The sequence below is a fragment of the Streptopelia decaocto genome, assembly GCF_964273445.1.
Source record: "Streptopelia decaocto genome assembly, chromosome: 22".
Lineage (NCBI taxonomy): Eukaryota > Metazoa > Chordata > Aves > Columbiformes > Columbidae > Streptopelia > Streptopelia decaocto.
The window spans coordinates 2,377,900-2,446,049 of NC_138677.1; the positions used below are offsets into that span (position 1 = coordinate 2,377,900).

At 60.7% G+C, this 68,150-nt stretch overlaps 3 protein-coding genes across 4 annotated transcripts; 2 read left to right on the forward strand and 1 right to left on the reverse strand.

Annotated features, from left to right (window-relative positions):
• Positions 1-272: 272 nt before the first annotated feature.
• CCDC43 (coiled-coil domain containing 43) lies at positions 273-7,526 on the reverse strand. The gene is made up of 5 exons (XM_082070650.1): positions 7,319-7,526; positions 6,085-6,172; positions 4,213-4,348; positions 3,208-3,266; positions 273-1,523 (listed from the first exon to the last, which is right to left on the reverse strand). The coding sequence occupies exons 1-5, from the start codon at positions 7,496-7,498 to the stop codon at positions 1,336-1,338; spliced, it is 651 nt and encodes a 216-aa protein (XP_081926776.1). The 5' UTR covers positions 7,499-7,526; the 3' UTR covers positions 273-1,335.
• A 978-nt stretch (positions 7,527-8,504) lies between these two features.
• Positions 8,505-24,387, forward strand: DBF4B (DBF4B-CDC7 kinase regulatory subunit). 2 transcript variants are annotated; one of them, XM_082070783.1, is made up of 11 exons: positions 8,505-8,635; positions 12,614-12,805; positions 14,531-14,581; positions 15,189-15,258; positions 17,059-17,129; positions 17,677-17,713; positions 19,681-19,726; positions 20,543-20,659; positions 20,857-20,983; positions 21,882-21,991; positions 22,519-24,387. In XM_082070783.1, the coding sequence occupies exons 1-11, from the start codon at positions 8,519-8,521 to the stop codon at positions 23,798-23,800; spliced, it is 2,220 nt and encodes a 739-aa protein (XP_081926909.1). In that variant the 5' UTR covers positions 8,505-8,518; the 3' UTR covers positions 23,801-24,387. The 2 variants fall into 2 exon arrangements, with proteins under 2 accessions (XP_081926909.1, XP_081926910.1); XM_082070784.1 differs by having other exon boundaries at positions 19,684-19,726.
• An 11,096-nt stretch (positions 24,388-35,483) lies between these two features.
• ADAM11 (ADAM metallopeptidase domain 11) lies at positions 35,484-42,769 on the forward strand (the record flags this gene model as incomplete). The annotated part of the gene is made up of 22 exons (XM_082070997.1): positions 35,484-35,494; positions 36,057-36,142; positions 36,219-36,285; positions 36,434-36,482; positions 36,585-36,652; positions 36,957-37,031; positions 37,111-37,182; positions 37,743-37,909; positions 37,986-38,070; positions 38,151-38,241; positions 38,347-38,398; positions 38,555-38,654; positions 38,961-39,032; positions 39,109-39,201; positions 39,307-39,387; positions 39,468-39,518; positions 40,999-41,062; positions 41,144-41,243; positions 41,319-41,438; positions 41,513-41,681; positions 41,757-41,871; positions 42,675-42,769. Exons 3-22 carry the CDS (start codon positions 36,223-36,225, stop codon positions 42,767-42,769), a joined length of 1,782 nt encoding a protein of 593 aa, XP_081927123.1. The 5' UTR covers positions 35,484-35,494; positions 36,057-36,142; positions 36,219-36,222.
• Between the last annotated feature and the right edge of the window lie 25,381 nt (positions 42,770-68,150).

The following is a 68,150-nucleotide window of genomic DNA, read 5'->3' on the forward strand; positions in this document are numbered from 1 at the left end:
TGAGGGTCTCTTCCAACTGAAATGATTCTATGAAACGGTGCTGCAGGACATGAGGGACAGGAAGGCAGCCCTGGGGACACACACAGCCCCAGGGAGGGAGGCACCACAGCCTCAGAAAATGAGGTGTGAATAAATTAGGACCAGCACTGCGGCAGCAAGTCGGCCCTCAGAAATAGTGCTGTGGGGTACAGGGAAACGGAGGACGCAGGACAGGTCAGAAGGGAGCCCCAAACCGCAGTCACCAACGTTCGCTCAGACAGAGAGGAACCTGCTTCTTGGCCAACCAGTTTTATTATTCAATCCGGAGCTAAAGCACTGCGACACACGCTGGCAGCAGCAGCTGAGCAGGAGGCAGCCCCTCGACCAGGAGCTGCGGAGAACACACAGCAGCGCAGGGGGACGCACGGCGGCTCCTCCTTCACGCGCAGGTTACGGAAATTAGTGTCACAGAAAAGGCTGGAAGCAGCAGGTACCGAGCCCTCTGGGGCGAGAGCAGCATTCAGGTGAAAGCGACCACTGTGGCCACTAACGAACCCACCCCGGCAACTGCTGGAGAATAACAGTCAACACAGACCCACACGGAACATCGGGAGCACCATTGCCCAGCCACCGGCACCGAGTCTGAAAATAGCATTAAGGACTCGACCGTTTCGCTACCGCTGCGGCTGATGCTCAAACCAACGCGGCGTTTCCCTTGCGAGAGCCCGTGGGTGACGCAGTCTCGGAGCTGCAACTCATCTATATTTCATAGCATTTCCTTTCTCCTGCTGCACAACAGCACTTAACCGAGATCAGCTCCAACCCGGCGCCCTCGGCTCAGCCAGAACCAAGACGGAGCCTTGTTCTTGGCAGCAAAAACACAGCTATTTGCAAATACATTTTTCAAGGCTAGTGTAAATAAATTCACATTCACCCCATAGCAGCATGTTCTTAGTTACACGTCAGAAAGGGGCTCTGCTGGTCTCGAATCGTAACTCGCTGTTGCTGCAAACCAAGGATGCAGCCAGCGCGGAGCCTCCCTCCTACATCTCGTTCTGCTTCGCTTCAAGTGGTTAGAAGTAAAAATCCATCAATTTTTAAAACACAGACAGAATCACTTCACCGTTCTTTGGTACAGACATTGGCCACAATAACCGACTGGGACATGACAGCACAAGCACATGGCACGTTCGGGTTTAGGAGGTGCTTGCAATTTCTTTTCTGCTATGTTAAATAAAAAACAAAACAAAGGAAACGCCACTCGCCAGCCACGTGCCCAGAATTTCTGCTGCTTTTTAAACACACACCATATTCATAATTAATTTTACCCCTCGAGAGTCCAGCTGGAAACCCCAGCTATCGCTTCCGCTCGCCTTTTTGTGTCCTTTTCTTCTCCTTCTCCTTCCGCTCCTGCTTGGCCAGCTTGTCCTTCTCGCGCTGCAGTTTGTCTTGCTCTTTCTTCTTCTGGAACTCGTCTCGCAGCAGCTCCCGCTCCAGCTTCCTGGCGTTCACCACGTCCTCCACGTTGGTGTTGCGGAACAGCGCTGGGCCGCGTTAAGGGCAGACAACGCTCGGGCTCCGCAGCTCTGAACTGGACCCTGGTTCTGTTCTCACAGTATCACAGTATGTTTGGGATTGGAAGGGACCTCAAAAGCTCATCCAGTCCAATCCCCCTGCTGGAGCAGGAACACCCAGGTGAGGTCGCACAGGAACATGTCCAGGCGGGTTTTCAATGTCTCCAGAGAAGGAGACTCCACAACCCCCCTGGGCAGCCTGTTCCAGTGCTCTGTCACCCTTACTGAGAAGAAGTTTTTTCTCAAATTTAAGTGGAACCTCTTGTGTTCCACCTTGATCCCATTACCCCTTGTCCTATCATTGTTTGCCACAGAGAAGAGCCTGGCTCCATCCTCATGGCACTCACCCTTTATATATTTATAAACATTAATAAGGTCACCCCTCAGTCTCCTCTTCTCCAAACTAAAGAGACCCAGCTCCCTCAGCCTTTCTTCATAAGGGAGATGCTCCACTCCCTTAATCATCTTCGCTGCCCTACGCTGGACCGTCTCCAGCAGTTCCCTGTCCTGCTGGAACTGAGGGGCCCAGAACTGGACACAATATTCCAGATGGGGTCTCACCAGGGCGGAGTAGAGGGGAAGGAGGACCCTTCTAACCCACCCCAGGTCCCATTGGCTTCCTGGCCACAAGGGCCCAGTGCTGGCTCATGGTCACCCTGCTGTCCCCAGGACCCCCAGGTCCCTTTCCCCTACACTGCTCTCTAATATGTAATCTCCCAACCTATACTGGAACCTGGGGTTGTTCCTGCCCAGGTGCAGGACTCTACACTTTCCCTTGTTAAATTTCATCAGGTTATTCCCCGCTCAACTCTCCAGCCTGTCCAGGTCTCTGGATGGCAGCACAGCTTCCAGTGTCACCCACTCCTCCCAGCTTGGTGTCATCAGCAAACTTGCTGATAGTACACTCTATTCCCTCATCTAAATCGTTAATGAATATATTGAATAATATTGGCCCCAATACTGACCCCTGAGGCACTGCACTAGATACTGGCCTCCCATCCCCTTCACTTCTGGCTTTCTCACAGGTGAGGAATTTAGGAATGAGAAAGAAAAAGGAACGAAAAATAACACTTATGCTACAGCTTCCTTGAGTGGCTTCGCTACAGCTGTGTATATGATGTATATTTTTACATTAATGTGCGTGTAACTGCAGCTGCTCCCTCTTCCTCACAACCATCAATAGTGTAGGGACAATAATTGAGGTTTCACGTTTAATTCTGTGATAGAACCTGCCAGCTGGTGAGCTCAAGGAACCTCCCAAATTATAGTGTTGATTGAGTTGGTCCTTGTTCAGCTGTTCAGGCCTAACGAGTTTCAAGGTAATTTTGTTTCTCTTACACTTTTAATAATCCCTGAGGTGATTTACCTCTCCGGACGCCAGTTAACATTAAGCTGATGTTGTGGGATAATTATCCTTATGAATAAGAGTGTTCTGTGAAGCTTCAGAGAGGGTGGAAAACGGGAAGGAGTAAAGAGAAGGGCAGGAAGGGTCTGAGCTGTGCGCACAGAGCAGGGAACCTCTGATTTCATTCCAGGCAAGGTCAGGATACGAGAAAAGATAAATGAGTCATCAAAAAGGTGGCCCTGAAGAACCAGGGAGTATCAACATGGAGCAGGAGCGATGGGAAACCCCCCGTGGAAGCTCAAAGGATACATTTCTCTGATCCAATATTCACCGCTGTCGCCGTCGATCCATCCTGTTCATCCTCACCGGTGAGAGAATTAAGGAAATATGGATATCAGGAATGAATTTGTGCCTCTATACAGTCACAAAACACGTCAAATAACAATTTTATTGAGCGGTGAGGAAGAAGCTGAACCCCCACATGGACAATTGAGGACCAGACGAGCACAAACCCCCAGCAGATCCCACTGCACCAGGGCTGGTTCCCAGCAGATCCCACTGCACCAGGGCTGGTTCCCTCCTGTTCCAACTTTGCTCCCCAAGGGAGAGTTTTCTCCTCAGCTCTACAGAGGGAACTTGAAACCCGTCCACTCTACACACGCTCTCTCCAAAGAGGATCTTTTCAGCAGATTTCTCATCAGAAAGAGAAATTCAATACATTTACTACTGTGCACGGAGGTGATTCACTCCTGTTCTGCATCACACCCGGGCTGGGCAAACCTTCCCCAGCCCCGCGCGTGTTGGGGGGGAGCGTGGAAATGGCAGAGAAATGTCCCCAAAGGAGCGTCTGCTCATGGAACCCCCCAAACCGGGAGCTTCCCAGCTTCTTCCCCATGGAAGTTATTCTGTCAGAGGATCACAGGATCACTTGGATTGGAAAAGACCCTCAGGATCATCAGTTCCAACCGTTCCCCACCCCTGGCACTGCCCCATGTCCTGAGAACCTCATGTCCGTCTGTCCAGCCCTCCAGGGATGGTGACTCCAGCACTGCCCTGGGCAGCCTGTTCCAATGCCCCACAGCCCTTTGGGGAAGAAATTGTTCCCAGATCCAACCTCAACCTCCCCTGGCACAGCTTGAGGCCGTTTCCTCTGCTCCTGGCGCTTGTTCCTGGGGAGCAGAGCCCAACCGCCCCCACCCCTTATGCAGCATGAAGACTGAAAACTCTCCCCGGTTCTCCCCACCAGCCACTGCAAAGAGATTTTTAGCAAGCCCTTCAAAGCAGTGAGTCTCATTTGGCTCAGGAAAAGGATATTCCTCCTCGTCCGTCACGTTGGCGTACTGGGCCAGGAGGGCGGCTTTCCTCTGCTTCTCCTCCTGGGACACCTCCTTGGGCTTCACCACGATGCGCGCCTGCTTCTCCATCACGCTGGTGAGCGCCTGGATCTCATCTGGCGAGGAGAAGGTCAGAGCACCGGTCAGGCCCCGCTCGTGCCACCCGCGGTCCCCAAAGTGCCATCACAGGCTGTGTCTCTCTGTGGGGAGGCAGCCGGCCCGGGGGACAAGTGCCTCAAGATAAAGGGAGAAGCTTCACCCCAAAATACCACCCTGCTCCTCCCAGGAGGCTCGTCCCAAGGGGACCGGTGGTGCTGTCACCGTGTGGAGCGCGACAGAGCGGCTGTTTTGGGGAATTCAGCCCAAAACGCGAGCACGGGAGCTGCTGAGCTGTCGCGGTGCCGTGACACCGGCTGCCACTGTCACACACGATCCTTCCTGCATCAGGGGGAGTTTCCCCATGAAACTCTGAAATCAGTGAGGTAATGAAAATCCGTTTCACTCCAAATTGCGTTATCTTCTGGGTAAAAGTGGCCAAATTCAGTTAACCACGCACTTAAAACCACTTTTAATAGAAATTACGAAAACCCACAGTGACCAATGGGTTTAATGCTCTTTCTCTTCTCCCTCCCCAGGGCACAAACAGCTCATTTCCCTTTTAACACTTAACACTGCCCACTTCTTAAAATGACATTTGGGGTTTGGAAAGAATTTAATAACTTATCCTCAGGATTCTGTTATTCTAAGTAGATATTGATTTCACCAGGAATTTGAATTTCACCTTTTATGGAATGTCAGTGAAACAATTAAACGCTTGTGTTTGTAACGAGGCGGCTCTGAGGACACGTCCCGCTGCCTTTTTTCTGTGACAACAAAAATCCCCGTGGGTATTGACGCTCTGCAGTTCCAACCGCTGTCCCCAAAAGAGGGATTGATTTTATTTAACGCACAGAACAGCGCAATTTGGCTTCAGTGAATCCTGAAAAGCCGCCGAGCTGCTGTGCGGTTCATCTACAGACAGGAGGGCAGCGATATCTGTGAAAAGCTGAACTTTAGATAAGAAATATATAAGCAAGGCCTCACGATAAGGGCTCGCTGTTTCCAAAATTACAATATTGTTTGCAACCCGAACCACTAAAACAAAACGGCGGGGGAAAAAGGGACGTTACGTTGTCGGTCCATGCGGTTGGAAGGTTATTAATTGATCCTTCAAGCAGGGGGCGACTTGCTGGTGCAGCAGAGCAGCCCCCCCAGGAACGAGGAGGAGGGAGATGAATTCAGAGAGGGAACAACAAACCGGGGGTCGTGTATGTGACTGGGCAGGAGCAGCAGCCGCAGAGCTCCCCCTACAAGTATTTATGGGGGGAAATAACAAAAAAAGGCAGTTTAAGGAGATTTTGGAAGAGGAAAATCAGGATGTTTTCCTGATGTGCACTGGGACCTTCTCCTGGGTAAGCAGCAGCAGCTCCAGCGCTATAAAGACATTTCCTTCCCAAACTGGAGTAAATTTACGTAGCGCAGGCGTTTTACACCGTAACCACACGTCCCCATCACTGCATCATTAGCGTTTAACCGAGAGAAAGCCCAGGTGTGTTGCAAAAGGGAATTTAAAAAAAAAAAAATATATATATATATATATAAATGAGCTTTTGTCTGCAGGATTATGAGCCCAACGAGCAGAACGCTGGGGACAGCCGGCAGTGAAACTACTCATCCTCGTTTTGTGTTTCAGGACAAATAAGCAGCAATGGCAATAAGAAACAAGTCGGATCTGCAACCGTATTGGTTTGAACTCCTAACGGGACCAACATCTTGATAAGGTCCCACAAGTGACCCCCGCGTGCGGCACTACCTTCTTTCTTCTCTACGGCGTCAACAACCTGAGACTCAGACCACTTCTCGACCAGCTCCCTGCACACATCGCTCAGGAGATCTTCTTCCTAGGAGAGGAAAAGAGACTTCTCAGCCTTGGCACAAAGTCGGTCTGCTTTAAAAGAGCACGAATCAGATACAAGAAATACCGAGAATCTGAAGCGATAGAGGTGTTCACACAAAATCTACGCGTTGAACGCGTACAAATCATGTAACACACTTATTGTTGACGCAGCTCAGGACCAAGAACCACGAGGCGTCGCGGCCGCCACCTCCAGCTCTGCCCACACCGGGTGACGCCCCCGTGTCACCGCGTTTGCTCCTCCCCGTGACAGCTCTGGCAGCAACACCGCGCGCACACAGCGGCTGTTCAGGTGCAACAGCGCTACAAACACCAACGAAACGCACCCGGGGACTCTTTGCTCTAGAAATCGGCGGCCCAGCCTCATCTCTGCTCTGGAGCACGGAGCTCCAAGGGCACCTCTGAGAATGAGAAACACGGAGCTGAAACCACCGTGGTGGTGCTGACAGGACCTGGGGTGTGTGAGGAAGAGTGTGAGCAGCAGGTCAGGGAGGGGAATCCTCCCCCTCTGCTCTGCCCTGGGGAGGCCACATCTGCACAACGGGGGCCAGCGCTGGGCTCCCCAGTTTGAGAAGGACAAGGAACCACTGCAGAGAGTCCAGGGAGGGACACAAAGATGCTGAGGGCTCTGGAGCATCTTTGTGATGGGGAGACACTGAGAGAGCTGGGGCTGTGGAGCTGGAGAAGAGAAGCTGAGAGGGATCTGCTCAATGGGATCAATATCTCAGGGTGGGGGTCAGAGGATGGACCAGACTCTGTTCAGTGGTGCCCAACGCCAGGGTGAGGGGCAACGGGCACAGACTGAAACACAGGAGGCTCCATCTGAACACGAGGAGAAACTTCTTTCCTTTGCGGTGCCAGAGCCTGGCCCAGGCTGCCCAGAGCGGGTGTGGAGTCTCCTTCTCTGAGACATTCAAACCCCTGGGATCCTGTGGGATCTGCCCTGTGAGGGTTGGACAGACAGAGATGAGGGTTCTCAGGACACAGGGCAGTGCCAGGGGTGGGTTACAGTCAGACTCAATGATATTAATAGTGTCTTCCAAACAAAATGACTCTGTGACTCTACAACCCCCGCTGTTCCCCCGCCGCCCCCCGGGGCTCATCCCGGCCCGCCCGCCGCCTCGTCCCTCACCAGGCAGGCGGCCAGCACGCCCCGGAGCGCCTCCAGCCGCTCCTCGTCGCTCTCCTCCCCGCGGAGCAGCCCCTCGATGTACGCCCCGTACACGGCGCGGTCCAGGCCCAGCGCGTCCAGCCGCCCCGCCAGCCAGCCCGCGAACGCGCCCCCCGCCGCCTGCCCGCCGGGCGCCGCCATCTTGGACCCGCGGCCGCCGCCACCGCGCGTGCGCGCGGGGCCGCCCGGCCGGGGGGGGGGGGGGGACGGCGGCCGCGGGGGACAAACTTGTGGAGGCGCCTGCGGGAGAGCGGCCGCGCTCAACAGTTACAGAGTCGGTTTAGTTGGAAAAGACCCTCAAGATCATGGAGTCCAACCGTTCCCCCACCCCTGGCACTGCCCCATGTCCTGAGAACCTCATGTCCGTCTGTCCAGCCCTCCAGGGATGGTGACTCCAGCACTGCCCTGGGCAGCCTGTTCCAATGCCCCACAGCCCTTTGGGGAAGAAATTGTTCCCACATCCAACCTCAGCCTCCCCTGGCGCAACTTGAGGCCGTTTCCTCTGCTCCTGGCGCTTGTTCCTGGGGAGCAGAGCCCGACCCCCCCTGGCTCCAAGCTCCTTTCAGGCAGTTCAGAGATCAGAAGGTCTCCCCTCAGCTCCTGTTCTCCAGCTGAACCCCCCAGGTCCCTCAGCCGCTCCCATCACACTTGTGCTCCAGCCCCTCACCAGCTCCGTTCCCTTCTCTCCACTCGCTCCAGCACCTCAAGGGTTTTCTTGGCGTGAGGGGCCAGAACTGCCCCAGCATTGGCGGTTTGTCCTCCCCAGGTCCCAGCACAGGGACGGCTGCTGCCCTGGGCCTGCTGGCCACACCAGTGCTGGTACCAGCCAGGATCCTGTGGCCTCTTGGCCACCTGGGCACACGCTGGCTCATGTTCAGCCGCTCTCACCAACACCCCCAGGTCTTTTTCTGCCGGGCACTTTCCAGCCGTTCCTCCCCCAGCCTGGACCGCCCATGGGGTTGCTGTGACCCCAGTGCAGGACCCGGCACTTGTCCTCGTTGCTCCCCACACACCAGCCCCGCCCGCCCCGGGAGCGCCCAGCGCGCTGTGCCGGCTTCGCGTGTCCCGGCGTGTCCCTGCGCGGCCGCCGTCGCGGCGCCGCTCGGGGCGGGGCGGGGCGGGCGCCCGTTCAAACGGCGGCGGCTCCTCCCGCTCTCGGCCATGGCGGCTCTGGGCGCCGCCGCCCCCCGGCCGCTGCGGGGAAAGTCCTTCTACCTGGACCTGCCGGCCGGGCGGAGCGCGCGGGAGCTGGCGGAGGCGATCGGGCGGCTCGGCGGGGTGAGCGGCACCGGGGCTCCCGGGGGCTGAGGCGGCTCCGCTCCCTCCCCACCCTCCTCACCCTCCTCACCCCGCTCCCCCCCGCTCCTCACCACACTCCCCCCCCCACCCCGCTCTTCACCCCGTTTCCCCCCCCCCCCAACTCCCCCCCCCGTTCCCCCCCCCACTCCGTTCCCCCCCCCCGTTCCCTCCCCCACTCCGTTCCCCCCCCCCCGTTCCCTCCCCCACTCCGTTCCCCCCCCCCCGTTCCCTCCCCCACTCCGTTCCCCCCCCCCGTTCCCTCCCCCACTCCGTTCCCCCCCCCCCGTTCCCTCCCCCACTCCGTTCCCCCCCCCCCGTTCCCTCCCCCACTCCGTTCCCCCCCCCCCCGTTCCCTCCCCCACTCCGTTCCCCCCCCCCCGTTCCCTCCCCCACTCCGTTCCCCCCCCCCGTTCCCTCCCCCACTCCGTTCCCCCCCCCCCGTTCCCTCCCCCACTCCGTTCCCCCCCCCCCGTTCCCTCCCCCACTCCGTTCCCCCCCCCCCGTTCCCTCCCCCACTCCGCCGTTCCCCCCCCCCCGTTCCCTCCCCCACTCCGTTCCCCCCCCCCCGTTCCCTCCCCCACTCCGTCCCCCCCCCCGTTCCCTCCCCACTCCGTTCCCCCCCCCCCGTTCCCTCCCCCACTCCGTTCCCCCCCCCCCGTTCCCTCCCCCACTCCGTTCCCCCCCCCCGTCCCTCCCCCACTCCGTCCCCCCCCCCGTTCCCTCCCCCACTCCGTTCCCCCCCCCCCCGTTCCCCCCCCACTCCGTTCCCCCCCCCGTTCCCTCCCCCACTCCGTTCCCCCCCCCCCGTTCCCCCCCCCACTCCGTTCCCCCCCCCTTCCCCCCCCCCACTCCGTTCCCCCCCCCCGTCCCCCCACACTCCGTTCCCCCTCACCCCGTTCCCCCCCGTTCCCCCTCACCCCGTTCCCCCCCCCGTTCCCCCCCTCACCCCGTTCCCCCCCCCGTTCCCCCCCTCACCCCGTTCCCCCCCCCGTTCCCCCCCCTCACCCCTTTTCCCCCCCCCACCCCTCACCCTGCTCCCCCCCCTCCCTCTCACCCCGTTCCCCCCCCCACCCCTCACCCCGTTCCCCCCCCACCCCGCTCCCCCCCCCCTCCCTCACCCCGTTCCCCCGTCTGCTCTTTATTTTCACGGTCTCTTTATTTTCTCGGTTCCTTCTGATGCTGATTTGACGCCTTAACGCGATCTCCACGTCCCCGCTGGGCATGGAGACCCCCCCCCAGTCCCGTCCCTCGTCCCTCCCCTTCTCTTGTCCCCCCGTGCCCCTGGTCCCCCCTGTGTCACCAGCTGCTCCTCCCGCCTGCCCGGGGTGGCCACTGGGCCTGGCAGCGGCTGCCGGGTGGTGGCAACTGGTTGTTTGGGCCCAATAGCCCGTTCCAGTTGGGGTCACTGGTTGTCTGGACTTGGGGGCACCTCCCAGTTGATGGCGACCAGTTCTCTGGCCCTGGGAGCACCTTCCAGGCAAGGGAAACTGGTTGCTTGGTCCTGGCAGCCCCTTGCAGTCAATGGCAACTGGTTGCTTGGACATTGAGGCACCTCCTGGGTGGTGGTAACTGGTTGTCTGGCGATGGGAGCGGCTGCTGATGGGTATTAACTGGTTACCTGGTGATGGGAGCATTTCCCAAGCAATTATAACTGTTTGTCCGGCCATGGGAAGCACCTTTCAGGTGATGGTGACTGGTTGCTTGGACATTGAGGCACCTCCTGGGCAGTTGTAACTGGTCATACGGTGTTGGAAGCACCTGCTGGGAGGTACTAACTGGTTACCTGGTGATGGGAGCATCTTCCAGTCAGCAGTAACTGGTTGACTGGTGGTAACTGGTTGCCTGGTTCGCCCTTATCCCTCAGGACAGCCTGTGGCAGCTTCATTCTTTGGGGAAGTTGTGGGATTCTTGACCATCTCCTGGAATTCAGCCTCACTAAGGCGGGGGAACAGCAGCTGAGTCTCCGTTGTCACGTCGCCGTGTGCTTTTCTCACGGCTTTCCCAGAAGAGCCACCCGGGCCCTTCCCCTGGGCAGCTGCTGTTCGGGTGGATCCGTGTGGCTTTTTCATGGCCTCTCCCCATCTCCTCGGTGCTGCTGTTGCTCACTAAGTCCTTCTGTCCTCCCCCAAAGCCCTTCAAGAACTGTCATCACCTCCGCCACCCGGGGGCTGAATCCAGCAGCTGCTCTTCATCTGTTTCACCTTTCCGTTTCCTTAGGACTCTTCAGTACAGTTTGCTCCTAGGAGTTGTTGCTCTTGTTTTCTGTTTACTTTCTGAGGTGGATCATCTCACGCATACCCCAAAACTTCCTTAAACCCTTCAGTGCTACACAGGGGTGGAAAACACTCGTTTGTTTCTCGCTGCTGCTGGATCTCTGCGCCAGGATCGTGTGTTGGCTCTAAAGACGTGGGGAAGCTGACTTGTGCTTTTTCCCTTTGTGTAATTGCACCTTCAAGGTGAACTTGCTGATTCTTTCTGTCGTCCCCGGACGTGCCACCATCGGCACTCAGGGACGCTCCTGGTGGCCGCTCTTTAGCTGCACATCTTTAGCTCTGGGCACCGTGTGTTCCCAGGGGTCACTTATTTCTCTCTGTAGCTGCCACGTTACTTGGAAATCAGTTCAGCTTTTGACTGCCCCTCCAGTTTTGTATCAAGCATCGTCTTGTGTCACTCCCCTCTCTGAACTATGGTCCACAGGGTGTGGAACTCTCACTCTGTTGCTCCTGTGGAGGTGCTGACTTCAGCTGCACTGTGGGCACCTTCTGTGAAATAGCTCTGCACTAGTAACACCCAACCAGGTGCTGTGTGCTCTTCAGGAGCAAGTTAAGGGTGTCTTGTGGCCTTAGAATTGCATGTGGTATGCTGAACTTGGCCTTGGCTTATGGCTGGTGACAGCCCAGAGCATTATTTGGATGGGGAGATGTTGATTCGCTCTCTCCTCTGCCTGCAGCCCCGGTGCACAGGTCACCGGTGTGGGTGACGCTGACACGGGCGGCTCCGGGAGCTCGATCCACAGGGATCCTGTAACTGCAGAACTGGCTTGTTCAGCAGCCGCGATTTCAGAGGGCTCAGGCCTTTGTCTTCCTGCCCCACGGCTCCTTGTCCCAGCTGTTCACTTTCTACTTCATTTTGCTGAACTGTGTTCTGTTCTGAGCACAGAACTCTTCTGCACTGTGTGATGTCCAGGGCCTCTTTCTCAACTACCGCCTTTTTTCTGGAGCCATTGCTGGAGTAGTAGGTAACGGTGGGCAACACCATGGAATGCTCGATCTGGAGGTTCTGGTGATTGTTTGCAGTTTATCTCTGAGCCGTGAGCTCTGCAGGTCACGGGATCTGTTCTCCTTCTAGGAGAGAGCAGTGAGGGATGGAAGAAAGAAGTAAGTGTGGAGCTGATGGGGTTCAGCAAAAGGCCGTAGTTCTTGTCAAATCCTGGGGCAGTTCTGGGCCCCTCATGCCAAGAAAACCCTTGAGGTGCTGGAGCGAGTTGAGAGAAGGGAACGGAGCTGGTGAGGGGCTGGAGCACAAGTGTGATGGGAGCGGCTGAGGGACCTGGGGGGTTCAGCTGGAGAACAGGAGCTGAGGGGAGACCTTCTGATCTCTGAACTGCCTGAAAGGAGCTTGGAGCCAGGGGGTCGGGCTCTGCTCCCCAGGAACAAGCGCCAGGAGCAGAGGAAACGGCCTCAAGTTGCGCCAGGGGAGGTTGAGGTTGGATGTGGGAACAATTTCTTCCCCAAAGGGCTGTGGGGCATTGGAACAGGCTGCCCAGGGCAGTGCTGGAGTCACCATCCCTGGAGGGCTGGACAGACGGACATGAGGTTCTCAGGACATGGGGCAGGGACAGGGGTGGGTTATGGTTGGACTTGATGTTCTTAAAGGTCATTTCCAACCAAAATGCTGCTGTGACTCAGCTCAGAGCTGGACATTTTCACACCTGCTCTGTTCTGTCTCTTGCTGCAGGTCACTGAAAGCTTCCTAAGCAAAGAAGTCAGTTATGTGGTTTCCAGCAACAAAGAAGCGAAACGAGGCAAAGCTGGGACTCGGACTGAAAAGCAGAGCAACGTAACTTCAGAAGATGCAAAAACAAGGAGCCCAACGCCTTCTACCTCCAAAGTGAACCATTCCAGACCTCAGCAGAAGCCACCAGACACCGTAAGAGCTCTAAAGGTTTAGGCCACCTCAAAGTTTGACCCAAGGGACCTATTACGGAACCCCAGGCTGGCTGGGTTGCAGGATCCCTGTAGATCCCCAGCCCCACCTGCTCATGCAGGGTCACAGAGCAGATCCCACAGGATCCCAGGGGTTTGAATGTCTCCGAGAAGGAGACTCCACACCCGCTCTGGGCAGCCTGGGCCAGGCTCTGGCACCGCAAAGGAAAGAAGTTTCTCCTCATGTTCAGATGGAGCCTCCTGTGTTTCAGTCTGTGCCCGTTGCCCCTCACCCTGGCGCTGGGCACCACTGAACAGAGTCTGGTCCATCCTCTGACACCCACCCTGAGATATTTGTAAGCATTCAAGTGTAGAGTAGAATGTGAGACCAATGTTGGAAGGTAAAGTTGTTCCTGCTCTGAGCAAATACCTTGAGTGTTTTTTTGTTTGGTTGGTTGTTTTTTTCCCCTCCATTCTGGCTGTTCATATCCACACCCGTGTTCCTTGTATCTGCGCATCATTGTCCGCACAAATGTGCGTGTCACAGCTTTGAGCTGTAAACAAGGATATCCGCTCATGACAAACAGAGGCTCGGCTGCCTTCTGATGCACAGATGTGTCCAGAAAATCCAGAGAAACACAGACAAAACAAAAGCGTTGCACACTCGGGGTGTGCGCTCCCAGATACAGGTGGGGCAAGGCCAGAGTAAGCTGGGAGGAGACCTACAACGGCTCTGTCTCATAATTCACATTAACCGATAGCACTCACTTTTAATATAAGGTTTGCAACATTAATTCATATTTGCTTTGACATTATTAGTGAATTAAAATTCTATTCTGGTTTTAGAAGCCTGGATACCAAATAAATTGAGATTAATTTTGGGGTGATCATAAAAGCTCAATTATTTATACGTGCTGAAATCACAGTAATAAAAAAGTTCATTGGAGATAAACATTTGAGGGATTGTCTGTCTCAGAAAAAATATAACTTCAAAAATATTTTGCTAATGATTCTGAACTTATACCATTGTTTTATTGTTTCCTCTGCCTTAATTCCTTTTTCATTACTAGAACTCCTGGTATTAAAATCTCAGTGAACCTCTGGTGACACTGATTTGATTTCTAGCATACATTGACTAATTCAAACTCTTCCATTTACTATGGGTTAACCTGAGAGCTGGCAATCTGCCCCACATAAGCATTCATTTCTTCCTCCAGTGTTAGAGGGACACAAAGAAGCTGAAATAATCCTCTCGAATTTGAAAGCGTCCCTGCATTTCCTCCCTTTTCTGCAAGGGAGGAAAGGAAGAAGGGTTTCTCCAGGTCTAGTGTAACCTATTTGCCAAAATCACTGGCTTGCGAGTGAGCTTCGGTTCCCAGGAGCGGCTGGCGAGGACGCCGGTGACCCCGCGGCCCGCCGGGATGTGGCAGCAGAGCTTCCCACGAAGCTGCCGCTTTCTTTTGGCTCACTCTGGAGAATCCGCTGCTGTTCAAGAAAAGCTGAGCCTTGGCTGAGCAGCCGCTTAGTGTGGACCTACCGGGTGCCTCTGCGGTTTGCGTTCCCTGGAAATGCTCAGCTGTGCTGGCTGAGATGAAGCCTTGGCCGGGCTCCCCACCCCAGCACAACACGTATTGCTGGAAATTGCTTCCTGGGCAGCCGTGCTGTCCTTAGTTTGCCACTGCCTGGCAGCTCTTTGCTTTAACGCCGGACTTGGCTTCTCTCTCTGCAGGGTCTGATCAGCAGGGGGAAGGAGCTGCTGCAGAAGGCCATGAAGAACCAGGTGAGCAGCGCGTGGACGGGCGTTTCTATAGCGGGGGATGCTCAAAGCGCTGCTGAGCGGTGCAGAACCAGCGCCAAGCGCTTCTCCAGAGCCCCTGCCTGCTGAAGGCAGCAGGTTTTGGAGCTGGTAAAGGTGTGAAGCAGTTGCTTGTGGCTCTGCAGAGTATTTTGCTGCTCTTCATGGAGCCGTGTCATCTCTCTCTGCTAGTTCTTCTAAGGCCTGTCCCTAGTGATATGGGTCCTCCACACAAGAGGATTATTAATGTAAGACCCATTGTTAGATTATTTCTTTCTAGGCTAAAAATTAAAGCCACATAGCTGAGGCAAAACTCCTTTCACTGATATCACAAGCGGCCAAAAGAATCTCAGTGCTCACTTAGAAGTTCATGTGATAGCAGGGATTAAAATTTTGACCTAGATGCTGCTGTGAATTTGGAGTAGATAAAACATGAGCTCGAACCTTTTCGGCTGTGCCCTGATTTTAATAACAGCTCCACAACCGTCTGTCGGTTGGGCAACAGGACAATCTCTCTGCAGCAGGTTTGGAGCAGCGTGTGCTGGCGCGGCCGCCTCTGCTCCGGGCCGTGCCAAACCTCTCTGTTCCGCAGGACGCCGGCGGCGGCAGCAGCATCCTCGCCAGCGCTCGCCTGTGGGGCGTCCAGATCCTGCACGTGGACCGTATCCTTCTCCGGACGCTGGGATGGGGATGCTGGGAATGGGGGATTTTTGAGACAGGTGGAGCAGAAGGGTTGGCACAAGAGAAGGAAGAAATTTAAAGCGATACCCTGAACTTGACTGTTGCTGTGCTGGCCACAGCAAGCGAGGTCTGCGCTTCAGAGCCAGAAGAACCTGTATGTCTAGAATCGCAGAATCATTTTGGTTGGAATAGCCCCTCAGGATAGAGTCCAACCATAACCTCATTTAGCACTAACCCATGTCCCTAAGAAACATGCTACTGTCACATTTGCAGTAGGAAACACCGAGCATTTTGTAATATACTGAAGCTATATTATTAGAAAATGTTGGTAGGTTGGTCAGTGCGTTAATTTGTTCCAAAAAGACCATTTTTACTAATTGACCTGGAAGTACAGATCACGCTAATGGCAGGATTTGGTCATTTTTAATTAGGAAGCGCTGATGTTTGAGGATCTGTGCTGGAAGGCGCTTCCCGTCTCGGTGATGGATGGGGAGGGGGTGACAGGAAAGACAGATGGTGAAACTCTGATTCTAATAATAAGTCTGGAGTAAAAGGCACCCGAGCACCCGATGACAGTGACATAGAGCTGCGGCCGAGCCCGTCTGGATGGAGGCAGCGGCTGCCGGTGCCTGTTTTGGAGCAGCTGGTGTCGCTGATCCACAGTAGGGCTGCAGTTCTGCAGGGTGTTCAGCTGCAGAGTTCCTGACAGCATCTTGTTTCTGTAGAGGCTTAAAACCAGCCTCCATCTCTACTAAAGAGCAAAGCAGGTGCTGTCCCTCAGAACCCTCCTTTTTGGGTGCTTTCTGGGCAAATTGGCTGTGTGGGGCTGATGCTCAGGTGCTCCGTGCTTGTCCCCAGTGCCGCTGGGGAGTGACCCTCGTGCTGCGGTCAGTGGATGGGAACATCTCACCTTCTAGAGTGACTGTCAGCAAGTTTGCTGGTGACACCAAGCTGGGAGGAGTGGGTGACACTAGAAGCTGTGCTGCCATCAGAGACCTGGACAGGCTGGAGAGTTGGGCAGGGAAAATGTAATGAAATAGAACAAGGGCAAGTGTAGAGTCTTGAATCTGGGCAGGAACAAGCCCAGGTTCCAGTGTAAGTTGGGGAACGACCTATTAGAGAGCAGTGTAGGGGAAAGGGACCTGGGGGTCCTGGGGACAGCAGGGTGACCATGAGCCAGCACTGGGCCCTTGTGGCCAGGAAGCCAATGGGACCTGGGGGGGGTTAGAAGGGGGTGGTCAGTAGGTCAGAGAGGTTCTCCTGCCCCTCTGCTCTGCCCTGGGGAGACCACACCTGGAATCTTGTGTCCAGTTGTGGCCCCTCAGTTCCAGCAGGACAGGGAACTGCTGCAGAGAGTCCAGCGCAGCCACCAAGATGCTGCAGGGAGTGGAGCATCTCCCGTGTGAGGAAAGGCTGAGGGAGCTGGGGCTCTGGAGCTGGACAAGAGGAGACTGAGGGGGGACTCATTCCTGGGGATCAATATGGAAAGGGGGACAAGGGGCAATGGGTGCAAACTGGAACACAGGAGGTTCCATTGAAAGATGAGAAGCAACTTGTTGGGGGTGAGGGTGGCAGAGCCTGGCCCAGGCTGCCCGGGGGGTTGTGGAGTCTCCTTCTCTGCAGACATTCCAACCCGCCTGGACACCTTCCTGTGTAACCTCATCTGGGTGTTCCTGCTCCATGGGGGGATTGCACTGGATGAGCTTTCCAGGGCCCTTCCAACCCCTGACATCCTGGGATTCTCTTGTTGGGCTTTGACTCTTTGACATCCCACTGCACAGAGATGTTGTCGTACACTCGACAGCTGCTTCGTGCCATCTCAGCAGCGAGGAAGCGGTGCCAGAAGACGGAGGTAACTGTCTTAACTCTGGCCAGTTTTGGGTGCTCGGGATCCCTCAGCAGCTCTGAGTGATCCCTCCAGCTCCTCTGGTGCTCACGGGGCGATCTCTGGGTTTTCATCCCACACTGGTGCTTCTGTTTATTGATGGAGAAGAGCACATTCAAAGAGTTTGTCCTTTTTATAAAGAGGTGCTAAAACCAATGAGAATGAGGCAGCTTTTAGTTATCAACACCCTCTGTAGCACAATTAATACTGAATTGGGCTTGTGAGGGGCTCGGGGTAAAACAAAGATCATACGTGGTTAGTGCACTGGTTTTCTGAAGTATTTTTAATGGGTTGGAGGGGTCAGGGAGCAGACAGGGCGTAAGATCAGAGAGTAAATCATATTGAAACTAACTCAAGGTACCTTGGGAGACAAAATATCAGGAGGAGGTGATAGAGTCTCTGAGGCAGGAGAAGTGGTGGGTGAGACTCCTGCAGTCTTGCTTTGCTGCTCTGATCAGTTGTTACAGTCCTGCCTGCGCTGGCTCCCGTACTAAATTTGTCCCTTTTTCTTTAGGCAAAATGCCCTGAATCCGGATGGAAAGCTCCCAAAGGTAGGCCTGATGTTGTGCTCCTATTTACACCACAGAGCTGCTTGAAGAAGCCGCGTTTACGATTTGAAAATCCACCCAACACTCCAGCAATCCAAAACGTGCCAAATGTCAGGGCGCTTTCTCTTGAGCGGGTTTGTCGCTCCTCATCGCAGTCCAGCTGCAGCTGGGGATGTTCTGCCTTTGATTTCGGGCAGGGGTTTTTAAACCCCCCCGAGCCGTTTGCAGTGCGGAATCGCGAGGCAGCCGAGAGTTCTGGAGAATAATGCATCCTACATGGAGAGCGTGTTCCTCCCAGCCCACTCACTTCTGTGCTGCTGAGACACCCATCCAGGGATAACGCTTCCAAAGGAGGAGGGAGCCGGGGGGGAGGAAAATAGGTTCTCATCTGCAATTAGACAAGAGCCAATTGTGGTTCTGAGATTGGCACTGCTGACGTAAGTTCATTATTTGCGACTTGTGTGACTTTGCTCGTCACAGAGCGAATGCTCAGTCGTAGCTTAGAGCAGATTCCAACCTGGATTCTGGGTGTGATACTTGGGAGATTATTTTCCAGTTTGGGGGGTCAATAAAAGGCTGGGAAATCTGTTGGATAAGGTGGATTGTGTGCTGCAAGCCCTGAGCTCTTCCCTGTGGCGCATTCTGAACCCTGCCTGGGGACTCGTGGTGCCAGCTGAGCCGTTTGTCACCGCTCAGTGCTGCCAGGAGAGCTCAGGACCTGAGCTTGATCTGGAGCCCTAAACGTGGCCCGGCTTTCGCTGAGCATTTGGCAGCGTTTACGTGGAAATAATTGATCTTGTACTTAAATAGCTACTTCAGTGACATAAGAGCACATTTGATGCTAGCTCAGGATGCGGCTCGAGGAGCGAGCGGCTGAGGACAGGTGGACTCAGCCTTTCTGGAGAAGCAGGTTGAAATTTCTTTGGAGACAATAGCAGTGAGTGCCAGGGTCGCGAGAAAACAAAGCGCGTCGCCCTTCAGAGGCAGCGGGGAGCAGGACGGGTTCGGTTTCAGGGGCAGGCAGACACCCTGTGCGAACACCTTGGTGGTTATTTGTTTCTTAACCAGATCCGTGCTCAGATTTCCAGCCCGAGTGTAATGTTATCGCTGGCTGGTTGAACGTACCCGCGACACAGGAGGGACCTGGCAGCCCCTTCTCCCAGCCTGGCTTCCAAAACCTTTCCCCGAAAGTGCTGCAGAGCCTTTCCCTGCTCTCTTAATGTACATTATGCCTCGATATGCATTATCTCTTAATATACATTATGTAGGAAGCGTAGCTGCTGGTTGCCCCCCTCAGGGACCAAGCCAAGGCCAGATATTGCTCCTCAGCCTGTTCTTGGCCCTGCAGCACCTTGGTTTGCTTCCAGCAGCTTGTACCACTTAGACTCAACTGTCCTGGCCTGAGCTGCTCTGAACTTGGGGCTCTTGTGGGAAGACAGATGGAGAAAAAGGTGTTGGGAGGGTGGATCATAGAATCATCTCGGTTGGAAGAGAGCCTCGGGATCATCAAGTCCAACCACAACCTAACCTAACTCTAGCACTAAGCCAGAGTTCTGAGCTTGTACAACTGCAGTTTGTTCCTTATAAACTCATCTCTTGTGCTTGGCAGCTTACGTTGAGGATGCGTGACAGGTTTTTGTAGGATTCGAGTCAGAACTGGAGGTTTGGGGTCATGCTGATGAGGCTGAACAGCCCTTCAAGACATGAGGGGCTTCGCTGGACGTTCTCTCAGAGGTGGGAACAATCGCAGTTGGGCTGCATTGAGGGTTTGCTCACCCTATTAAATACTGCGGAGGTGAAGACTGTTGTAGGTGACCCCAAGAGCTGTTTTGGCTGCGTTAAGCCATCACTTGGCATTCGCCGGTGTCAGAAGTCCTGATGAGCTTGGCTCCGTAGCCCAGTTCTATTGGGGAATCAATGAACGAGTTGGGAGTTTGGCTGGGGCAGCTGCTAACTGGCTTTCTTTCCAGCAGGAAAACTGAAGCCCCCATTTCTGAAGATTGAAGACGAGAGCAGGTAAATTATATCTTTCTAAATGTCACATCTGAAAAGCTCTGGGGCTCCCAGGGAGCCCTTTCCTGGTTTGATCTGCAGGGAATGTTCTGGCCTGAGGCTTGGGCAGGTTCTCTGCAGACCCTGGTGCACACCAGGCGTTGACCCTCTCGTAGGGGGAGGAAAACGGAGTTTAGAGAACCAATCTAGGGGCTCGTATGTCAGCAGGGGGGAAAAGGTGCTAAACGAGACTTGACAACAGTTTACTTCTTGCTCGGGTTCCCTTTGTGATCCTCAGTGGGTCACTTAATCTCCTTGAGCTCTCTGAAGCGCAGGAGGTCAGGGCTTGTAACTTGATTACAGCATCAGCACAAGAGGATCTGATCTCCGTGGTGTTTCAAACTCTGTAACTCTAACGGTATCCAGAGTGCTAATTAATTGTCCTGAAAACAACATTTAAGGCAGCTGCAGGGTCAAATATTAGGTTTTTATGTGCTGCATGCAATGAAGTGTGGAGAGAGAGGTGTCTGGGAACCAAAACCTCCCCGTGCTGAAAATACGGCACTGGCTGCTGCTCACGTGCCTCAGGGGCAAAGGGTGGGTTTGAGCTGAGCAGGCAAACCTGCCCTGTCCAGAGCATCCCTCAGCGGTGCCGTCGCTGGGAGTCAGGTTTAGTATTCCAGTGAGAACTGGGAAGTCTCTGGAACAGCCAAATGAAAGGACAGCGATGGGCAGCATCCCGTAAATGAGACGGCACCTTCAGCACTCCGGAGGGAGGGAGGGAGAGCTCTAACCGTGCCATCGCTGCTGCATGTCTGATCCCCGATCTGCTGCTTTCAGGCAATTCCGACCCTTCCATCACCAGTTCAAAACCTTTCCCGACCTGAACTTCCAGGCACCCAAAAGCTCCAGCCCATTCGAGCCTCCAAAAAGCCTCTCGAATTCTTGCAGAACCAGGTAGGTTGTGGCTCCTTCTGTGCAAATTTTAACCCAACTCCTCTGTTGACTTCAACCCTTGCTGGTTCCTGAGATCTGGAGAATCACGCTCTGCATGTGGACAACAGGAGCCTGGTTCTGGTTTGGTGCAGCACGGCCACCACGCGGGCAGCTGGAACCTGCTGGTGCTGTCAGGGAAGACATTTCTGTTCTTGCAGGGCCGCCGAGGGCTGCCCGACACGCAGCGAGGGGGAGAAGAGCCCCCGATCCACACCGGTCACTGTGCCCAGGAAAAAGAGGGGATTTTGTGAGTGCTGCCAAGAGACCTTTGAAGAGCTGCACCAGGTAAAGGCTCCACAGGGACGTGGTTCCTCGCAAAAGTTACGGGGTCTGCTCAGTGGCTTCATTAATCATGTCATGCCTGTTATCAGTATGAACCGTTTTGGAAGGCAGGGGGATTGCTACGTGCATTCAGGCTGGACATGAGGAAGGAATTGTTGTCCCTGAGGGTGGTGAGAGCCTGGCCCAGGTTGGCCAGAGAGGTGGTGGCTGAACCATCCCTGGAGACATCCCAGGCCAGGCTGGACGGGGCTCTGAGCACCCTGAGCTGGTGAAGATGTCCCTGTCATGGCAGGGGGGGCACTGGGGGGGCTGGGAATGTCCCTTCAGCCCAAAATATTAATGATTCGATGATACAGCCTTTGTGGGATCAGCCTCGTAGAGAACCACAGTATATCTGTGCTCTGCCCTCCTGGGCTGGGCAAACAATGGTTTTGAAGATTGAGCATGACATGCATCTCTGGGACTAAGAGGGCCTCAGGAATCACCCTGTTACCTGACCCGTAAGGTGGGAAGCCTATTCCAGGGCAGCTGGGGGGCACGTGGAAAGAGGGTTTTTTATCTCCTGGAAGATGTCAAACTGTGGCTTTCAGAGCCCAACCTTTGACACTAGACAGTCGGTATTTGGCGCCTGGTTCTCAGCCTGCGGTGGGAGGCTGTGGGCTGCTGTGCGATGGAGACGCCAGCTCCTCAGCAGCAGGTGTCTATGGGAACCGAACGCTCGTGCACGCAGCCGGGGGAGCAGCGGTGCCGGCGCTTCCCAAAGCTGCTTCCAAACAACAGCTCGACCTGGTGAAAAGGCTGTTTGCCCTCTGGTCCATTAGGCCGTGGGAAGTGGCTGTTGCTGCCTGTTTCCCTCCTATGAAAGCGTGAGTGTTGCTAAACAAGCCTCTGCCGCTTCCAGCACCTTCGGAGCCCCCAGCACAGGCGGTTTGCGCTGGACGACTCGCAGTACGCCCCTGTGGATCGAGTCATTGCTCAGCTCACCAACGGCTTCGTGGAGCGGTCGGACAAGTAAGTCTCTGCGGATCTGGTAACTCCTGGAGCCGAGAGGCAGCGTGGGCTCAGGGGGACACGGCCCGCAGCTCCGCGCTGGTCCGGAACTCACCCAGGGAACCGGCTGTTGGGGAACAGGGGCTGCAGCTGACCGCAGGACCAACCCTGCACCTGCCCTGCGAGGTTTAGATGAGCCACGAGAGACATGAGTTTCTTTGAGTTTCTGTGGCTTCTCTGCTTCAGGGAGCTCCTCATGGACTCCCAGTGCCTGTTAAACTAGAAAGGACAGCTGGGTCCATCTCTTCCATCCCTGTGCGTGATGCAAACCCCGCTGCTCTGTAGCTTTGTGGGTTGCTGATAGATCCCTCATGCTGCCCGTCTCCTCTGCCAGCAGTGCTATTGCTCTTTGCTGAGCTCTAAAATGTCTGGCTGCCTCTGGAGCAAGGGCTTAAGACATCCTGTACTGCAGAAAACGCTTCATCTCATGGGAGGGAGGGTGCTGCCGGGCCGGGAGAGAGCGAACACTGACTGATGGTTCTCCTCAGGGTGCCGCACTCCTGCCTGGCAGATGAACACTTAGTGCCTCAAGCACAAGGTACTGGCGGAATTGAGATGCTGGGAAAGGAAAAGTGGCAGCCTGAGCACGGTGCTGTGGAACCGGTCATTGGTACGGAGCGTGATCACGGCCTGAAGACCGAGGGACGCTGCCCTCGCCTGCCTGGGGAGGGGGTCGGTGATCCCAGCGCAGGAGCGGGGCTGTGGGGCCGCGCTGTGGGGCTGCCCAGGGGGGGCTGCGGCGCTGTGGATGAGGCTGCGGTGGGGGACACAGATCTGGGCTTGCCTCCCCAACGATGTGAGTCCCCCAGCCTGGGTCAGGAGCCAAGTGCTTCTTCATCTCAATCTGATAAGCAGCAAACACTGGGGTCTATCGGCCGTCCCCTGCCCGCCTGCAGGAAACGCCGGCTCTCCAGGCCGAGCAGCCAGGGGGAAAAGAAGAAGCCCAGGCTGGAGCTGCGGGGCGGCCTCTATCCAGATCGGCACCCGAGCCCAGCGGACGGTGCGACGGGCACACGGGGTGTGGGACAGACGTCTGAGCCCGGCTGGCCCGCTGCGGGGGCTGGCGGCGGGTCCCCGAGCACGGAGCTCTGCAACGGGGCTCGTAGCTCCCTGGGCTTGGAGCCGAGCCCGCGCGGGAGCCCTGAGGACCCTGCACCAGCGTCTGCGGGTTCTGCCGTGGCAGCGGGCGCTGTCAGCGAGCGGGGCTGCATCGGAGCAAACGCGAGTTCCCAAAGGAAGCAGCTGGGAGGAGAGAATGAAAACACACCCCGAAATGAGAATAGTCCTGACCCGGGGAGCGCAGTGAGCCAGACCAGCTGTCCTACTGGCCAGCTGCCCTCTCCAGAACTGCCTGTGGCTGGAGGCAGATGTTGCTCCTCGCTCTGTGTCAGAGCAGCAGAAAAAATAGCACCCGGAGTAGCCGACCTCGCAGGACACGGCGCGGGGTGCCCCGGGCTCCCGCCCCGTAACACCTGTGCTGATCTCGGCTCCAGCAGCAGCTCTGAGTCGGACTGGGACGTCCAGCTGCTCTCCACGCTCACGGGTGTCCGGGACAGCAGGACGCAGCCTGTGGACAGGGACTTGCTCCAGAGGACTCATGTCAACGTGAGGGACAGCGGGTACGAGTCCCAGCTCTGCTCGGTTCTGAAGCAGAAATCGGAGCTTGCCTGGGCAGGCAAAGAGGACAAGAGCTGCCGGAACTGCTGCACGGAAACCAAAGGAGCCTCTTTCCCCATATTTGAGACCTTTCTTGGCAGCTGGACTAGTTAAAACCACCTCCTGGCTGTTCTCGGGGCCCTGGGTTGGAGCTGTGAAGTGCCTGGAGAGGGATTTAACCCCCACCCTCCCACCAGGACCAGCCGAGAGCCGTGTGAGGCCCGGGCTGCTCTGTGGTGGCTCCCAGTGGTTGACATGGTGGCTTCACTGTCCTCGGCTCTGGTAGGGGCTGTGATCTGCCCTCCTCTGCTGGTACCGTTTAGAGCCAGGAGCTTCCTCCTGTAACTCATGGGCTGCTGAGAAGATGGTCTTTCTCCGGCAGCATCATCTCCAGGATCTCCGGCAGCATCATCTCCAGGATCTCCAGTCTCTGGCAGCATCATCTCCAGGGTCTCTGGCAGAATCTCTATCTCTGGAATGACTCCTTCAGCAGAAATATGCTCTTTGCCCTCCAAACAGAGACTGTTCCTCCTCTCGCCCAGTCCTTGCAGGTGGAGAAACAGTGGAGAGGAGGCCCTAGGGGTGAGATCTCTGTTCATGTGGTTTGGGGTCTCGCTGGATGTCTCTGATTTACAGGTGTCCGTAACTGGTACTGGGTTTTTAGGGTGGGGGTTTTTTTTAATAAACTTTTTGAAATAAAATGTAAACGCGGTCCTGCTGTGCTGTGCGCTGGCTGGAACGGGTCTGCTGGCTCAGGCACCGCTGACTTGGAGTTGTGAGAAGTGTCCATCAGCAGAGGGCAGGGGGTGGCTGGACCTTGCTGGGTGGGGTCTGGGGGTGACGGGGGACACCACTGGTGGCTCTGGTCATATAGTGTCACCCTATGCCTGGTTTGCCCCAGGGATGTGCTCAGGAAGCTGCTGTACCCACCACAGGGATGGTCACAAATGGGGTGGCCCTGGGTATAGAGGAACATGGAGACACTGGAGAGTGGTCAGTGGAGACTGACCTCACTGGGACATGGGGACAAGGAGAGGGATGGACTGGGCTGGATTTGGCCAAGGAAGGGCTGGGGGGTGTCTGAGCAGCCTTGGACCGCTGGAGCCATCCAAGTAGGATGGTGCCAAACCCTTCGGAGGTGCTGGGGCTCTGAGGTCTGGGCTGGGCACCCGGAGCAGGGTGGTCTGTCTGTCCATGGGGATTTTCAAGCCTTGACTGTAGGACAACCTTGAAGTGAAGGCCAGAGCACCTGGATGAGGCAGATCTGCTGTGAGCAGGAGGTGGGACTGGAGACCTGGGAGGTTCCTCCAGTGCAACAGCCAGTCTGGGGCTTGTCTTTACCAAACACAGATGCTACATGGGTTCTGAAGGGCTGAGCAAAGTGCAGAGTGTTGTGTCTGGGCAGGAACAACCCCAGGTTCCACTATAAGTTGGGGAATGACCTATTAGAGAGCAGCGTAGGGGAAAGGGAGCTGGGGGTCCTGGGGACAGCAGGGTGACCGTGAGCCAGCACTGGGCCCTTGTGGCCAGGAAGCCAATGGTACCTGGGCTGGGTTAGAAGGGGGTGGTCAGTAGGGCAGAGAGGTTCTCCTGCCCCTCTGCTCTGCCCTGGGGAGACCACACCTGGAATCTTGTGTCCAGTTGTGGCCCCTCAGTTCCAGCAGGACAGGGAACTGCTGCAGAGAGTCCAGCGCAGCCACCAAGATGCTGCAGGGAGTGGAGCATCTCCCGTGTGAGGAAAGGCTGAGGGAGCTGGGGCTCTGGAGCTGGACAAGAGGAGACTGAGGGGGGACTCATTCCTGGGGATCAAGATGGAAAGGGGGAGTGTCAGGAGGATGGAGCCAGGCTCTTCTGGTGACAACCAGGGACAGGACAAGGGCCAATGGGTACAAACTGGAACACAGGAGGTTCCGCTTAAAGATGAGAAGCAACTTGTTCCTGGTGAGGGTGGCAGAGCCTGGCCCAGGCTGCCCAGGGGGTTGTGGAGTCTCCTTCTGTGCAGACATTCCAACCCGCCTGGACACCTTCCTGTGTAACCTCATCTGGGTGTTCCTGCTCCATGGGGGATTGCACTGGATGAGCTTTCCAGGTCCCATCCAACCCCTCACATTCTGGGACTCTGTGAGCAAAGCTGTGCCAGGAGCTGAACCACCCCAGGTGTGGGGCTCTGCTGTGACCATGTCCTTGTGACCACTCGCTGTCCCAGCTGGAGGATAATCCCTGGCAGAGCGGCAGAAACCAGCTCAGTGAGCCAACTGGCCAATGCCTTGGTGTGCTCAGTCTGCTGGAGGAGTAACTGGTGTCTCTCGGGCAGCACGAGGGGTGGCCCGGCCACAGAGTGACCCAAGGACACGTCACTCCAGCGTGGTGGATGTGGCCAAGGCTCAAGGTGGCCAGTTGTCCTCCTCAAGGACTGGCTTGTTTCATGGCAGCGTTGCTCAGGGGAGTGCGCAGTGAGCAGTGACCTTAGCAGAGAGGGTGTTGAGAGATGAGCTGAGGATGAGGATGGGCGTCCTTCACCAAGCTTGGCCCTTCCATGGTGGGGAAGGGGGCCATGGTTGCTGTTTGTCCACTCCGTATGTTGGCCAGTGACCTACATCATAGAATCACAGAATCATTTTGGTTGGAAGAGACCCTCAAGAGTCCAACCATAACCCACCCTGTCCCTGCCCCATGTCCCTGAGAACCTCATGTCTGTCTGTCCAACCCTCCAGGGATGGTGACTCCAGCACTGCCCTGGGCAGCCTGTTCCAATGCCCCACAGCCCTTTGGGGAAGAAATTGTTCCTAATATCCAATCTAATATTGGATATTTTCTAATATCCGATTGTCATGGGTGTCCCCGCTCTTGTGGCCTGTGTGAGCTGCCATGTGGACCCTCAGGGGCCGTTCAGACCTTGGGTCAGATACACTCCCTGTCACCGAACGCAGACCCATCCTGTGGAGCCCCTGTCCCCTTTGTCACCACAGTGCGGGGACCGCGGGGGCTGGTGCCCCTGCAGAGCAGCTGCTGGTTCAGCTGACCTGCGCTTGGTGCCGCACGCTCCTCACCTCGTTTGCTGCATTTGGACTAATTACTGGAGGCAGACAAAGCCCTGAGGGCAGAGGTCGGGGCTTTGGGCGCTACCGAGACCCACCGGAGGGGATGTGGGGCTGATGGGGGCCCTGGAACCACCACAGTGTGGCCAAGGAGACAATCGGCGTTTCCCGGAGCCTGTTCCCCTGCAGCTGTGACAAAACCTGCGTGGGAGAGGCTTCCCCCCACACGCGTGTGTCAGCCCCCGTGCGTGGGTGATGCTGAGGGGTGGATGTGACCCCCAACGTGACCGTGACCCCCCAGCAGCTCCTCTGCTGCACCCAGGCTGAGATGGACCTGCTGCCCGTCCATCCTGGAGCTGCTGCAGGAGTCGGTTCATTAAGGCTCCTCAAAGCCTTGATGATAACGAGGTGAGCGGGAGGGGAGAGGGGCTGGGGTTTGTGTCCCCCGGTGATCCCTCCCCTCTGCACACCCCTGTCCTGCCTTCCCGCCCACCCCAAGTGCTGCTGGCCCCCAATTTTGCACAGAAGTGACGCAAACGAGAGCTGCTGGTAACGAGCGTGTTTTGGTGGGTTTTGGTGGCGAGGGGCCCGTTGCCGCGACTCGCTGCCGAAAACGCTCAACAGACTCCGAGCAAGGCAACCCCGGCAGCTTTGAGCTGCAGAGCTACCACCGGGCACCCAGAGCTTTTGTCACCCGTGGGTGCTGAGTCCTGTGGAGAGAAGGGAGCGGGCGCGGGGGCTGGCGGGGGGTCCGTGGGGAGGGGGGACACGTGCCCGTGTGGCTCCTTGATGCCCCGTGGAGCGGGGTTGGGTGCTGGCGCACCCAGGATCCTTCCCCTGGGTCCATCGCGGCCGTGGGAGGTGCTGGGAGGAGGAGGTGGGTGCGGTGATGCCCCCCAAAAAATGCGGGGACCCCCCGGTGCTGGCTGCCCTGGGGAGGGGCTGGAGCCCGACCTGGGGCAGCACGGGACGGGTTGAGCTGGGGTGGTGACACAAAACGGGGCAAAAAGGTTTAAAAGTGGGATGAGTCATCCTGGAGGAGGATGAGGGATGCGAACCGGGGGTGCAGGACCCCAGCTTGGTGTTTCTGGGGGCTCCAGGGCCTTCCCGGGGTGGTGGTGTCTGGGGTGAGGGGGGACGCCCAAGTGCCTCGAGTCCCCCACTGCCCCGGGGCACCGTGGTGGCCGAGCTGTGCCCCTTGTCCCCTGGTCAAACGCTGGCGGGGACTTCACGTCGCATTGGTGGGGACGCCCAGCGCTCACCTGGGGACAGTCAGCACCCCTGGGGACAGTCAGCACCCCCTGGGAACACCCAGTGCCCCATGGGGACACCCGGCCCACCTGGGGACACCCAGCACCCCTTGGGGACACCCAGCGCCTTCTGGGGCACCAAGCACCCCCTGGGGACACCCAGCGCCCCATGGGGACACCAAGCAACCCCTGAGGACACCCAGCACCCCTGGGGACACCAAGCACCCACCTGGGGACACCCAGCACCCCATGGGGACAGCCAGGACACCTGGAGACACCCAGCATCCCATGGGGCCACCAAGCACCCCCTGGGGACACCCAGCACCTTCTGGGGCACCCAGCACCCCATGGGGACACCAAGCAACCCCTGGGGACAGCCTTGAGCAGGTCCAGGAGCAGAACAGGAGGCTGATGGTCTCCAGGGCGTCCCTGTCCCACCCCCGGCCCCATTTCTGCCACAGGGGGACAGGTACTCCCTGTGCTGGTGGCACTGTTGTCACCTTGGGGCTCAGACCTCCCCCACGCCCCCCAGGACAGTCCCTGCCATGGGTGTCCCCGGCTGTGTGGGGCTGGGTGTCCCCCTCCCATGGTGCTGCACCCCCACCCCACAGTGGTGCTACAAGATCAGCAGCAGTCTATTGGGGTTTTTTCCCCTAAACCCCGTTTCGTTACCCCCAGGTGGGGAACTGGCCTTGCAGCACCCACCCGGGGGCAGCTGGGGGGCTCGGTATTGGTTGGGGGGCTTCAGTCCCAGCTGGGGGCTCTGGTAACGGCTGGGGGCTCTGGTGCTGGTTGGGGACCCTACCAGTTGGAAGCCCCAGTGCTGTCTGGAGGGGCTCTGGTACTGGCTGGGGCTCTGGGACCAGTTTGGGACTCAGTTCCACCTGGGGGGGCTCAGGATGGGGTGGGGGGTCTCCAGTCCCAGCTGGGGGCCCAGTACTGGCTGGGGGGACAGTACTGGTGTGCTGGGGTTCTGTCTGTGCTGGCTGGGGGCTGGTACTGGCTGGAGCACCCCAGTCCCAGCTGGGGGTCTGTACTGGTGTGGGGATGTCCTGGGGGGGTCAGTACTGGTTGGGGGGGTCTGGTAGTGGTGGGTCGGGGCCTTTTACTGGCTGGGGGGCTGGGTACTGGTGGGGGGTCCAGTATCAGCTGGTGAGCCCAGTGGGGGCTGGCAAGGCTCTAGTACTGGGGGGAGATGTGGTACTGGGCGGGTTTCAGCACTGGGGAGGGATGCGGTACAGGGGGCTCCGTTATGAGGGAGGGTTGTGATACTGGGGGACTCCGGTACTGGCTCGGGATGTGGTACTGGGGGGGCCTGGTACTGGGGAGAGATGTGATTGTGGTACTGGGGGGCTCCAGTATCAGGGAGGGTTGTGGTACCGGGGGGCTCCGGTACCGGGGAGAGATGTGCTGCTGAGGGGGTTCCAGTACTGGGGAGGGATTTGGTACCAGAGGGCGTCCAGAACCGGGGAGGGATGTGACACCGGGGGGGTCCGGTCCCGGGGAGGGATGCGGTACTGCTGAGGGGTCTGGTACCAGCTGGGGAGCCTGGTGGGGCTGGCGAGGCTCCGGTACCGGCTCGGGATGTGGCACCGGGGGAAATCCGTTACCAGGGCGGGATGTGACACCGAGGGGGCTCTGTTACCGGAGCGGGATGTGACATGGGGAGGGTCTCCGGTCCCGGGGCGGGATGCGACACCGGGGTCCCTGATCCCGGGCAGGAATGTGACAGCACGGTCTCCGGTGCCGGGGCGGGATGCGACAGCGGGGTCCCCGGTGCCGAGCAGGGATGCGACACCGGGATCCCCGGTGCCGAGCAGGGATGCGACAGCGGGGTCCACGGTGCCGAGCAGGGATGCGACACCGGGGTCCCCGGTGCCGAGCAGGGATGTGACAGCGGGGTCCCCGGTGCCGGGGCGGGATGTGACAGCGGGGTCCCCGGTGCCGAGCAGGGATGCGACACCGGGGTCCCCGGTGCCGAGCAGGGATGTGACAGCGGGGTCCCCGGTGCCGGGGCGGGATGTGACAGCGGGGTCCCCGGTGCCGGTCCGGGCGGTGCGGGCTCTGCAATGCCGCGGGGCTGCCAGCGGCGCTGCGGCAGCCGGGGCGGGGGGACACGGGGGGCGGAGCGGGGCGGGCGCTGCCGGTGCCGGTGGCGGCGGGCGGGGGGTGGGGGGGCAGCCGGGGGGGGCCGGTGCCGTGTGCGCGTGCAGGGGCGGCGCTCCCGGCCCGGCGGCCGCTGCTGCCCGGCCCGGGGCGCGGGGAGCGGCAGCACGGGCAGGACGGTCCCCGGCTCGGCGGGCCCGGCGCGGCCGCGCTCGGATTATGAGGGAGCCATGAGGCCGCTGCGGGGCTGGCTGCTCGCCGCGCTGCTCTCGCTCACCCCGCGGGCAGGTAGGTCCCGGTACCGCCGGCCCCGGCCCCGCCATCGCCCCGCTCCCGGTACCGCCCCGGTCGCGCTCCCGGCCCCGCCGCCGCTGCGGCTTTTTCGCTGCATCGACACATTTTTCCGCAGCGCCGCCCCGCAGCGCCCCGGGAGGGGCCGGGTCCCCCCGCACCTGCCGCCCCGCGGGCCCCACCGCCCCGACCCCCGGCCCCCGGGGTCCCCTGCCGAGGTGGCCCCACCGCAGCCTCTGATGTCCCCGCTGGGATGGTCCCCGTATCGGTGTCTCCTTGGTGTCCCCCCACGGAGATGTCCCTATAGGGCCCTCCGTGTCCCCTTGGGCTGTGTCCCGTCCAGAGGTGTCCCCACACCAGCGCTCCTGTCCCCTCAGTGTCCCCTCTGAGGGGTGTCCCCATAGAGGCTCTCCATGTCCCCTTAGGAGGTGTCCCCCTACCAGCCCCCCATGCCCCCTGGATGCCCCCTTAGGAGGTGTCCCTGTCGCAGCCCTCCATGTCCCCTTGTGTTATGTCTCCGGACTGGCTCCCTATGTCCCCTGGGTGTCCCCTCGGGATGTGTCCCCCTCCCTGCTCTCCCTGTCCCCTGGGTGTCCCCCCCCAGGATGTGCTGCCGTGCCCAGCCCCCCCCACCTCCTCCAGGTGCAATGGCGTTCACAAGTCCCCTCATGTCCCCTGGGTCCCCCGTGTCCCCTGGGTGCCCCCCTCTGGGATGTGTCTCTTTACCAGCCACCAGTGTCCCCTGCGTGTCCCCTCCAGGACGTGTCACTGTATCTGCGGCCCCCTCCATGATGTGTCCCCATACTGGTCCCCCACATCCCCTGGGCACCCCACCTTGTGCTTCCTGAGTGTCCCCTCCTGACACTCCACCACACCTGGGTGTCCCTCCCGCATCCTCCAGCCATCCACCCCGGGACATGTCCCCATACCCACCCTCCATGGCCCCTGGGTATCCCCTCCAGGACACGAATGTCCCCTTTGGGATGCAATGCCACACTTGGGTCACCCATGGACCACGTCCCCCATCCCTCTTCATCCCCAGCATCCATGTCCCCAGTTCTCATGTCCCCATCCCTCTTCATCCCCATCCCTCCTCACCCCCAGCCCCCCTGTCCCCAGCCCCTGTGTCCCCATCCCTCTTCATCCTTATCCCTCCTCATCCTCATCCCCAGCACCCATGTCCCCAGTTCTCATGTCCCCATCCCTCTTCATCCCCATCCCTCCTCACCCCCAGACCCCTGTCCCCAGCTCCTGTGTCCCCATCCCTTTTCATCCCTATTCCTCCTCACCCCCAGCACCCATGTCCCCAGTTCTCATGTCCCCAGTTCTCATGTCCCCATCCCTCTTCATCCCCATCCCTCCTCACCCCCAGCCCCCCCGTCCCCAGCCCCTGTGTCCCAATCCCTCTTCATCCCCATCCCTCCTCATCCCCAGCACCCATGTCCCCAGTCCTTATGTCCCCAGCCCTCTTCACACCCGGCCCCTATGTCCCTATCCCTCTTCGTCCCCAGCCTCCGTGTCCCCATCCCTCTTCATCCCCATCCCTCCTCATCCCCAGCCCCCGTGTCCCCATCCCTCCTCATCCCCAGCACCCATGTCCCCATCCCTCCTCATCCCCAGCACCCATGTCCCCATCTCTCCTCATCCCCAGCCCCCGTGTCCCCATCTCTCCTCATCCCCATCCCTCCTCATCCCCAGCCCCCGTGTCCCCATCCCTCCTCATCCCCAGCCCCCGTGTCCCCATCCCTCCTCATCCCCAGCACCCATGTCCCCATCCCTCCTCCCCCCAGCCCCCGTGTCCCGCCCCGCCGCGGTGACGGGTCGGTGTGGCAGGTCCCGCGGCGCAGGCCGGCTCGCTGCCGCGCAGGCCCCCCCGTGCCGGCTGGCAGGACGGGCGGGTGGCCTCCCAGGTCACCCACCCCAGCCGGCTGGTGGGACAGAGCGCGGGGGGCGAAGTGCCGAAGCACCAGCTGGACACCAGGGTCCGGAATGAGTCGGGAGGAGGAGGAGGCCCCGTAAGTGAACCAGCCCCCCCCCCCCCCTCTCTTTCTGGGGTCCCCGGCTGGGTGGGTGCCCCCCCGGCAGCTGCTGGCACCAGCCTGGCCCTCCCCAGCACACGTGTGGGCACCGGCATCCGAACCGGAGCCTCCAGCCCCTGGGGATGGTGCGGCCACCGTCCCCACAGCGGGGCACCCGTGTGCGCCCCAAAATCCCGTTAAATGTGGGTATGGGTGCGTGTGGGCGTTGGAGAGATGAAATGGGAGCGGGACGGCAGGGAGCAGGCAGAGAGCGGGCAGGGAGCGGGCAGGGAGCACCAGGGAGCAGGCAGAGAGCGGGCAGGGAGCGGGCAGGGAGCACCAGGGAGCGGGCAGGGAGCACCAGGGAGCGGGCAGGGAGCACCAGGGAGCGGGCAGGGAGAACCAGGGAGCGGGCAGGGAGCACCAGGGAGCGGGCAGGGAGCACCAGGGAGCGGGCAGGGAGCACCAGGGAGCAGGCAGAGAGCGGGCAGGGAGCGGGCAGGGAGCACCAGGGAGCGGGCAGGGAGCACCAGGGAGCGGGCAGGGAGCACCAGGGAGCGGGCAGGGAGCACCAGGGAGCAGGCAGAGAGCGGGCAGGGAGCGGGCAGGGAGCACCAGGGAGCGGGCAGGGAGCACCAGGGAGCGGGCAGGGAGCACCAGGGAGCGGGCAGGGAGCACCAGGGAGCGGGCAGGGAGCACCAGGGAGCGGGCAGGGAGCGGGCAGAGAGCAGGCAGGGAGCGGGCAGGGAGCACCAGGGAGCAGGCAGGGAGCACCAGGGAGCGGGCAGGGAGCGGGCAGGGAGCGGGCAGGGAGCGGGCAGAGAGCAGGCAGGGAGCGGGCAGGGAGCAGGCAGGGAGCGGGCAGGGAGCACCAGGGAGCGGGCAGGGAGGCAGCAGACAGGGCTCCTGCGGAATGAGCGGGTTCCTGGCTCCCCAGGCCACACGGGAGCAGCCCCGCGTGTCCCACCCGCTGCTGTCCCCAAACCGCAGCCGTTGTCCCCCCTCACCCGCACCGGCCGTGACCTTCACCCCGGGCAGGCGGCCGCCTTGCCCAGCTTTTCGGGAGCCGGCACCCGCGTCCCGCCCGGCACGGGGAGGGGTTGGTGCTTTCAAAGAGGCGCTGGCGGCTGCGGCGGCCGGCGCGCATCGATCCCCCGTCCGCGCCGGATAAAAGGCGAAATAATGAGCTGCAATTGCCACAAAGGTGATTTAAACCCAGCATTAAGTAAAACCACCGGACGCCGGGAAATGCCGGGGCGGCGGGGCCGCTGCCGGCCTGGCGGGTTTTCGGGAGGTGTTAAGCCGGGACGTGGCGGGGGATGGAGCGGCTGCGAGCCCGGGGGCTCCGGGTCGGCACCAGAAAAGCCCCGGGAGCCGCTGGACACGGATCTGGCTGGGACGGGCTCTCCCCAGGGTGCTGCGCGGTGGCAAAGTCCTTGTCCCCCTGTCACCGTCCCGAGCGGCACCCCGGGCCCGGCGAGGGGACAGGACCGCCGGGAGGGGACAGGGCCCCCCGGGAGGGGACAGGCCCACGGGAGGGGACAGGACCCCCGGGAGGGGACAGGCCCACGGGAGGGGTCAGGACCCCGGGAGGGGACAGGACCCCCGGGAGGTGACAGGGACCCCCGGGAGGGGACAGGACCCCCGGGAGATGACAGGGACCCCCGGGAGGGGACAGGACCCCTGGGTGGGGACAGGACCCCCGGGAGGGGACAGGACCCCGGGAGGGGACAGCGCCCGCTGGGAGGGGACAGGACCCCCGGGAGGGGACAGGACCCCGGGAGGGGACAGGACCCCCGGGAGGTGACAGGACCCCGGGAGGTGACAGGACCCCGGGAGGTGACAGGGCCCCGGGAGGGGACAGGACCCCGGGAGGGGACAGGACCCCCGGGAGGGGACAGGACCCCGGGAGGGGTCAGGCCGCTGGCGCTGGGCGCTCACCCGTGCGGCGGGTCCGCCGGGTCTCGGGCGCCGCAGAGCGCGGCCGCTGCCGCCGGAATCGGGTCAGGAGCGGCGGCGCAGCCGGGGGGCAGCGCTCCAGCGGCCCCCAGCGCGGCTCCCGCCGGGGCGGGCGATGGGCCGCGGGGGCCGTCCCGGCACTGCCGGAGTGAGGATTTTGGTGCAAAAAACCCCAGTATTTTCTTTTATGTTGAATTTTTGCGGCTTAAAAATAGAAGTACACCTTTAGAGGCTGCGTATTAGGCTGGGGTTTTTAATGATTTTCATTTGTAATTTCCGTGGGGCGGCTGGCGCGGGGGGCGCTGACGGCTCCGTCTCTCTGCAGGGGCTGCACCTGGCACAGGTGAGCTTCGTGGTGCACGCCTTCGGCTCGGCCTTCACCCTGGACCTGCGCCTGAACCAGTGAGAGCACGGGGGTCCCAGCGGGGTGGGGACACCCGCCGTGGGGCTGGGGACACCTGCCGTGGGGCTGGGGATACCTGCTGTGGGGCTGGGGACACCTGCCGTGGGGCTGGGGATACCTGCTGTGGGGCTAGGGACATCAGCTGTGGGGTTGGAGACATCAGCTCTGGGGATGGGGACATCCACTGGGGTTGGGGACACCCGCTGTGGGGATGGGGACAACCGCGTGGGGTTGGGGACACCCGCCATGGGGCTGGGGACACCTGCTGTGGGGCTGGGGACACCCACTGTGGGGCTGGGGACACTGTGGGGATGGGGACACCCGCTGTGGGGATGGGGACACTGTGGGGCTGGGGACACCCACGTGGGGCTGGGAACACTCACCGTGGGGCTGGAGACACCCACTGTGGGGCTGCTGCTGTTCCACCAGCAGCAGGAGGGGGTGGTGAGGCCGGGGGTCCCTGGGATGGGGTGGGTTGTGCAGGGTCATCCCAGCTCATTGGGCTGCAGGTCTGGGCAGAAGGGCTCGTGGGGTCCCATGCCGGGTGATGCCCCGTGCGTGGGTGGGTGAACCACGAGGTGCTGCTGATGGGTGCTGCCGCCTCCCTCCTCCTCCTCTTCCTCCTCCTCCTCCTCTTCCTCCCCACCCCGCGGCCTCTCACCCCCGCTCCCCACAGCCACCTCATCGCCTCCCACTACGTGGAGCGACACGTCGGCGTGGGCAGCAACGGCAGCCACAGCACGGTGAGCTGCATGCCGCGCCGTGCCACGCCAAACCGTCACACCGCGCCAAACCTTCACACTGTGCCAAACTGTCACACTGTGCCATGCTGTACCGTGCCATGATGTGTCACACTGTGCCGTGCTGGACTGTGCCGTACTGCGCCATGCCGTGCCACTCTCTGTCACACGGTGCCACTCTCTGTCACACCGTGCCGTGCCAGCTCTGGGGTTGCGGTGGCAGATTTCTCAGTCCAGCAGAGGTCCAGGATCAGATGCCAGCAGCTCAGCATCTCCACCCCGCCTTGTCTTGGGGTGTCCTGTGCCCCTGGGGTCCCCCAGCCCCTGCGGTGCCCAGCCCATGCATTGGGGTGCTGCTCCATGGGTGATGGGGGGATCCACCTCCTGTGGGTGCTGCCCAGGGTGTCTCAGCAAGTGCTGCCTGCCCTGCCTGGGTGACAAATGCACCCCAGGGGTGACAGGCAGCGAACCCCAAAGCCCCCAGTGCAGGCGCCCGGGGATGGTGGGGGGACGCGCGGGGACGCGGGGCAGCGTGCGGGGGCTCAGCGCCTGTCCCCCCGGGCAGGGCGCGGGGGAGCACTGCTACTACCAGGGCCGGCTCCGGGGGCAGCCCCGCTCCTTCGCCGCTCTCTCCAGCTGCCACGGCCTGCAGTGAGTACCCACAGCCGGCGGGACGCGGGGCGGGGGCTGCACCCCTGCGCCCCATCACCCCCGTCTCCCTTTGCAGCGGCATGTTCTCGGACGGCCGAGCCACCTACCTGATCGAGCCCCAGGCGGGCGCCGAGCACGGGCAGGTGAGCGGTGGCGCCTGCGCTGTCCCTGCCTCAGTTTCCCCACTGCAGCCCAATGGCTGCAGCTCAAGGACAGCCATGGGGACGTGGCTGTCCCCACTCCACGCTGTCACATCCACGTGTGGCCGTGACATTCGTCTCCTCACGGCAGGGCCTGCGACCACACGTCGTCCAGCGTGTCCCCAGCTGTGCCCAACCGGGTGAGCCTTTGTGTGGAGCCAGCGCTCATCCCCAAGAACTGGTGACAGTGGTCTTGGTGGCCCCGTGTCCTATGCCCTGTCACCTCTGTCCCTTCCCTCCAGGCTGCCTCTTCCCTGCGCTGAACCAGCACCTCGCGGGCGGGTTACCAAAGCTGCGGCGGCGGCGGCAGGTGAGCGGGGACACCGGGAAGGGACGGGGGACAAGGACACTTGACCCTCGTTGGCCTCTGAGTGCCACTCACCCACGGTGCAGCTGGGCTGGTCGGTGGGTGCTGGGGACACATTGGCAGGACACGGGCTCAGGGATGCTCCGCAGCGCCGGTGACACTGCAACCCATCCCCAAGCCCACCCAGCTGGGTCCTCCAGTCCGTGCACCCCAAATACCCCTGGGGGGGTCACAGGCAGCCACAAGAGGGGTGACAGCCCTGTCCTTGTCCCCTGGCGGGCGCATGTCACCCTGCGCTCCCACCCAGGTCCGCCGGGCCCAGCACACGGTTCACAGCGAGACCAAGTACATCGAGCTGGCTGTGGTGAACGACCATCGGCTGGTAAACGGGGGGTCCTGCGGGTGGGGTGGGGGTCACGGTGACCCCCTCCAGCCCAACCTGTCCCCTGCTGCCCCCTCAGTTCCTGCAGCTCCGCAAGTCTGTGGTTCTCACCAGCAACTTCGCCAAGTCCGTGGTCAACCTGGCTGACATGGTGAGAGGGTTTGGCTCCCGGGGGGCTGGTCCCCAGGGGATTTGTCCCGCAGGGGACTGTCCCCACTGGTGGGTTTGGCTCCAGGAGGGTGGCCCCTGGTGGGCTTGTCCATGGAGGGGCTGGTCCCCAGCACATGATGGGTTTGTCCCAGTACTTGGTGGGTTTGTCCCTGGTGGCTTTGTCCCTAATGCCATTTGTCCCTGTGGGGCTTGTCCCTCATACCCGATGGGTTTGCCCCTGGGGGGATTGTCCCCATCACCTGGTGGGCTCATCACCACAGGGTTTATCCCCAGCTCCTGGTGGCTTTGAATTGCAGGGAACTGTCCCCAGCACTGGTGGGTTTGTCCCCAGGGTTTTAGTCCCCAGCACTTGGTGGGTCTGTCCCTGGGGGAGCTTTGGGTGTGGGACCTGATGGGTTAGTCCCTGGTACCTGGTGGGTTTGTCCCTGGGGACATTGTCCGCAGCTCCTGGTGAGTTTGTCCCCAGGGGTTTGTCCTTGGCACCTGTGGGTCTGTCCCTGGGGGACGTTCATCCCCAGCACCATCCCCTTGTCCCTGCAGATCTACAAGGAGCAGCTCAACACCCGCATCGTGCTGGTGGCCATGGAGACGTGGGCCTCGGAGGACCGGATCCACGTGGGGGAGGACTCCCTGGAGACCCTCAACGAGTTCGTCAAGTACCGGCGCGAGGGGCTGGCGGAGCAGAGTGACACCGTCCACCTCTTCTCGTGAGCACCGCGGCCGCGTCACCTCCCCGGGGCCGGGCGCCGCTGTCCCCTGTCCCCACCATCCTCTTCCTCACAGGGGTCGGACGTTTCAGAGCAGCCGCAGCGGCGCCGCCTTCGTTGGGGGCATCTGCTCACCCACCCGTGCCGGGGGCGTCAACGAGGTGGGTGCTGTGAACCCGCCAGGAGAGCGGGCCGGGGACAGGCGGGTCCCTGCGGTGACAGCCCCGTCCCTCCCGTGCAGTACGGCAACGTGGCGTTCATGGCGGTGACGCTGGTGCAGACGCTGGGGCAGAACGTGGGCATGATGTGGAACAAGCACCACACGGCAGCAGGTACCCGGCACCCCCGGCAGCGGGATGGGGACAATGAGGGGACCCTGCGGTGCCACCGAGCTGGCGGTGGGACAGCCGGCACCCAGCCCCTGTCCTCTCTCCCAGGGGACTGCCGCTGTCCGGACCCGTGGCTGGGCTGTATCATGGAGGACACAGGGTGGGTGCCCGCTCGGGGTGGCGCTGCCACCGTCCCCCGCGCGCCCCGCGTCACCGCAGCCAGCGGGGACGTCGCCGAAGGCCCTGCCCTGTGTTGGGTGACAGCCGTGCCCGGCGGGGTGGCACAGGGGGGGTGATGGTGGCCCCCGCCCCGCAGGTACCACCTCCCGCACAAGTTCTCCCGCTGCAGCATCGATGAGTACAACCAGTTCCTGCAGGACGGCGGCGGCAGCTGCCTCTTCAACAAACCCCTCAAGGTAACTGCCCCATGACCCCCCCGCGGTGACCGTCACAGAGCGGGGAGCGATGTCCCAGAGGTGGCTCTCAGGGTCCCTTGGGCTCGCGGTCCCCCCAGCCCCTGCCATGTCCAAGGTCACAGGGCTGGTGTCAAACCCAGTGGGGAACAGAGTCAGCCCCTCGCCCTTGATGGCAAAACACAATCAGTTTGGGGGTCCTGCTGTCCTCCTGGGGATGTGATTCCCAAAAAGAAGGGACTTGCCACAGCACCCGGCTTGGGGACCCCCTCGCAGAGCTCTTGTCCCCCTTCTCCTTGGTCCCAACAGCTCCTGGACCCTCCGGAGTGTGGCAACGGCTTCGTGGAGGCGGGCGAGGAGTGCGACTGCGGCACGCTGGCGGTGAGCGGGGCCGGGGGGTGACGTTCGGTGACGTGCGGTGCTGGGGGTGACGCGGTGCTGAGTGCTGTCCCGGCAGGAGTGCGCCAAGAGCGGGGGCAACTGCTGCAAGAAGTGCACGCTGACCCACGACGCCATGTGCAGCGACGGGCTGTGCTGCAAGGGCTGCAAGGTGAGGGGTTGGGGGGCCGAGCCGCTGTCCCCACGCTGCGGTGCTGTGCCGGGTCCTGTGCCGCGGTCCTGTGCCGGGGGTCCTGACGCTGGTCCCCTGGTGCAGTATGAGCCGCGCGGCGTGTCCTGCCGAGAGGCCGTGAACGAGTGTGACATCCCTGAGACCTGCACCGGGGACTCCAGCCAGGTGAGCCGGGCTGTGGGGGGACACGGGGGGGACACGCCGTGGGGCTGTGTGGTGTCACCTGTCCTCTGTGTCCTCCCCAGTGTCCCCCCAACCTCCACAAGCTGGATGGGTACTTCTGCGAAAACGAGCAGGTGAGTCCAGCCCGGCGTGGTGGGACACGGCCATGGGGCTTGGGCATGTCCCATGGGGCTCCAGCATGTCCTGTGGGGCTCGGGCATGTCCCATGGGGCTTGGGCAAGTCCCGTGGGGCTCCAGCATGTCCTGTGGGGCTCGGGCATGTCCCATGGGGCTTGGGCACATCCCGTGGGGCTCCAGCATGTCCTGTGGGGCTCAGGCATGTCCCATGGGGCTTGGGCAAGTTCCATGGGGCTCCAGCATGTCCTGTGGGACTCCAGCATGTCCTGTGGAGTTCGGGCACGTCCAGTGAGCTCGGGCACGTCCCCAGGTTGGACACATCCCTGTGGGCTCAGGCACATCCCGTGGGGCTGTGACGCGCCCCTGTGGGCTCCGGCAGATCCCCACGTGCTCTGGCACATCCCATGGGACTCATGTATGTCTCCATGGAGCCTGGGGACATCCCCTGGGCTTGGACACGTCCCTTGGGCTCCAGCAGGTCCCTGTGGGCTCCAGTGTCCCGGTGCTTGGCCATGTTGGCAGTTGCAGCCACGGCCGAGCCTGCACACGTAGCCAGGGGTTTGGGGCGACCTGGATCCCCAGCAGCCATGGTCCATGAGCCCTCCCTGGGCACTGGTTCATCGTCCCCATGCTGTGCGAGCCGGGCTGTGGTCCCCGTGCCACCCGCCTCCCCGTGAGCGTGTGGCCTTGGCCCCTGGACCTGGTCACTTTTCCTGCCCATGTGCTGCTGCCCTGTGCAAACACACCCGCAGTGACGGGCCCCACCGGCCGCCCTCGGCCGTGCACACTGGCAGCTGTGGCTGCGCAAACCTGCCACGTGCACCATGGAACCTGCCACGTGCACCGTGAAACCTGCCACGTGTACCGTGCAAAACTCCCACATGCACCGTGAAACCTGCCACATGCACCGTGTAAACCTGCCACATGCACTGTGCAAAACTCCCACATGCACCGTGGAACCTGCCACATGTACCGTGTAAACCTGCCACATGCACTGTGCAAAACTCCTATGTGCACTGTGTAAACCTGCCACATGCACCGTGCAAAACTCCCACATACACCGTGCAAAACTCCCACATACACCATGAAACCTGCCACATGTACCGTGTAAACCTGCCACATGCACCATGCAAAACTCCCACATGCACCATGAAACCTGCCACGTGCATTGTGTAAACCTGCCACATGCACCGTGCAAAACTCCTATGGGCACTGTGTAAACCTGCCATATGCACCGTGCAAAGCTCCTGTGGGCACTGTGTAAACCTGCCACGTGCACCGTGCAAAACTCCTATGTGCACCGTGCAAAACTCCCACGTGCACCATGCTTGGGGCCCCATCCCGTGGCTCCCTGGTCCCTGCAAACCTGTCCCCTGCCCGTGCACGGTGGGGTGGTGGCCCCAGGGCCAAGCATGTGTGTGGTGGGGGGGTCATTGTCCCCCTCCCCAGCCCCGTCACCCCCTCCCTGCTCCCCAGGGCCGGTGCTACGGTGGGCGCTGCAAAACCAGAGACCGGCAATGCAACGCGCTGTGGGGCCGCGGTGAGTGCCAGCCCTGGGGGGCTCTGCCAGGGCCAGGGGGGGACAGCAGGTGACAAGCGGGTGACACCGGTTTTCTCGCAGGCTCGGCTGAGCGCTTCTGCTACGAGAAGCTGAACGTGGAGGGCACCGAGAGGGGCAACTGCGGGCGCGAGGGCGCGGGCTGGCTGCAGTGCAACAAGCAGTGAGTGACCCCGTCCCCCGTGTCCCCTCCCCGGTGCCACCCGCCCGCGCCGCTGATGCCACCGCTGCCTCGCAGGGACGTGCTCTGCGGCTTCCTCCTCTGCGCCAACATCTCGGGCGCGCCGCGGCTGGGCGAGCTCAGCGGCGAGATCGCCACCACCACCTTCTTCCACCAGAACCGCTACGTGGACTGCAGGTGGGTGCTGGTGCCGTGGGGACAGGGACGTCCCCGGGCCGCGCGGGGTCCCGGTGTCACCCGTTGTCGCACAGGGGAGGCCACGTGCAGCTGGTGGATGGCTCGGACCTGAGCTACGTGGAGGACGGGACGCCCTGCGGGCCCGGCATGTTGTGTCTCGACCACAAATGCCTTCCAGCCAGCGCCTTTAACTTCAGCTCCTGCCCCGGCAGCTGGGACGGGAAGATCTGCTTCGACCATGGGGTGAGGGACACAGCTGGGGACAAAGGGGACAAGGGGGGCGTCACGGCAGCAGGGCGTGACACTGTCCCCTCGCAGGTTTGCAGCAACGAGGGCAAGTGCATCTGCCGGACAGAGTGGACGGGGAAGGACTGCAGCGTGTACGACCCCATCCCCGAGCCGAAGCCGACGGGGGAGACCGAGCGATACAAGGGTCCGTGTGCCCCGTGGCGGGAGGTCCCCAAGTCCCAGTCCCACGGGCTGGGGTGTCCCACTTTGTCCCTACCCACCCCCAGGGTGGCTGGTGCCACCATCCCCCCGGTGTCACCATCCTCCCAGTGCCACCATCCCCCCGGTGTCACCATCCCCCCAGTGTCACCATCCTCCCAGTGCCACCATCCTCCTGGTGCCACCATCCCCCCAGTGCCACCATCCCCCCGGTGTCACCATCCCCCCGGTGTCACCATCCTCCCAGTGCCACCATCCCTATGGTGTCACCATCCCCCCAGTGTCACCATCCTCCCAGTGCCACCATCCTCCTGGTGCCACCATCCCCCCAGTGTCACTATCCCCCCGGTGTCACCATCCCCCCGGTGCTACCATACCCCCAGTGTCACCATCCTTCCAGTGCCACCATCCCCCCGGTGTCACCATCCTCCTGGTGCCACCATCCCCCTGGTGTCACCATCCCTCTGGTGTCACCATCCCCCCGGTGTCACCATCCCCCTGGTGTCACCATCCACCCAGTGTCACCATCCTTCCAGTGCCACCATCCCCCCGGTGTCACCATCCTCCTGGTGCCACCATCCCCCTGGTGTCACCATCCCTCTGGTGTCACCATCCCCCCGGTGTCACCGTCCCCCTGGTGTCACCATCCCTCAGTGCCGCGGCTCAGCTGGGCACCGCTGGGTCTTGTCCCCCCTTCAGGTCCCCGCAGTGCTGGGGCCGTGTCCTTGTGTCCCCCTCGCGCCACTGACGTGTGTCCCTGTCCCCTCCTCCCTGTCCCCTCTGTCACAGGTCCCAGTGGCACCAATATCATTATCGGCTCCATCGCGGGGGCCGTGCTGGTGGCTGCCATCGTCCTGGGGGGGACAGGCTGGGGATTTAAGTAAGCGGCCACCGCATGGCTCGTCCCCTCTGCTGCTGTCACTGGCCATGTCCCCCCCATGCATTGTCACCATGCCAGGGCCAGGTCTCTGCCCTCTTGAGGACACCTCGGCCACCCCCTCACCAAGTCGGGTGTCACTTTCATTGTGGTCCCCTGGGGGTGGGGGATGCCTGGTCCCCATGTCCCTGCCTGGTCCCCATGTCCCTGCCTGGTCCCCGTGTCCCTGCCTGCATGTGGCATTGGGAGGGGTCACTGTCACCTTGCTCAACCCTGGCCACGTCTGTCCCCACGCATGGGGTGGGGGGTGTGTGCACGTCTGCTGCCTGTAGGCCCGGGGACACAGTGGGGGACACAGTGGGGGACACGGCGGGGACAGGGGGGTGGCACTAACGCTCCTCTCCTCTCCCCCCGCCACCCCCCCAAGGAACATCCGCCGCGGAAGGTACGACCCGGCGCAGCAGGGAGTGTAACCACCCCCCCCGTCATCTCCTCCTGGTCACCGTCACTGTCACCGTCACCGTCCGGCAGCCTGACGGCGTGGGAGCCCCGCTCGGGCCGTCTGTCCGTGTCGCTGTGTGTCCGGCCGTGCTGTCTCCATCTCTGTGCCCCCCCCAGCTCTAAAGAGGCGGCGGGTTGGGGGGGGGCCCGGCAGCAGCCCCCCCCGTGCTGGCTCTTTTCGGCTCAGTGTCCCCCCATGTGTCCCCCCAGTGTCACCGTCCCCCACTAAACGCACCCCCACTTCTGTGTTGCAGGTCCGGGGGGGCCTGAGCGGGGCCGCTTTGCCCCCCACACCCCCCCGCCAGCGCCTCATTAACAGCAATTAAACGGGGAGAGTGCAGCCGAGGAGGAGAGCGGGGGGGGCACCCGGCCCCCCACCCCGACCCCCACCTCACCGCCATGAATGTACGGGCACCCCCGGCCCCCCAGCACTGGGATGAATGTACCTGTGAGGGTGAGAGGGACCCCCAGCCCCGCATCCCCCCCATCCTTCCAGCATCTTCCAGCTTTGGGGCCTGAGGCCCTCAAACGGCAGCCCAGTATAGCCCAGTATAGCCCAGTACCCCCAGTGCAGGGCCGTGTGACCCCCCACTCCAGGTACCACATCCTGGGGGGCCAGGTCTGCACCCCCAGATGTCCCCACCCCAATATCATCTCCCCCACCATGTCAAGGCCACATGTCCCCGATGTCCCCAGCAGTGGGGACGGGCACCCATGGGTGCCAGGCTCTCACCCTGGGGCCGCTGCAGCCCAAACTGGTGGCACTGGGGCAGGTGACAGCAGGGCCCACCCTGGGGCTGGGGACAGGGTGAGTCCCGGCCGGTGGCGCTTAGGGCTGAGTGGCACGTGCTGTGTCCCCCCCATCCCCATGGCAGGTGGGTGGGAAGTGTCACCTCGTCCCTGTGGCACATGTCACCCCACGGGGTGGCTCCATGGGGCCACCCAACCCACACGGGCCCCTTCCACCACCGGTGACACTCAGCATTGTAGGGGGGACACCGCTGGTGACACTCAGCGGGAGATGACAACCTGTGTCACCTCCATCCCCTCCCTCACCCAGTATCCCCACATGCCACCATGTCCTTTTGCTGTGGGGGTGACCGAGGTGTCCCCAAGGCCAGCCAGGGCCAAGGACACGGTGGCCTCAGTGTTGTGTGACAGCCCAGCTGGGCGCCTGCAGCACCCATGGGTGCCTTGGCTGTGGTGTCACCACACAGGGGACAGGCCAGCAGCGTGCCAGGGCGTCGGGAGGTGACCGCAGGACATGGGGTGGCTGGGTGTCCCCAGGCTTGGCTGGGTGGCTCCTTGCATGACATCAGTGATGGGCTGGGGGACACAGGGACCTGGGGCCACCATGTGCACAGGGGAGTCTGGACCAATGCGCTCACCCCCCACCCACAGTCACCACAATGTCCCCACAGCTGTCACGGCCACAGTGCCGGGGTTGTCCCTGCGGTGAGGGGACACCCCTGTTTCAGAGCAAGAAGCCACCGTTGTCACTGGGTATGGGGACATTATTATTATATATATATAAATATTGGGGTTTTCTTAATGATTTTAATGCTGTAAGGTCAAGCGGTGCCACTGGTGCCGCTGCGGCCGCGCCGGGGAGGGCCCATGGCCAGGACAGGGGGGGTCCCCAGTGCTTCCAGAGCCCCCCAGGACCCCCAGCGGGCTGCGCCCATGGGCCCCGTCCGGCACACGGTGGGGGACAAGCACACCGGGGCGGTGACAAACCCCCGCCCCGCCACCTCCCCGCCAGCCGCTCGCCACCCGCACCGCTCGCTCCGCGCCACCGGGACGGGCCCCTGGCGTGGGCCGGGGGCTCCGGCGCCCCCCGAAACGCCCGCGCCCCGTCCCCTGCTTTGCACGCGCTGGGGACGCGCCGGAGCTGCCGATGCCGGAGCCGCCGCAGGTTCCTCACTCGGCCCCGGGATCCTCCTGCAATGTCGCAGAATTTATTTACAATAAAGATTTGGAAAAGGACGGGGGTCCTGCCTTCCTCGGAGCGGGGACACGGCACGGGGCCGGCACCGGTTGCCCCGGTGGCACCGTGAGGATGCTCCGGTCCCTGTCCCCTCCGCCTCATCCCACCGACACCCTCCTCGTGTCCCTCACTGCGCCCTGGCCTGTCCCCAAGGGCTGGGACTCTCCTGACTTGTCTGAGTGGGGATCCTGCCGTATGGAGACGATGGCACATGGCGAGTGCCACCGCGCTGTCCCTGGGGACCCTGCCTCGCCGCGGTGACACGTGGCTGCTCCACGTCCTGCTCAGTCCTGCACCTGCCCCAGTGCGAGGACACGGCTCCGTCCCTGTCCCACCAGCCACACCAGTCACTGTCCCAGCATGGGGATGTTGCACATCTGTGGGACACAAGAGTCGTTACTGCCCCACTGCAGGGACACGCGGGCAGGTCCCTGTCCCCAGGGGACACCCTGGGCTGGGTGAGCTCTGCACAGGGTTCTGGCTTCACAGAGGGGTGAGCAACCCTCAGCAGATGTCCCCAACTGCCCATGGGGACCAGGGATGGGTCCCCACTCCCAGAGGGACCCACAGGGACATGCCATCTTGACATGGGGCCAGCCCAGGCCAAGCTTAGCCAGGCCTGGTGTGGTAAAGCTCAGCTCAACTGGACCAACCGGCAGAGCCAGAGTCCCACTTGGCACAGCCAGACCAACCAGCACATCAGCTGGAGAACAGGAGCTGAGGGGAGACCTTCTGATCTCTGAACTGCCTGAAAGGAGCTTGGAGCCAGGGGGGTCGGGCTCTGCTCCCCAGGAACAAGCGCCAGGAGCAGAGGAAACGGCCTCAAGTTGCGCCAGGGGAGGTTGAGGTTGGATCTGGGAACAATTTCTTCCCCAAAGGGCTGTGGGGCATTGGAACAGGCTGCCCAGGGCAGTGCTGGAGTCACCATCCCTGGAGGGTTGGACAGACGGACATGAGGTTCTCAGGACATGGGGCAGTGCCAGGGGTGGGTTATGGTTGGACTCCGTGATCTTGAGGGGCTTTTCCAACCAAAATGATTCTATGATTCTATGATCAGCCACGAGAGGGCTCCCCCAGCCCAGTCCACGCCTGCATGGGGCAGCCCTGGAGCTGCTCCAACATCCCCAAGATGCTCCAGGGCCACATGTGTCCCTGCAGTCCCTGCGCTGCCAGGAGCTCCCTGGGTGCTGCCGCGCTCACCAGGGGCCTGTCCTGGTTCCGGAAGGGTCAAGCCCATTGTTGAAACAATCACCATCACCCGCTCGCTCTGTCCCACACGGGTGGGAAGGTGCTGGAGGAGCCTCCGGCCATGGCAGCGAGTCCAGGGTGAGCACCGGCTGAGCTGGGGGCCGTGCAGGAGACACCCCCATCCTCACAGCCTGCTCAGCCGCGGCTTCATCCCCTGCAGGGCAAGGCTTGGAGCAAACAGCGCCGCTTTCCCCACTATGCTGTGAGCCCATCACAGTGGAGATGTCTCTATTCTCTATTGTAGCCGCGGATTTGCCACTGGCCATGACCGCGATGCAGCTCGGAGACGAGCTATTGTGGGTTGGTGTCTGGATACCAGCGCGCTGAGTGAGCCAGGAATATTCCAGATGCACGGGCTGTTTCTGAATCTTGAGTTATTCAGGGCCCTCAGGGTCCAGAGGGCAAACCCCAGGAGTTTGGGTCGGCCCAGCTCCACTCTGCAGCCGGGGGGTCACACAGGACACTCACAATCACTTTGGGCAGGTCCTGCCCCGGCGCCGCTGCCTGTGCAGGGCGGTTGGGGACGGTGAGGAGCCACAGAGGGCTCGGACGTGCCCAGCACACGGGAGCTGCTCCTTGGCCAGCTGCCCCGGACCACAAACACCACAAGAAGCAGCAGAATCCAGCGCCCAGAGGAGCCCAATGTCCCAGGAGGCCTCTTCACTCCATCACGAACTTCAGTGCCTGTTTGGCTTCCTACATCACATCAGCGGCTCCTCAGCCTGGGAGAGGAGCTGCCCCGGGATGCGGAGCACAGGCTGTCTGGACACTGCACCGGTCCCACTGGCCTCAAACTCCTTCTGCTGATCCCAAACCACCAGTTTTATCAGAGAACCAGAAAAACAGAGAGTCGTAGACTGGTCGAGGTTGAAGGGATGTTCCCAGCTCCCCCAGTGCCCCCCCTGCCATGACAGGGACATCTTCACCAGCTCAGGGTGCTCAGAGCCCCGTCCAGCCTGGCCTGGGATGTCTCCAGGGATGGTTCAGCCACCACCTCTCTGGCCAACCTGGGCCAGGCTCTCACCACCCTCAGGGACAACAATTCCTTCCTCATGTCCAGCCTGAATCTCCCTCCTTTACTTTCAAACCATCACCCCTTGTCCTGTCACAACAGGCCCTGCTCAAAAGTCTGTCCCCATCTTTCTTCTCAGCCTCTTTTAAGAACAAAAAGGTCGCACTAAGGTCTCCCTGAAGCTTCTCTTCTCAGCTGAACACCCCAACTCTCTCACCTGTCCCCCAGCAGAGCTGTTCCAGCCTCGGATCATTCCTGTGGCTCCTCTGGCCCCTCTCCAGCAGCTCCATGTGTGTCCTGTGCTGGGGACCCCAGCTCCGACATTAACCACATCACCCAGGGCAGAAGCCGCCGTCCCCCATCTCCGTGCCGGGTGCCGAGATGCTCCATGCTGACACTGTGGGGTCGGCACTGGCTCCTGCGCTCCCCCAGCTCCCTGACCCCGGGTGACACGTCCCCTGTGACAAACACACCTGAAAGGGCCCGCGGGGAGCAGGGCTGGGGGACACATCTGGCTGAGCAGCTGTCACGTTCTGAACTCACAGACTCATCATCCGCCCCTCTTTTTGCTGAAAACAGCAACAGGCACCTAGGGGTGGACCCTGCCAATCCTAGAAACCCGCGATGGGGAAAAAAACCAATAGTAAATCCCTCATTATTAGTAAACCCAAAGAAACAACAAAACCAACTCTTCCATGGCCGCCGCTGTGTCTGTGCCGTTACATAACGGGAAGCACTTGAACTAAAATATCTCCGCTCCTCCGTCTGGGAAGCTGATGGGTGACCATCTGGCTGCGGTTTCCCAGCGATAATCTAACGAGGCAGGTCTGGTTTTAGGGTGCGCGCGAGGAAGAAACTCGTCCCGGCGCCCCCGGACCGTGCGGCCGCACGTGAGCGGCAGCCGGTGGAGCAGAGGGAGCTGATGGGCCCTCGGCTCCGGCGCTTCGGCTCGGGCGCTGAGAGCAGAGGAGACGTCAGATGGTCGGGAGGGAAGTGAAGTGGGAAATGTCCTGAAGGGACTTTGCTTTGGGGGGTGAATCACAGAATGGATTTTCAAATCATAAACGCGGCTTCTTCAAGCAGCTCTGCGGTGTAAATAGGAGCACAAGGTCAGGCCTACCTTTGGGAGCTTTCCATCCGGATTCAGGGCATTTTGCCTAAAGAAAAAGAGACAAATTTAGTACAGGAGCCAGTGCAGGCAGGACTGTAACAACTGATCAGAGCAGGAGTCTCACCCACCACTTCTCCTGCCTCAGAGACTCTATCACCTCCTCCTGATATTTTGTCTCCCAAGGTACCTTGAGTTAGTTTAAATACAATTTACTCTCTGATCTTACGCCCTGTCTGCTCCCTGACCCCTCCAACGCATTAAAAATACTTCAGAAAACCAGTGCACTAACCACGTATGATCTTTGTTTTACCCCGAGCCCCTCACAAGCCCAATTCAGTATTAGTTGTGCTACAGAGGGTGTTGATAACTAAAAGCTGCCTCATTCTCATGGGTTTTAGCGCCTCTTTATAAAAAGGAAAAACTCTTTGAATGTGCTCTTCTCCATCAATAAACAGAAGCACCAGTGTGGGATGAAAACCCAGAGATCGCCCCGTGAGCACCAGAGGAGCTGGAGGGATCACTCAGAGCTGCTGAGGGATCCTGAGCACCCAAAACTGGCCAGAGTTGAGACAGTTACCTCCGTCTTCTGGCACCGCTTCCTCGCTGCTGAGACGGCACGAAGCAGCTGTCGAGTGTACGACAACATCTCTGTGCAGTGGGATGTCAAAGAGGCAAAGCTCAACGAGAGAATCCCAGAATGTCAGGGGTTGGCAGGGACCTGGAAAGCTCATCCAGTCCAGCATCTCCCGTGTGAGGAAAGGCTGAGGGAGCTGGGGCTCTGGAGCTGGACAAGAGGAGACTGAGGGGGGACTCATTCCTGGGGATCAATATGGAAAGGGGGAGTGTCAGGAGGATGGAGCCAGGCTCTTCTGGTGACAACCAGGGACAGGACAAGGGGCAATGGGTGCAAACTGGAACACAGGAGGTTCCACTTAAATTTGAGAAGCAACTTGTTGGGGGTGAGGGTGGCAGAGCCTGGCCCAGGCTGCCCAGGGGGGTTGTGGAGTCTCCTTCTGTGCAGACATTCCAACCCGCCTGGACACCTTCCTGTGTAACCTCATCTGGGTGTTCCTGCTCCATGGGGGGATTGCACTGGATGAGCTTTCCAGGGCCCTTCAACCCCTGACATTCTGGGATCCTGTGAAATGGGAGAAACCCAATCCCTTGAGTCTGCTGTGACTAAACTGCACAACAAAATCCCCAAAGGCCCTTTAAGAACCCGTCTCCGCTGTTCGGGACACTGACTGCTCTGCCTGGCAGGTCTTTCCCAGCTCAACGTGTCACCCCAGTCAGGGGCCACCCAGCCACCGCTTTGTATCAGCATTCCCTGCACGCTCGGGTTCCCATTCCTGCGGCCGGTGTGACCCAGAACCCACCGGCAGCGCGGCACAGCCGCTGTGACCCAGAACCCACCGGCACCGCGGCACAGCCGGTGTGACCCAGAACCCACCGGCACCGCGGCACAGCCGGTGTGACCCAGAACCCACCAGCACCGCGGCACAGCCGGTGTGACCCAGAACCCACCGGCACCGCGGCACAGCCGCTGTGACCCAGAACCCACCGGCACCGCGGCACAGCCGGTGTGACCCTGAACCCACCGGCACCGCGGCACAGCCGGTGTGACCCGGAACCCGCGGCTCCAATCCGGGTTCAATGGGGTTTAATGGATAACCCCTGTGGGCCCGTTTCACCGCGCTGGTGCAGAGACGAGGCCGCTGGGCTCTCGGTTCCACCAGCATCACCATCCCCGTGTCCCGCCTGTAACTGCAAGCATGTTAAGCCCTTGTTAACTTAAATTAAACCACAGGAGTCAGGGTTCTAAGACCAGCAAGTGAAATTGGCATCTGACAAAGAAAAAGCTCCTTTTGCCTGTTTTCCTGAGCTTTGCTCCTAGTCCTCCTTCAGAATTCGTAACTACAAGCCAGCAGTTCATTAAATGAGCTCTGAATCTCTCAAGATCTGCTCCCCGGGGTGTCTGCAGCACAGCGGTTTATGTAACGAGCTCCTCACCAGTGTTCTTCTGGGATCCCCATCATAATGGGGATCTGCTCCTTCCTTACCAGACGTCAAAATACGTGCACAAACAAATGCAAAACGCAGCATTGCAGAGGGTCAAAACGAACGTTTGGTTAAACAAATAACCAGGTCACCACATAACGCCGCTGCCCCTCGGCAGCGGGAAAAGGTGGTGAGAAACCAGACCTCGGAGCCACCGGTTAAACCACGATTGGATTCCACAGCCCTTGGATCCGCTGAGCTCGTCCCCTCCCATGACCCCCCAGCAATGACCTGACTATTCAGGGGTGGCGTTATGGAACAGACGGGCGGACACCGGAGCCGCCAGGACAGACGGAGTTTTCTCGGATATACCACGTTCTGGGGGACTGGGCTGTAAATCTCGCCCGCTGTTCCGCTTCGGATGCTCAGGACAAAGCAGTTGGTTTGGTACCCACCACCGTGCTCCCCGATTCATTTCATCAACTCATTTTCCATCCACATTCAGCACATTCTGCATCACAAATTTACCAGCTCAGTCCAGCCCTCATTTCCAGAGACCCTCGCCACACATTTCTGCATCTCTTTCCCACCTTAAGATCACTTATATATGTTCATATGCACCAAGTTATCTATTTTCTCATGGAGAACATGGAAAACACGCTCCTGGGGAACCAACGTGTTCATCTTGCGTGCTGTGTTCCCAGAGAAATTCCCTGGATCAAACTGATTTCCAGCAGCTCCCCCAAAGGCCTTTAGCACCAAATGTGGGGACTAATCAGCCCCGGTTTAACTGAGTCATGCTTTACACGTTGGATAAACCACTGCCCGTGCGCACCAGCGGAACTTACCATGGTCTCCGGTGCAACTGCAGTCAATGCAAACACCCGAAGCATCTCTACAACACATTGAGTTTGGGGGTGTTGCATATAACATCAAAATACACACGGCAACGAATAGGTTAATATTGAAACACCGGAGAGAACAAAGAAGCGTTGTTATCAGCAATACCAAAAGGGAGGGGAATGTTGTTTCAGAGCCTGGAGTAATCGCGTTTAATTCAGGTATCACGGGGCACATCCCCTTGCATTCGCACCCCAAAAAGTCACGGGGAATAAGAGCCAAAGGCAATGAGAACTGTGGTTAAACACATACATACTGACACCTGATAGTATCGATGTATTGCCAAAGACATTGTCCACCGATACCCTGTTTCTCCAAAAATAAGCCCTACCCTGAAAATAAGCCCTACCCCAAAAGTAAGCCCTAGTGTGATTTTTCAGGGTTTTTGAGGCTGCTCAAAATATAAGCCCTACTTCAAAAATAAACCCTAGTTACAGTTCATTTAAAAAGTCAATTTATATAGTGTCCAGGCAGCTATATGTGTGAAAAAGTAATAAGTTCTGGAGCAAAAATTAATATAAGAACCTGTCTTACTTTTGGGAAAATGGAGTGATAGATTTTCACGTTATTCCGAGTTTATGGAAAAAAAAAATATATAAAAAGCAGGCAAATATTCATTAATGGGAGTATTGAGTGTCTGCTGATCAGACGTGGGGGGAAAAATAACTCGCTCAAGTCACAATATGTCATTAAATAAGGGCAAGACGAGAGCTGAGGAGCTGGCGCGGTGCTTCCCAGTCCTGCCCTGGTGCTTTTCCTCAGCCATCAACATGGAATTTATAGGACGATAATGTCACGTTGTAGGAAACAAAATGTCATTCTCCAAGCGATGATATTTGATATTTGATACTGATATTTGGAGTCTCTGATACAGAGAAAACAAACGGGAAACCCCCAAGGAGCCCCTGAGCTGCTTTCTGTGCTGCGGTAGAGTCACAGAATCATTGTGGTTGGAAAAGCCCCTCGGGATGATGGAGTCCAACCATAACCCACCCCGGCACTGCCCCATGTCCTGAGAACCTCATGTCCGTCTGTCCAGCCCTCCAGGGATGGTGACTCCAGCACTGCCCTGGGCAGCCTGTTCCAATGCCCCACAGCCCTTTGGGGAAGAAATTGTTCCCACATCCAACCTCAACCTCCCCTGGCGCAACTTGAGGCCGTTTCCTCTGCTCCTGGCGCTTGTTCCTGGGGAGCAGAGCCCGACCCCCCCCCCGGCTCCAAGCTCCTTTCCTATGTGGGTATTTGGACCCTCTTTTTTTGAGTGCATTAAGGCACAAGGCACTTTGTGCTCCAATCTCTCAGTTTGTTCGGAGTCCCTCTCCAGCGGCACCGGCCGCTGCGCCTTTCCGATAAATTATATAAGAGGAACCTCTGGAATTTGTGCCTGAGACTGTGCTTTGGGAAACCTGGAGCGAAGAAGCGTCTTTAACTCCTCATCGCCTGCTGCGGGTCCCCACGGTGGGACTCCGGTGACTTTGGGCCCCCCGTTTCACCTGGGGGAGGTGTCCTCACCCCAGTTTGTGCCGTCACCGCTCGTGCGTCGCCCCCGGTTTGGATCTCAGGGTCTGACGCCCCCCGGGACCCGCCTCCCCCGACCTCATTTGCTGCTGTTTGAGTTTCCTCGGGCGGTTTCCCGGGGGGAAGCGGGTGCCGGCGCTTCCCCTCCGCTTTAATAAACCACTAATTGTAGCAGCTCCCGCGGCTCCGCGCCTGCGAGCGCTGCCGGTTCCGTCCCGTCCCCAGCTCGTTGGGATGCCGGGGCACGGCTGCGCTGGGTAAAGTTCAGCGCACGCAAGCGGAGCTGGTGAGCGCGCTCGGGCTTTTCCCCAGCGTCCCCCAATGAGCTTTTGGGGGGGGCCGTGGCTGCGTGTCGGCAACGGGCATGTCAGCCCCGTCCTGCTGTCACCATCCTGTCCTGCTGACACCCCTGTCCTGCTATCACCATCCTATCCTGCTGACACCCCCTCTTCTGCTATCACCCCCCCATCCTGCTGCCACCATCCTGTCCTGCTGACACCCCCTTGTCCTACTGCCACCCCTTGTCCTGCTGCCCCCTTGTCCTGCTGCCACCCCTGTTCTGCTGTCACCATCCTGTCCTGCTGCCACCATCCTGTCCTGCTGCTGCCCCTGTCCTGCTGACACCCCCTCTTCTGCTATCACCCCCCCATCCTGCTGCCACCATCCTGTCCCGCTGTCACCCCCTTGTCCTGCTGCCACCCCTTGTCCTGCTGCCACCCCCCATCCTGCTGTCACCATCCTATCCTGCTGACATCCCCTCTTCTGCTATCACCCCCCCATCCTGCTGCCACTGAGCTGTCCCACTGTCACCCCCCTGTCCTGCTGCCACCCCTTGTCCTGCTGCCCCCTTGTCCTGCTGCCACCCCCATCCTTCTGTCACCCCTTGTCCTGCTGCCACTCCCTTGCTCATCAGGGTGTCACCGGGGCTGGCCTGGCCTCAAGGTGCCCACTTTGGGGGTGTCGGGTGCTCGGGGCTGAGCTGGGGTTAAGCCCCCTGGGTGGGCTGCGCGTTGGCACCCACCCCAGAGCCTGGTGCTTGGACACAGAGTCCCCCCGTGGGTGCTGATGTCCCCACTGTGGGTGCTGATGGCCCTCCATGAGTGCTTATGTCCCTCCCATGGGTGTTGATGTCCCTCCCATGGGTGCTGATGTCCCCCTGTGGGTGCAGATGTCCCTCCATGAGTTCTGATGTTCCCCCTCTGGGTGATGTCCCCTGTGGGTGCTGGTGTCCCCTGTGGGTGCTGATGTCCCTCATGGGTGCTGTGTGACACCAGCCCCAGCATCACCCCAGCACCCCCAAACCCTCCCAGGTCCCACTCCCAGCCACCCCCACCCTTGGGGACACGCTGGCAGGACACCCCGTGTCCGTGGCGGTGGCATCGGCAGCTCCATTGATGGCCGTGGAGGGGGCAGCGTGTGTCCCAACGTGGGGGGGATGCCCTGGCTGAGCCCCTTGCGCTCGTGACGTGGGTGCTGGGGGAACCCAAGGGTGCTGGGGGTGACCCAAGGGTGTCCCCAGCATCCCCACATTCCCCGTCCCGCTGTGTCCCTGTCCCCGCGCCGAGGCCGCCCCCGCTCGCCGCACCTCCCGCCATCGATCGGGGCTGTGTGAGCAGCGACCCCCCCGCGCCGCACACCCCAAATATTTACCTGCTGCAAATGGGATCGATGGCGCTGCGGCTGACGGGGACTCGTGACAGACGAGCGGCCGCCCTCCCGCTGCCCCCTGTCCCCAGTGTCCCCCTCCCGCTGCACCCCCTCCCCAGAGCACCCCATTTCCAGTGCACCCCGTCCCTGGCACCCACCAGGCAGGTGGGGGTGCAGATGTCCCGGGGCTGGCAGGTCCCCCCACACGGGGCTGTAGGGACAGGGTGACATCCCCCAGTGGGGACTGTCCCCAATACCCAGGGAGGATTGGACCCAAGGAGGGGACGGGTGGGGGGGCTGAGTGTGGTGTCACCACATGGCATCAGTGCCACTAGTGTCACTGCACAGCTCCTGGCGTCACTGTCACTGCACGGTCCCTGCGTATGGCACAGTGTCACTGTCACTGCACAGCCCCCACTGTCACATGCCCCATGCAGTGACACTGTGGGGACAGCGCCTGCCCCACTGTTGGGTGCTGCACCCAGCCCGGAGCCAGCTCTGCCGCCGCTGTCTCAGCAGAGATGTCCCCTTCCCCAGCCGGGCGGCGTGGGGACACCACGGGGGGGACACCCCCGGGCTGCTCCATCCCTGTCCCCCCATCCCTCCCAGCCCCACCATCCCCAAATCCTCCCAACCCCCACACGGCCCCTCCAGCCCCGCGGTTTTCGGGTGCTGCCCCTTTCCCACACCGTGTCCCCCCGGCCGTGACTTGAGACGTGGCCGCGACCCCCGGAATGTCACCCGGGCTCCATCCCCTCAGTGTCACCGCAGCCGGTGTCCTCGCCGGGATTCATCCCGCTCCCGCTTCCCATCCTGTTCTCCCGGCATCGAGCCCCGCGGCGCATCCCGTCCTGGGGACGTGTGACACCAAATAACCCCAAACTCAGTATCAACCCCAAAAAAAGCCGGGGGTGGGGGGAGCAGGAGCCCTGGCACAACCACCGTGCGTCACCCTCGGCTCCGAAAACCTCCGAGCCGGGAGCGCAGTCGACACAGGAGCCACTTGCCATTTTTTCTCCATCCAAATGGTTTAATATTAATTTTTATTCCTTTTTTTTTTGGTCTTTTCCCAAAAGGAAAAGGGAGACGGAGTCCTGTGTTTGAGACAAGGTTCTGCACCCAAAAATGGAGTTGGAGTCTTAGGTCTGGGCTGTGGTCCCACATCCGAACCCAGAGGCAGGTCCCGTGTCTGGGACGTCACCGTGTGTCCGAACCCAGAGCTGGGTCCGTGTCTGAGCTGAGGCCCCACATCCCAACCCAGACCCGTGGTCCCGCACTCAAATCGGGTGATACTGTCCCACATCCCAACCCAGACCCGTGGTCCCGCGCCTGAGGGTGCCGCCCGGGGAAAGGCTCTGAGCGATGCTCGGAGAAGCCACCTCCATTTGTGACCCACGGGTGGGGACCAGGGACACCCTGAGCCATCGGGGCTGCGGGCGGCCCTGCTGGCTGCGGATGAGCCGGTCCCCTGGGTGTCCCCTGAGGCGGGTGCCGCGGTGTCCCCTGCGCAGTGCGGCCAGCGCCATCGCGCAGGACGCCGACCAGAACTACGACTGCGCCAGCAGCAGCGTCATCCTGCACCTGGACGCGGGGGACGAGGTCTTCATCAAGCTGGACGGGGGCAAAGCCCACGGCGGCAACAACAACAAGTACAGCACCTTCTCCGGCTTCATCATCTACTCGGACTGAGCCTGGACCCACGGCATCACCCCACAGCCCCTGCAAGCTCCACGGCATTGCCCCCCAGCCCCCCGGCATCGCCCCATGGACCCCCAGCCCCACCACAGACAGGACGTGTCCCAATTAGAGGTGACAGCGGGTGCCCGGGGCCACCGGCCACTGCTGTGGCTGCGCTGGGGTCAGAGGGCGGGAGCCATTGGGGACACGCGAGGCGCCCTGGGGACAGGGTGCAGGTGTCACCCCCAGCACCCGGCGGGTCCTCAGCGCTGGTTCCTCAGCGCTAATGAACGGGGAGGAGGAGCCGCCGGGGAGCGGGGGCTCGTTGTGGCCGCGGCCGGCGGGGCTGTCGGTCCCAGCTCTGAGGAGACGCCGCCATTAAGGCCGCTGTGGCTGCCGCCGCCCCCCCGGCTGGCACTGGGGGGACTCCGGGCCCCTCAGCCCCCCGGGCCCTCGGCTGGTTCCTCTCCAGCAGACACCGCGGGAACCGCCGCTTCTCCCGCCCCCAGGGCCGCCCCGGCCCGGTGCCCACGGCCGCCATGGGATGGGGCAGCGGAAAGATGGCGGCAGCGCAGCAGGCGGGACCACAACTGCCGGCACCGCGCGGGAGGCTCCTGGACACTGCGCCCAGAGCCGTGTGCTCCACGGGCTCTTCTCGCACGTCCGGGCCAGCGCCGTGTCCTCCCGCCAGCACCGTCCCCAGGCCCAGTGTCCCCCGCCCCCATGGCGCTGGGCTCCCTCCCCAGGCACCGTGTCTGTGCTGCTCCACGGGCGGCCCCGTCCCCTGTGACCGAGATCGGGCCGCGCACCCCGTCCTGCACGTCGTGGAGTAAACATGATCGTCCTTGACCCCGAGGTGCCCGCTGCCCCCAGCAGCGCTGCCCACCCGCGCACCCCAGCACCCGGCACGGACATGAAGTTTGTGTTTGAGCGGGTGTTTGGGGAGGGGGCCACGCAGGACGAGCTGTTCCCGCACAGCCCCTGGGCTGCTGGACACTGTGCTCAGTGCTACAACTGCTCCGGTAAGAAACACCGGGGGCCGTGCAGCAGCTCCTGCCCCATCCGCTCCCGTAGCTGTGGGTGTTTTGGGGGCTGCTGCGCCCCCTGCGAGCTCTCCCGGGCTGGCAGTGCCGTAAAGCCGGGTCTGGGAGCTCCTCGCTGGGTCTGAAGCTCCTCGCTGGGTCTGAAGCTCCTCGCCCGCAGCCCCTCGAATGGTGCTCCGGCAGCAGCCGAGCAGCTTATCGAGCACATCAGTTGTGAGAGCCTCACATTGTGTTCCCTGCTCCAAGTGCACAACGAGCAGATCCATGACCTGCTGGAGCCCAAGGGGCCGCTCAACATCAGAGAAAACCCTGACAAAGGGCTCATCGTTCAGGGCCTCTCCTTCCACCAGATGGGGGTAAAAACGGGCACAAGCTCTGGGCAACGCTGCACCCACACCAGGTCTGGAAGCAGATCTGTGTCCTGGGGACACGGGGGGGTGTGAGGACAAGGGGTGGGGTGTGAGGACACAGAGGTACCGTCTGTGTGTCCCCTGACTGGCAGCAAACGTGACCCCAAGCTGAAACGAGCCCCCCGAGCTGCGGGATCTCCCGGCTGAGCCGCCGTGGCCACTCGCTGTCGGGTTGTCTCGGTGCCTGCAGACGGGACGCGCTGACACCTCCTCTCTGCTCCGTCTCCCCCAGCCCAGCTCTGCCAAACACCTCCTGGAGATGTTGGCCAAAGGAAACAGGAACCGCACGCAGCATCCCACAGATGCCAACGCCACCTCCTCCCGCTCCCACGCGGTGTTCCAGCTGAGGTGCTGGATGTGGTTTTGCTCAGGAGCTGAGCTGGAAAGGGGCTGGGGAGCCAGCTCGTGCCAGGACCAGCGTCACAGGGTTCCTGTGGCTGCTGCTGCGGTGACATGGGGACAACTGGAGTGGTTGTGGCTCCGAACAGAGAGATACGGGGCTGGGCAGGCCATGTGCTGCAGTGGGACAGCACGTACTGGTCAGACTGGTGTCTGGAAGCTCCTCGCCCGCCGCCGCAGCCCCTCGTGCTGTTCGCAGGCTGTCAGCAGCCCAGCGGCTTCACCAGCACATCAGTGTGCGAGGCAGCGAGCAGGAGACGACTGCTCTCCTGTATCATCATGGGCCGGCACTGGGACCGCAGGATGCCATTCCTGGCGCTCCGTGTGCTCCGCGAGCCGCTGAAGGCCGCTCTGTCACCGCACCCCACTGGCAGGTGTGTCTTGTGTCTTTATCTGCATTAAATAACTCCACAAACCTCAAATGAGAGAGCTGCCAAGTGCCGGGTGCCGCTAATGGGGAGACAGGCTGAGCCTCCCATTAATTAACGACCATTTCAACCCTCCACGCTTTCTGCTCCCAGTGTTTGCCTACAGCGCGACCGGAGCAGGAAAAACCTATACCATGGTGGGGTCTGAGAGCAGCCCCGGCATCACGTACCTCACCATGGTGGGGCTGTATGAGAAGATCGAGGCTAGGAAAGAGAAGAGCTGCGAGGTCCTTGCTTCCTACCAGGAGGTACGTTGTGCCCGAGCCGTGTCCTCTCCCACCTCCAGGTCCCTGTCACTAAGGTTTGGAGTTGATCTGAACCCCATAGTGCCACACTCGGGGTCTCTGCTGTGTTACCAGCTTGAGGCTGGATCTTGGGAACAATTTCTTCCCAAAAAGGGCCGTTGGGCACTGGAACAGGCTGCACCCAAAACCTGACCCGGAGTGAAGGGGGGTGATCATCACCCGCTCCTGCTCGTGCCTCCCCCGGTGCTGTGAGCAGCGTCCTCCGCCGTGTCCCCTCAGCACCGAGCCAGGAATTACTCCCGGGGGTCTGTCCCCTGGGTGTCCCCTGAGGCGGGTGCCGCGGTGTCCCCTGCGCAGTGCGGCCAGCGCCATCGCGCAGGACGCCGACCAGAACTGCGACTGCGCCAGCAGCAGCGTCATCCTGCACCTGGACCGGGGCACGAGGTCTCCATCAAGCTGGACGGGGGCAAAGCCCACGGGGGCAACAACAACAAGTACAGCACCTTCTCCGGCTTCATCATCTGCTCGGACTGAGCCTGGACCCACGGAATAGCCCTACGGCCCCACGGCATCACCCCATGGGCCCCCAGCCCCACCACAGACAGGACGTGTCCCAATTAGAGGTGACAGCGGGTGCCCGGGGCCACCGGCCACTGCTGTGGCTGCGCTGGGGTCAGAGGGCGGGAGCCATTGGGGACACGCGAGGTGCCCTGGGGACAGGGTGCAGGTGTCCACCCCCAGCACCCGGCGGGTCCTCAGCGCTGGTTCCTCAGCGCTAATGAACGGGAGGAGGAGCCGCCGGGGAGCGGGGGCTCGTTGTGGCCGCGGCCGGCGGGGCTGTCGGCCCCAGCTCTGAGGAGACGCCGCCATTAAGGCCGCTGTGGCTGCCGCCGCCCCCCCGGCTGGCACTGGGGGGACTCCGGGCCCCTCAGCCCCCCGGGCCCTCGGCTGGTTCCTCTCCAGCAGACACCGCGGGAACCGCCGCTTCTCCCGCCCCCAGGGGCCGCCCCGGCCCGGTGCCCACGGCCGCCATGGGATGGGGCAGCGGGGAAGATGGCGGCAGCGCAGCAGGCGGGACCACAACTGCCGGCACCGCGCGGGAGGCTCCTGGACACTGCGCCCAGAGCCGTGTGCTCCACGGGCTCTTCTCGCACGTCCGGGCCAGCGCCGTGTCCTCCCGCCAGCACCGTCCCCAGGCCCAGTGTCCCGCGCCCCCATGGCGCTGGGCTCCCTCCCCAGGCACCGTGTCTGTGCTGCTCCACGGGCGGCCCCGTCCCCTGTGACCGAGATCGGGCCGCGCACCCCGTCCTGCACGTCGTGGACGGAAACATGATCATCTTTGACCCCTGAGCCAGAAATTACACTCCCCATAAATTGTCCCCCCGGTTTCTCAGCACCGTCCTACACACACCCACCAGCTGATTTCCATTCCAGCCAGGCCCTTCCCCGAATCAGCAGGGCCGTCACGGCTGCGCGGGGAGACGCGGGGCTCTGACTGTCGTCTGGGTCTGAAGCTGGTGCCGTGCCCGCTGCTGCGCGCAGGGGGAAATCCAGGTGTCTGGACACCTTCCCAGCTGGGCCGCTCAGTGGGTGCTGGATCCCTGCCTGCCTGAATCCATTAGTCGTGCTGGAAATCTGCCCTTCCTGCTGCTGCCTCTGCCTCCCGACAGCCAAACTGCAGCCTGGGGAGGACGTGGGACCAGTTTCCAGCATCTCTGTGGCACCTCCAGACTGTGCAGGGGAACTCTGGGGGGCTTAGGGGGTGTTGGGGGATGTGTTTGTTTCTCCTGGGAGATGTTTAGGGGTGCAGATGGGGAAGTTTTGGGTGATGCAGCCAGGTGAGTCTCATCGCTGTGTCCCTGTGCCAGCTGGGAGCTGGGATTGGCACCAAAACCCCAGCTGGATGCTGCCCCCAGGTTGTGTCTGAGTTTGCTGGTACAATCCCCAGCTGGAGTCAGGGCTGGGGCTGCGCTGTGTGTGTGCACCTCCTGGGTCACGCTGGCCTCTGGGTTGCCATGTTGTCCCTGGGAGACCTGACCAGCTGAACCCTCTCGCTCAGCAAGCGCAGGAGATGCTGATTTTCTGTAGCTCTGTCACTCCCTGCGAGATCTTTCTGTGGCTTTGCTCCTCGTGTCATCAAGTGCTTCACTTGTGTCTTGGTGTGCTGAGCTCCTCTCTTCCCCCTGCTCAACCTCGTGGCCTCTGTAATCCACTTCACCTTCCTTTATAAACACTGGAACTGGAGATGCTGGATCCAACCAACAACCCCCTGTGTCTTGTGGAGCCACAACCTTATCCCAGGGACCTGGGGGGTTCAGCTGGAGACCAGGAGCTGGGGGGAGACCTTCTGCTCTCAGAACTGCCTGAAAGGAGCTTGGAGCCAGGGGGGTCGGGCTCTGCTCCCCAGGAATAAGCGCCGGGAGCAAAGGAAACGGCCTCAAGTTGCGCCAGGGGAGGTTGAGGTTGGATCTTGGTTATTCAGCCATCACACGCTCCAGCTGCCGAGATGGAACCCTCAACACTTTTCAAGTGGCCGCAGCGATGGCAGCCACATCCCTGTCACCAGCATGTCCCCCTGCTTGGAGCAGGACACACGGGTCACTCCTCCTGCCATCATGTCATCTGCCAGGGTGTTGGTCACAGTCTGAAGGGTCTTTTTAAGGGAAAAATCCTAGCTTCAGGCATCCTTCTGCTTAAAGGGCACGTGGAGAAGCCCCGTTCATCCTCGTGAGATACCAGACACGTTTCCGTCCCCAAAACCATCAGTGGCAGCCCAAGCACAGAACCACTGACCGTGCAACAGAGACGCCCTCCCAACACGTGTGCGGAGCTGCCTGCACTCACCACGCCTCTGTCCCCGAGGTCCAGGGCGTCCCAGGTGAAGCCCTGGGGCAAGGTGTAGGGCTCCTGACGGATATTGTCTTTGTCCGGCTCCACGGGACCGTGGGTGTTCACCACTTCTCCTGGAAGAGAGAGCAGGAGCCATGAAGCAGCTTTCTGCTGTTTGAGGCCAAGTCTCCACGACACCTCAATCTGGTGACCAAGGTGTCCCACTCCCCCAGCGCCACCTCCCAGCCCAGGTCCCCAGCGCGGGCAGCCGGGGGTCATCACTGCACCCCCTCGTTTGGGACGTGCCACGTGTTCAGTGTGACACGGGGGCAGAGAAGCAAAACTCCTCTTCCGTGGGAAACGGTGGAGCTGATCGGGCAGCAGAGAGGTGACCAAACTGCTCAGAGCTTCAGAGCTACGTCCTCCAGGTCCACATGCGACCACAGAATTATGGAACCATTTATGTTGGAAAAGACCCTCAAACTCATTGAGTCCAACCATAACTGAAACCTGCCACTGCCCCATGTCCTGAGAACCTCATGTCCGTCTGTCCAACCCTCCAGCACTGCCCTGGGCAGCCTGTTCCAATGCCCCACAGCCCTTTGGGGAAGAAATTGTTCCCAGATCCAACCTCAACCTTCCCTGGCACAACTTGAGGCTGTTCCCATCGCAGAGCGACTCTCTCCTGCCAGCGCTGGCCCCGGCACTTGCCAAGCGCCAGCGTTTCCTTCCCACTGCGCTTCCAGAAGAGCTGCAGCGAACAAGACAACTTTTGTTGCAAAACCACCGACTCCTAAAGCCCCTGATCCAGCCAAGAGACGCTGGTTTGAGCACCAGCTTTCTAGGGGGTGTCCCTTGAGGAACAAACGGTGTCGCGCTCCTTCCTGAAGCGCTGGCTGCCAGTCAGGAACAGACAAAGCCAGGAGGGGTAACACAGGCTGGGAAATTACTCTAAACTGTAAGATTTTGGGCAGCCAAGTGCCTAAAACCAGGAGCGGGAGACTCTTTCCTTGCCCTAAGGGACGCGGGAGAGGTTCAGGACAGGGCTGCCGTGGTGGGGACAGTGATGCGGGGAAAGGGTCGGTCACCTTCACCGCCTGGTCCTGAGCCTGCTCGGGCTGATCTCCTCCTTTCTCTTTCTTCCGTTTGGGTTTCTTTTTCTTCTTTTTGGCTCCGCTGTCATTTGCTGGACTCAAGCCGCTGGGGGATAAAAGAAACATCATTAAACCTTTTTTTGAAAATAAAACCCAACATTTACAGGGTTTTCCAAGCTCTCTAAAGGAAACACAAGCTCCCTGCTCTGAGTCCCAGGCTCCAAGAGGAGGAATATTCAGCACATGGGGGGCGCAGCCACATGTCCCATCCCTGGAGACACCCCAGGCCAGGCTGGACGGGGCTCTGAGCACCCTGAGCTGCTGAAGATGTCCCTGTCATGGCAGGGGGGGCACTGGGGGGGCTGGGAAGGTCCCTCCAACCCAAACCATCTGTGATTCGATGTCTTTGCTTTGTCACATCACCCGCTCAGCCCCACGTGCCCAAATCCACCCCGCGGAGCAGCCGGGATGCCCAGCTGAGGGATTTTCCTCCTCCCCGAGCCCAAGGACGGATGTGGGAGCAGCAAACGCTGCTCCAGCCTTGGAGATCCGGCACCGCAGCGGGTCCAGGCACCACGGAGGGGCTGGTGGCCAAGGACACTGCGCCAAACGTCACCCACCGGCAGAGGTGACGCTGCAGGGACACGGGCGGCTGTTACGTGGGGAAATATTATATTGTTGTGGCAGAGCTGGAAAAATGAGACTTGAGCAGCAAATCTCTGTGGGAGCACAGGGTGGGGAGCACCCGTAGCAGGGCAGGGCTCCTTAGGGACACGGGGCACCCCCGGACATCCAGGGGACGGTCACCCCAAAGCAGCCGCGGGCGTTAAACCCCGTGCCCAGCCCGGACTCACCAACGGGCCCGTCCGGCGGTGGCCTGACCCCGCACACGGGACAGGTGCCCGTCACACACAGCGTGTGTGACCTCACCTGGGGACACCCCGACGCGGGACAGGCCGTGTCACCGCTGCGGAGCTGGGGCACCCCAAACCGTCCCCAAAACAGGGTCACGGGTCAGGTGGAAATTCAGACCCAGAGATGGCTGGAGCGGGACCGAGCAGAGGGACGAGAGGGGACGAGATGGGGACACCGGCCCCGGGCGCTTTGCGAGCACGAGGGACCTTCTGCAAAGCGAGTTGGGGGACAGCGCGTGTGTCACCAGCGTCACTCAGCTCTGTCCCTATTGACAGTGACAAGTTTGTTCTGCAGGAAAACCGCAGCGCCTTCCCTCTTCTGTTTCCGCCGAGGACGATCACCCGTGTCTGGCTCCATGGGGAGAGGACGGAGCGATGGAGAGTCCTGGGCGGGAGCATCAACCGGCAGCTCCGCGTCCTCTTCTCTCCCCAAATCTCAGCTCGGGGATCCAAGCTGGTGAATTTTTTACTCTATGACACAGAGGCGGCTCCTTCCTCGCACCCCAGACCCACTGAACGTCTTTACAGACACAAGAGAGTGGGAACGAGGGCAGAGTAGAGAAAGGGAAGAAGAAACGCGCTGGAAAATACATGGGAGCAGTGTCCAGCTATTTATTTCAGCAAGGCCAGGAAAAGGAGTCGGGAGGGGAATGAGATTTATAAAAGTCCCCGGGCTGAGCAGCGAGTTCTGACACCAGGGAAAGCAGACTGAGAAATGGTTTTGGGGGAGATGAGGCGCGGGGACGCCTGCGGACGGTGACGCTCGCGGCGCAGACCCAACGTGCCATCAGCGCTGCCGAACCCTCCCGGGGGGGACATTCACCTTCCCCCCGCCCCGGGAAAGGGCTTTACCTTCACCCGCCAGCTCTGACGCGACAGCAAAAGTAATTACAGCAAAGCGGCGCTGACAGCGCTATCGATCGCGGTGACAAATGCGCAACGTGTTATTGCTTTAATTCCTTGCAGAGGAGCGCGGGCGAGCGCTGGATCCACAACCAGCCGGGCCGGCCGCATCCCGGCCCTGGGAGGAGCAAAACCATCCGCTGGGAAGCTGTAATAAACTCCTCCAGCTGGTTTCTTACCGATTTTAACAGCACAAACCGATGGCGCGAGGGGGGTTTGCGGTCACGACCGAGGGCAGGCGCTGGACGCCGTCCCTTCCAAGGGAGACGGACGCGTTTTCTTGGGTCACCTTCGCTTTGAGATGCTGCAGGTGTCAGATGCGACAAACAAAACCCTCCCCAGCCCCGTGTATTCAATCGGCGTCGCTTCGCTCCATAAATCAGAGCTGCCGAGGCTCAGCTTGCCGCTAATGAGTTCGGCCCAACTCATATCGCCTCACCCCCCGACGGGCTCGCAGGTAAAAGTGCTCCCTGATTTATGAACAAAGCGGCGTGACCTGGAAGAAATCAGGGGCGGGAGGTGGGACGAGGTTTTGTGTTCCAGCTCCAGCCGGGAGGCGAAAACCGACCGGGCAGAGGAGTCGCCAGCAAAGGAAACAGAGGAAAATGATGGAAAACCTGATGATGTGTCTCGCTACACCTGGGGAAGCAACGGTTAGAGGTATTTTCTATTTTAAGGCCCGCTTAGGAAAGCTCCAGCGCAGCTGCAGCCGCTCAGACGCTCCCTGAATGAACAGCGACGTCCCCTCGTGTCCCGGGATGAGTCGAACCCCAGTTCCCGCAGCCGATGTGACGGTGCAGCCGGTTTCCCCGGGAAGGTGAACCCGCCCGCGCCCGCAGCGTTTCCCCCGCATCTCCTCCCCAGCCCCGGCTGCTCCCAGAGATAAAGCGGGTGGAGAAGGGCACGGACCGTCCCGTCACCCCCGCGACGGCCCCGGCGCCGCTTCTGAGCAACGAAAACGCTTTTCCCTTCTCCCGGGAGGCGGCGCCGCCGTCACGGCCGTTCCCGCGTCCCCGCTCCGGAGGGGCCTGAGCCCCAGGGAAAGGAGCTGGCGCTGACCCCCCAAAAATAACACCCAGAACCCCGGTGACCCCAAAATCAGACTTTCAGAAGCATCTGAATGAACCAGCCGGTTTGTTGAAGGCGAGACCCGCTCGGACTGACCGTCCCCGGCCAGCTCGGCCCCTCCGGAGGTGGGAAACGCCAGATGTGCCCAGTAACCAACTGGTGCTCAGCACCCGCTGATCCGTCACTGATCCTGCAACACCCCCAGATCCCACAGCTTTATTTGTGCAAAACGGGGACGAAGGGACAGGGGGACGACGGCGGCTCGGCCGGATCCCCCGGCTCCCGCGGCTCGTGGGGAAGCTCTGGGGTGGCACAGGGGCTGTGACAGCAGGACCAGAGCGTTATTTCCCACGGCGCACGTGCTGCCGCCATCAAAAAGCTCCTTTTGTTACAGAAATGGAAGCGCCGCGCTCGGCGTCTCAGAGCGTCTCACACCCGAGGCGGCGAACGGCACCAAAGCTGCCGGTTCTTCCTCAAAACGCAAACGGGAAACGCGGATCCGGACACGGGCTGGCGCGGTCGGCGATTCCTGCGCCTCGAGAGGCGTCGGATGAGCCGCAGGAGATTTCTGCTCCCGATTTAGGCGCCGGAAAATCCTCCTGCCAAACCTGGGGCTAATCGGGCGCGATCCTCGGGCTGTAATCTCCTCAGGGCTCTGCCCGGGCCGCGCGGGTCCCGAGGCACAGACACCGTTACCGCGCTGCACCCAACACCAACAACGACACTTTCCGCGGTAAAACACGGGCGGCTGTCCCAGGAACACCCTCCTGAGGGGTAACGCAGGCAGAGGAAAGCAGGACAAGTACGGCAGCGGGATTCTTTTCACTTGGGAAACCCCCTCGGACGCCGCAGCCAGAGCGGTGCAGCCGCTTCCCAGCGCGAGGCGGAGGAAACTCAATTCCTCTGTCCCGGCCTTAAAAGGAAGGGAAGTTTCGCTCTCGCTAAGTGACGCTTTTATGTTTTGAAGCTCAGAGCCAAGATCCAGCGACAAGATCCTGTCGAGAGCAGGACCCGGAGCCGCCCGCAAACCTGCCCGGACCAGGGCACACGGACCAGAAACGCTCCCTCGCCCCAGCGCGACGGGACGGCACAAAATCAACAGAACTGACGTGCCCCAAGAGACAAAACCTTCACCTTTCCCACCGGTTCCTCTGCTCCCTCCCAGGTGGATCCCCCGGGAGGTTTTGGGGCGACAGGAGGTTTCCCAGAGCGCTCCAAAGCCTCCCCGGCTCGCGCTCGTTATCGCTGCGCCCATCAGTGACGCTTTGAACGATATTTCCCGAGCGATCTGAACTCTCTACGTATCATTTTATACGGGGCATTTCCCAGGCTGCCCGGTCAGCTTGTTGTGCTCAACGCTCGCCCCAGTAGGGGCAGGTAATCGCATTTTGGCTCCTCGGGGCTGCGATGCCCACGCAAGGATACCAAGAGGGCTCAAGAACACACCTTTTCCTGGCAAAGGGCGGCCTGCACCGCCGGGCTGGGAGATAATAGTGATTAAGCACCGCGGCTCCTCTCTGCTCGGCTCTGCTTCCCACAAACCCAATCATGTCAGAGGGAAAGAAAAGGAAAATCTCCCCCAAGCACGGCTAAACGTATTAAACTGAGACACGGTGCCATCGCCGCGAGACAAATAAAATACAAACGGGCATCTGTGCTGTCATAAAAAAAGCCTCTGTGATATTTCTTCCGTGACCTTTTCTTCTCTTTGCTCGCTGGACAGGCGGGACGGGCTCCAAAAGCTGCCGAGGGAGGGAAGAGCTGCTGGAGCCGCCGGCTCCGCGGGGCAGGGCTGGAAAGCAGCTGCGGGGGCACCGGGCGAGCGGGGAGAGGAGCCGGCGAGGAGCAGGGAGGAAAGAACGAGGTGCAGAACCTCTGGAAACACGGGATGGGGCACAAGCCCCTGTTGACGGGCCCGGCCGCACGGAAACCTGTCAGGAAGGAGGATGAAGCCTCCTGGAAACCACAGGCACGGCCAGGCAGCGCTGTGCCTTGTAATTAATGCCGTGAGTAATGTGGGTTCTACGTTAGGGATCAGAGATCTTCCCTACGCAGACAAGGAGCTGCCGCACCGCGTGTGTTGGCTCCCGGCCTCATTGCTGCTATTGCACCATTTGGCACCTCTGGAGGCGGCACTCCTCGAACCACAGGACATCAGCTGAGCTTTGGAAACCCTGGGCTGTGTTCAGAATCAGAGAATCACAGGATGGTTTGGGTTGAAGGGACGTTCCCAGCTCCCCCAGTGCCCCCCCTGCCATGAGCAGGGACATCTTCACCAGCTCAGGGTGCTCAGAGCCCCGTCCAGCCTGGCCTGGGATGTCTCCAGGGATGGTTCAGCCACCACCTCTCTGGCCAACCTGGGCCAGGCTCTCACCACCCTCAGGGACAACAATTCCTTCCTCATGTCCAGCCTGAATCTCCCTCCTTTCGTTTCAAACCATCACCCCTTGTCCTAT

Bases quoted from the DNA above. Each gene is read 5' to 3' on its own strand.
- CCDC43 (XM_082070650.1), bottom strand. From the start codon at position 7,498: ATGGCGGCGCCCGGCGGGCAGGCGGCGGGGGGCGCGTTCGCGGGCTGG. The intron at 3,267-4,212 runs ATATCCTTTTCC...TAATTCTCTCAC, and splicing joins AACGTGACGGACGAGGAGGA to CGGTGAGGATGAACAGGATG. The intron at 1,524-3,207 runs GTATCCTTTGAG...AACGCGGCCCAG, and splicing joins GAATATTGGATCAGAGAAAT to CGCTGTTCCGCAACACCAAC.
- DBF4B (XM_082070783.1), top strand. From the start codon at position 8,519: ATGGCGGCTCTGGGCGCCGCCGCCCCCCGGCCGCTGCGGGGAAAGTCC. The intron at 15,259-17,058 runs GTATCCTTCTCC...CCCACTGCACAG, and splicing joins CCAGATCCTGCACGTGGACC to AGATGTTGTCGTACACTCGA. The intron at 17,714-19,680 runs GTAGGCCTGATG...CTTTCTTTCCAG, and splicing joins CGGATGGAAAGCTCCCAAAG to CAGGAAAACTGAAGCCCCCA.